Genomic DNA, 64,678 nt, shown 5'->3' with positions numbered 1-64,678 from the left:
TGGCTCAGTGGTTTAGGGCCGCCTTCAGCTCAGGGTGTGATCCTGGAGACCTGGGATCAAGTCCCACGTCGGGCTCCCTGCGTTGGAGCCTGTGTGGAGCCTGCTTCTCCCTCTGCCTGTGTCTCTGCCTCTCTCTGTGTCTCAAATAAATAAAATCTTAAAATAAATATAACTAACTCAGATAAAGGAGAGGCTGAACAAGGATCAGACGCTCTCCCTGTTCTGCTCACTTCGTGTCTGTTTAGAATAGTGTGTTTAGGGGCGCCTGGGAAGCTCAGTTGGTTAAGCATCTGCCTTCTGCTCGGGTCATGATCCTAGGGTTCTGGGATGAAGCCCTGCATCAAGCTCCCTACTTAGTGGGGAGTCTGCTTCTCCTTCTCCCTCTCCTCTACCTCCTCCCCCCCCCCCCCCCCCGACCAACGCCATTCCACTAGTGCTCTGCAAATGAGTAAATAAAAAATCTTAAAAAAAAAAATAGTATGTTTAAATTGTACTACCAGAGTCTTTTGGACAGATATAGAATGAGATAACCCTGAAGTCATTCAATGTAAAATAGACTACTAGTGATTAATGCCTGAAGTCATTTTCTTTACAGAGTTGAACTTTCCAGACCTTTCCCCGCCTACATCTCTGCTTCCTGCTTTTCCTCCTCTTTCTTCTCATTCATTTTAAGGGTAAACTACTGGTGGTGCCATGTGCAGTTAATCATTTCCATCACCCCAAACAAGCAGCAATCAGTGGATATCGAGATAGTGGCTATTATATCAGTACCATCTTTCCTAACAGATATGACAGCTGTTGAAAGATAAAACGCAGGAAGACTTTCCCAATGCTTTTGATTGGCACTTCCCTTCTCAATCTCACTCCTCACAATGCCCCTTTGTGTACTTTTAACTTAGAGTGTGCAGGGGGGGGGGGGGGTTGGTCTTTTTCCCTGCCACAACTCTCAGGAATAAATTACCCGAAATTAATAAACAGAAGACTCCATTGTACAGTTTTCCTCATACTTTGCTAGTGATTCCAAGTGAAGTTATTTAAATGTCAAATAATACCACTACCATCATAGAGAGCCATCATCTCTATGTTCTTTTAATCATCCATTCTAATTTAAAAGTCAATTTGAATCAATTTTTTTAAAGTGAGCCTGTGCTCTGAAACATGTATATTTATAGTATATAAACCCCATGTGGGATCCCTGGGTGGCGCAGCGGTTTAGCGCCTGCCTTTGGCCCAGGGCGCGATCCTGAAGACCCGGAATCGAACACGTCGGGCTCCCGGTGCATGGAGCCTGCTTCTCCCCCTGCCTGTGTCTCTGCCTCTCTCTCTCTCTCTGTGATTATCATAAATAAATAAAAATTAAAAAAAAAACCCATGTATGGATGCATAAGTATACACTCATAGTATACATTTTTCTTATAAAACATAAGAAAAAGAGATGAAATATTGTACAAAAGGTTTTCATTAATGTAACAAACTTCTAAGATATTTTAATAATAATCAGTATGGTGATTTAAAATGTTTATTTGTAAAGGTATTGGCTTATTCATTTCTTTGTTCAGTTTAATTTGATAGTTGATTTCCATGGCTCTAATAGCTGAAAAATAGCTGTAATAGCTGTATATGGGTTCAAATGGAAGATAAATATTTTGCTTCTGTCATATATACTTTTTACTCCATCGGCAAATTATTTAAATGTTTTTGTTGAAATTTGCATAGAAAATTTCCATTTACCTGGTATCAAAATCGTTTATGTAAACCAGTTAGAAATTGTTGCATAACAATACATTTCAAAATAAATGGAAACTAGATAACTTTGAAAGAGGTTAGAAATATCTTTTAACTTTCATAATATGTAACATGTAAATATGAGAGAATCGTATGTGAGCAATATTTTACTTCAGCAACAAAAACACAAGATGATGAATAGTTCCACTTCCGAAAACCTATTTTGAAACCTCATAATAAAGGTTCTTTTAAAAAAAAATCCATTTTTATTCACTGTGAACAATTTTACTCATTAAAAAAAATCACTTTTACTTTGAAGATGTTCATTTTTCTAAAACTATCTGCTAGGTAGCATACTTCTGCCAGCCACTGATCACAGAAAAGATAGGAAATTTAGGACACTTGCCTTTATATAAAAGGAGAATGGATAATATTCTATATGCTACAATTCTCTTAAGTACTTTGACAGTTGTCAAGCAGTGAGCACCTGCATAGGACAATTTTTTTCTTTATTTTCATTTTTTCTTTTTCAAAAATAACTTTTTAAAAAGATTTTATTTATTTATTCATCACACACACACACACACACACACACACACACACACACAGATAGGCAGAGACACAGGCAGAGGGAGAAGCAGGCTCCATTCAGGGAGCCTGACCCGGGACTCGATCCCAGGTCTCCAGGATCACACACTGAGCTGAAGACGGCACTAAACCGCTGAGCCACCTGGGCTGCCTTATTTTCATTTTTTAAATTTGTAATTTTTTTGGAATATAGTCGACACAATGTTACATTAGTGTCAGGTGTACAACATAGTGATTCAACTTCTTTACGCTATGCTCACTGTAGGACAAATGGTTTTAAGTATTACTCCCCTTCTCATTTCAAAGTATTGCTATGTTTATACCATTTAATGGTTTTGATTTTATGAAATAAACCACAATGATACCATCACGGGTTGCATTATGTTAAACATGCATGAACAAATACAGCTTGCAAATGATCAGCTGCGTTATTTCATGTGCCATTCTTTCCCTCAGGATCCTTCCTCTTCCATTTGTGATACCCAGACCCTGACAAACAGATGTACACTGTGCTATCATCACTCTTTTATATCTAAATGTAGTGAAATTTAGTGAAAGCTCATTTTTACATATTTCAAGGTAAATATACAAGCAAATCTTTGTATTTTCCTCCTATATAGCCCTCACTAAAGTAACCTTGGTTCCAAGCATTGTAAATATATCATCTTCCACCTATACTACAAGACATACTACTTGCCTTTTACTGATGTGGAAACCAGTGGCTCTGAAAAATTAATATGCCTACATTCCTCAGGGTGACTCATGCTAGCTGCTGTAATAACCAATTTAAATTTCAGTGGCTTAATAGAACACATTTTTTTTTTTCCTTGCAGATGTATTTGGTTAGGTGGCTCCCCTGGGTAGTTTTCCTCCCAGGGACTACTTAGGAATAGTTTCCTCCCACGCTGTGACTGTTATCTAATGTGTTTCAGCTTGTCCTGCTGTCATCCAGCCAGTAGATGGGGAAATGAGACAGCAAGTGTGTTTCAGACGATGAGGGGCACATCGCTAATGCTCTTTGTCCATGGGCAAGAGCTAGTTACATGGCTGTACCTACATTTAAGGGGGTGGGCAAGCCCTTCATTGCACCCGGCGAGAAGAAATAGGTTAAGAGAGCAGACCTTTCCACAGTCTTCACAATTACTTTTTTTTTATAATAAATTTATTTTTATTGGTGTTCATTTTGCCAACTTACAGAATAACACCCAGTGCTCATCCCGTCAAGTGCCCCCCTCAGTGCCCATCACCCATTCATCCCCACCCCCCGCCCTCCTCCCTTCCACCACCCCTAGTTCGTTTCCCAGAGTTAGGAGTCTTTATGTTCTGTCTCCCTTTCTGATATTTCCCACACATTTCTTCTCCCTTCTCTTCTGTTCCCTTTCACTATTATTTATATTCCCCAAATGAATGAGAACATATAATGTTTGTCCTTCTCCGATCGACTTACTTCACTCAGCATCATACCCTCCAATTCCATCCATGTTGAAGCAAAAGATGGGTATTTGTCGTTTCTAATGGCTGAGGAATATTCCATTGTATACATAGATCACAGCTTCTTTATCCATTCATCCTTTGATGGACACCGAGGCTCCTTCCACAGTTTGGCTATTGTGGACATTGCTGCTAGAAACATCGGGGTGCAGGTGTCCCGGCGTTTCACTGCATCTGTATCTTTGAGGCAAATCCCCAACAGTGCAATTGCTGGGTCGTAGGGCAGGTCTATTTTTAACTGTTTGAGGAACCTCCACACAGTTTTCCAGAGTGGCTGCACCAGTTCACATTCCCACCAACAGTGTAAGAGGGTTCCCTTTTCTCCGCATCCTCTCCAACATTTGTTGTTTCCTGCCTTGTTAATTTGCCCCATTCTCACTGGTGTGAGGTGGTATCTCATTGTGGTTTTGATTTGTATTTCCCTGATGGCAAGTGATGCGGAGCATTTTCTCATGTGCGTGTTGGCCATGTCTATGTCTTCCTCTGTGAGATTTCTCTTCATGTCTTTTGCCCATTTCATGATTGGATTGTTTGTTTCTTTGGTGTTGAGTTTAATAAGTTCTTTATAGATCTTGGAAACTAGCCCTTTATCTGATATGTCATTTGCAAATATCTTCTCCCATTCTGTAGGTTGTCTTTCAGTTTTGTTGACTGTTTCCTTTGCTGTGCAAAAGCTTCTTATCTTGATGAAGTCCCAATAGTTCATTTTTGCTTTTGTTTCTTTTGCCTTCGTGGATGTATCTTGCAAGAAGTTACTGTGGCTGAGTTCAAAAAGGGTGTTGCCTGTGTTCTCCTCTAGGATTTTGACGGAATCTTGTCTCACATTTAGATCTTTCATCCATTTTGAGTTTATCTTTGTGTATGGTGAAAGAGAGTGGTCTAGTTTCATTCTTCTGCATGTGGATGTCCAATTTTCCCAGCACCATTTATTGAAGAGACTGTCTTACTTCCAGTGGATAGTCTTTTATCCTTTACCAAATATTAGTTGACCATACAGTCGAGGGTCCACTTCTGGGTTCTCTATTCTGTTCCATTGATCTGTGTGTCTGTATTTGTGCCAGTACCACACTGTCTTGATGACCACAGCTTTGTGGTACAACCTGAAATCTGGCATTGTGATGCCCCCAGATACGGTTTTCTTTCTTAAAATTCCCCTGGCTATTCGGGGTCTTTTCTGATTCCACACAAATCTTAAAATAATTTGTTCTAACTCTCTGAAGAAAGTCCATGGCATTTTGATAGGGATTGCATTAAACGTGTATATTGCCCTGGGTAACATTGACATTTTCACAATATTAATTCTGCCAATCCATGAGCATGGAAAATTTTTCCATCTCTTTGTGTCTTCCTCAATTTCTTTCAGAAGTGTTCTCTAGTTTTTAGGGTATAGATCCTTTACCTCTTTGGTTAGGTTTATTCCTAGGTATCTTATGCTTTTGGGTGCAATTGTAAATGGGATTGACTCCTTAATTTCTCTTTCTTCAGTCTCATTGTTAGTGTATAGAAATGCCACTGACTTCTGGGCATTGATTTTGTATCCTGCCATGCTACCAAATTGCTGTATGAGTTCTAGCAATCTTGGGGTGGAGGCTTTTGGGTTTTGTAGTTAGAGTATCATGTCATCGGCGAAAGAGGGAGAGTTTGACTTCTCCTTTGCCAATTTGAATGCCTTTAATGTCTTTTTGTTTTCTGATTGCTGAGGCTAGGACTTCCAGTACTATGTTGAACAGCAGTGGTGAGAGTGGACATCCCTGTCTTGTTCCTGATCTTAGGGGAAAGGCTCCCAGTGCTTCCCCATTGAGAATGATATTTGCTGTGGGCTTTTTGTACATGGCTTTTAAGATGTCGAGGAATGTTCCCTTTATCCCTACACTCTGAAGAGTTTTGATCAGGAATGGATGCTGTATTTTGTCAAATGCTTTCTCTGCATCTAATGAAAGGATCATATGGTTCTTGGTTTTTCTCTTGCTGATAGGATGAATCACATTGATTGTTTTACGGGTGTTTAAACAGCCTTGTGACCCGGGGATAAATCCTACTTGGTCATGGTGAATAATTTTCTTAATGTACTGTTGTATCCTATTGGCTAGTATCTTGCTGAGAATTTTTGCATCCATGTTCATCAGGGATATTGGTCTGTAATTCTCCTTTTTGGTGGGGTCTTTGTCTGGTTTTGATATTAAGGTGATGCTGGCCTCGTAGAACAAATTTGGAATACTCCATCTCTTTCTATCTTTCCAAACAGCTTTAGTAGAATAGATATAGTTTCTTCTTTAAACGTTTGATAGAATTCCCCGGGGAAGCCATCTGGCCCTGGACTTTTGTGTCTTGGGAGGTTTTTGATGATTGCTTCAATTTCCTCCCTGGTTATTGGCCTGTTCAGGTTTTCTATTTCTTCTTGTTCCAGTTTTGGTAGTTTGTGGCTTTCCAGGAATGCGTCCATTTCTTCTAGATTGCCTAATTTATTGGCGTATAGCTGTTCATATGTTTTTAAAATCGTTTGTATTTCCTTGGTGTTGGTAGTGATCTCTCCTTTGTCATTCATGATTTTATTAATTTGAGTCTTCTCTATCTTCTTTTTAATAAGGTTGGCTAATGGTTTATCTATCTTATTAATTCTTTCAAAGAACCAACTCCTGGTTTTGTTGATCTGTTCCACAGTTCTTCTGGTCTCAATTTCGTTGAGTTCTGCTCGAATCTTTATTAACTCTCTTCTTCTGCTGGGTGTAGGATCCATTTGCTGTTTCTTCTCTAGCTCCTTTAGGTGTAAGGTTAACTTTTGTATTTGAGTTCTTTCCAGTTTTTGAATGGATGCTTGTATTGCGATGTATTTCCCCCTTAGGACTGCTTTTGCTGCATCCCAAAGATTTTGAACGGTTGTGTCTTCATTCTCATTAGTTTCCATGAATCTTTTTAATTTTTCCTTAATTTCCTGGTTGACCCTTTCATCTTTTAGCAGGATGGTCCTTAACCTCCACGTGTTTGAGGTCCTTCCAAACTTCTTGTTGTGATTTAGTTCTAATTTCAAGGCATTATGGTCTGAGAATATGCAGGGGACGATCCCAATCTTTTGGTATCAGTTCAGACCCGATTTGTGACCCAGTATGTGGTCTATTCTGGAGAAAGTTCCATGTGCACTTGAGAAGAATGTGTATTCAGTTGAGTTTGGATGTAAAGTTCTGTAGATATCTGTGAAATCCATCTGGTCCAGTGTATCATTTAAAGCTCTCGTTTCTTGGAGATGTTGTGTTTAGAAGACCTATCGAGTATAGAAAGCACTAGATTGAAGTCACCAAGTATATTATTATCTAAGTATGTCTTAATTTTGATTGTTAATTGATATATTTGGCAGCTCCCACAATTGGGGCATATATATTGATGATTATTAAGTCTTCTTGTTGGATAGATCCTTGAAGTATGATATAGTGTCCCTCTTCATCTCTCACTACAGTCTTCGGGGTAAATTTTATTTTATCTGATATAAGGATGGCAACCCCTGCTTTCCTTTGAGGACCATTTGAATGGTACATGGTTTTCCAACATTTTTTTTTCAGGCTGTAGGTGTCCTTCTGTCTAAGATGAGTCTCTTGTAGACAGCAAATAGATGGGTCCTGCTTTTTTATCCAGTCTGAAACCCTGCACCTTTTGATGGGATCATTAAGCCCGTTCACGTTCAGAGTTACTATCGACAGATATGAGTTTAGTGTCATCATGATATCTATTCAGTCCTTGTTTTTGTGGATTGTTCCACTGAACTTCTTCTTAAATGGGAATTTTAAGAGTCCCCCTTAAAATTTCTTGCAGAGCTGGTTTGGAGGTCACATATTCTTTCAGTTCCTGTCTTGGAAGCTCTTTATCTCTCCTTCCATTTTGAATGAGAGCCTTGCTGGATAAAGGATTCTTGGTTGCATGTTCTTCTCATTTAGGACCCTGAATATATCCTGCCAGTCCTTTCTGGCCTGCCAGGCCTCTGTGGAGAGGTCTGCTGTTACCCTAATACTCCTCCCCATAAAAGTCAGGGATTTCTTGTCTCTTGCTGCTTTAAGGATCTTCTCTTTATCTTTGGAATTTCTGAGCTTAACTATTAAATGTCGAGGTGTTGAACGGTTTTTATTGATTTTAGGGGGGGGATCTCTCTATTTCCTGGATCTGAATGCCTGTTTCCCTTCCCAGATTAGGAAAGTTTTCAGCTAGGATTTGTTCAAATACATATTCTGGCCCTCTGTCCCTTTTGGCGCCCTCGGGAACCCCAATTAAACGTAGGTTTTTCTTCCTCAGGCTCTCATTTATTTCCCTTAATATATCTTCATGGTCTTTTAATTGTCTCCTTTTTCCTCAGTTTGCCTCTTTGTCATCAACTTGTCTTCTATGTCACTCATTCCTTCTTCCACCTCATTAACCCTTGTCGTTAGGACTTCTAGTTTGGATTGCATCTCATTCAATTGATTTTTAATTTCTGCCTGATTGTATCCAAATTCTGCAGTCATGAAGTCTCTTGAGTCCTTAATGCTTTTATCTAGAGCCACCAGGAGCTGTATAATAGTGCTTCTGAATTGGCTTTCTGACATTGAATTGTAATCCAGATTTTGTAACTCTGTGGGAGAGAGGACTGTTTCTGATTCTCTCTTTTGAGGTGAGGTTTTCCTTCTAGTCATTTTGCTCAGTGCAGAGTGGCCAAAAGCAAGTTGTATTGGGAAAAGGAGAAAAAGAGAGGAGAGAAAGAAGGAAAGAAAAGAGAAAAAGAAAAAAGAAAAAAGGAGAAAAAAGAAAAAAAAGAAGAAAAAGAGAAAGAAAAAGAAAGGAAAAAAAGGGGGTGGGGTAAGCAAACAAATCAAAAAGCAAAACAAAACAAAACAAAAAACAAAAAACAAAAAAAAAACCCACGGGGAGTATCTTCTTATTCTGTGTACTTTAAGTCCCTTGACTTCCCCTGGAACTTGTCCGTCTAGCTGGTCTTCTGGGGGTGGGGCCTGCTGTGATTTTCAGGTGTTAGCACTTGGGGGAGCTGCTGTGCCCCCTGCCTGGTGCAGGGCTCAGTGGGGGTTGTTTACCCCGTGAGGCCGCAGGAGGAACAGCCCCAGTGGCGGGGCCAGCTCTGGAGCCCTGGAGTCAGCTCCTGCAGTAGGTCCAGAGCTCTCCGTCTGCAGAGCCTGGAGGCTCCTGGGCGGGGCCGCTGATCTGCTCAGCTCGGGGCAGGAGCGTCCTCGCTGTCCTGGGCCCTCCCGGCCTCTGCCTGTCCCGGGGGAGGCCGGATCCTGGGTTGTGTCCCGGCGCCCTGTGCTCCGGAGCCTGCGCTGGTGGAGTCGCGCTCCCGCCCCGCAGCCCCCTCCGTGGAGCCGCCCCCGAGCCCTCCGAGCTGCTCCCGCCCCGCAGCCCCCTCCGCGGAGCCGCCCCCGAGCCCCCCCGAGCTGCTCCCGCCCCGCAGCCCCCTCCGCGGAGCCGCCCCCGAGCCCCCCGAGCTGCTCCGGGTCCCGCCGTGCGCGCATGCAGCCCTTAGGGAGCTCGGCGCACTCTCCCGGGGCGCAGGTGTCTGTTACTGTCCCCGGGAGCCCGAGGGCATCCCCGCCCTCCTGGGTCCTGCTCCACCTCCCCGCGAGCCCATTTCCACCGGGAAGGTTGGTGCAGCTCCTGCGTCTCCGGGACGGGGCTCTCCTGTCCTGGGGACACTCGCCCCGGCCTCAGCCCGGCTCCTCGCGGGGCCCCTCCCCCTTGGAGACCTTTTGTTTCTTTATTTCTTTTTCCCCGTCTTCCTACCTTGATAGAAGCGCGAACTCTTCTCACTGTAGCGTGTCAGCTGTTCTCTCTTTAAATCTCAGGCTGAATATTCGTAGATTTTCAGGATGATTTGAAGGTTATCTAGGTAATTTGGTGGAGACAGGTGACTTGGGGACCCTGCTCTTCAGCCATCCTGCCCCTCCTCTCCAGTCTTCACAATTCCAAAGCATGAAGTGTTAGGAGGTGAATCTGGGCTTCCAGTCCTGGTCTGGCTATAGGATTTATGCTTTTCTCATTATACTACATTGTAGCGCAAGGCAAAGGAAGGACCTACAAAAAGACTAGTTGGTTCTTCATGCTGCACTTGGTAGAGTGAAGTCATGATGAAACCAGGTGAAAAGAGTGATAAGCCTTAATGCAGAGCTTTCCAGCTTTTCAATTTGCATAGTTAAATGAATGCGGTACTCTCAACTTGAATCATATAGCCCTTTTGGGAGACAAGTAGCTTTCTGCAAAGTCATATCTAGAGGGTATTTTCAACTAATTAGTACCAATATTTAGAGAATTATTCAATGGCATATATTAAAACTGTTCTTTTTACTGTTATCATAGGCTTTTTTTTTTTTTAAGTAGGCTATACACCGAACATAGGGCTTGAACTCACGACCCCAAGATCAAGGGTTGCACACTCTCTCTACTGACTGAGCCAGCCAGGTTCCCTATGGGTTATGGATAGATTTTTTTTAATATTTTATTTATTTATTTAGGATAGTCACAGAGAGAGAGAGAGAGAGAGGCAGAGACACAGGCAGAGGGAGAAGCAGGCTCCATGCACCGGGAGCCTGACGTGGGATTCGATCCCGGGTCTCCAGGATCGCGCCCTGGGCCAAAGGCAGGCGCCAAACCGCTGCGCCACCCAGGGATCCCTGGATAGTTTTTTAAATATGTATTTTTTAACCAACTTATAGTTGACCATGTCTCAATAATATAGCTAGAAAAGTGTAAGTCAGAGATTTGATCCCAGATTATCTTTAATGTTTTGCCTAAATGGTCCTGAAATAAACAAGATAAAATGAAAAAAAATTAAACGTACAACTCATCATAGATTGTATAAGTAGAGGTTAATCATAGAGTGTTATTATTAATAGTGTCAGATAATCATATGACAACATATATAAATGCTTTTGATTTTCAAATACTTTCAAGTATATTTTCTTATATGAACTCAGCTTGATGAGATAGATATCTTTACTCTCATTTCACAAATAAATAAATTGGGGGATTAGTGAAGCTAAGTTAACATTTTTTACGTAGTATGAGGGAAATTTTTCTGACAATCAGAGCTATTATGGACGCAGTGAAGAACCTGGCAGCAGGTCCTCATACGAGGATGTTTAGAAAGAACTGGATGAGTGAGTACCTGCCAGAGATGTCGTCCTGTGGGAAAGGCTTCAGTGGGCAAGAGTTTGGCGTGGAGGATTTTTTTGTGTTCAAGGGTTAGGGAATCACGGGATGCAAAACTTGGCAAACCTTGGAGCTAATTTACATCATCCTCTTCACGAGTAAGAAAACTGAGACCCAGGAAGGTCAACCCGTCCAAGTTGGCATAAGCTATGGAAGTTAGCTATAGGTCACCGATCTCAAAACTACACTGAATGATTTTATGAGAACCTTGGGAATCTTGGGAGAAAAGGGGAAGAAAGAAATAAGTGGAGCATATGGTTGGCATAATGCCTCACATCATCACATTTTTCCCCATGGGGAATAGGAATATTCTTTCCCAGCATAAAAGTAATTGGCAAGGGAGATGCTTCTTTTGTGGTCAACAACACTTACTCATCTCTCACTGTGTGCAGGAAATGGGTAGTACAAAGAGGCAGGAGATACGGAGCTCATGCTAAAATCTCATCCAAGCAATGTGTGATGGGCAGAGTAACACCCCCAGAGAGTTCACGATCTAATCCTTGGAAGCTGGGATTATGTCATTTTACACAACGGAAGGGACTCTACAGATGTGACAAAGATTATAGACTTTTAGATGGGCAATTATCCTGTGAGCCCAATCTAAACATCACAGGAGTCCTTACAAGCAGAGAAACTTTCCCAGTTGTGGTCAGAGATAGTGATAGAATAGGGGTCAGAGAAAAACACATGTGATGTGGGAAGGGCTAGACTGGCCGTTGCTGGATCAACCGAGAAAGGTGGGAGGTGTCTAGAAGCTGGGAAAGCCAAGGAAACAGATTTTCTTTAAAAACTTCCAGGGAGGAACACGGTCCTGCCAACACCTTGGCTTTAGCCCAAAGAGGTCAGAGTTTGACTTCTGGCATAGAGAACTGTAAAATAGGGATTTTGTATTGTTTTAGCACTAGGTGTGTGGTAATTTGTTACATCAGCAACTAGATAAAGAAACAACATATACATGCGGAGTTAGATACCCACAATCCACATTCCCTAGGACACACCGACCTGGGTTAAACATGAGGTCATATTGATAGTGATCACCTGTGTTCTTTCATCTTGTCTTTAGTCAGTTGCAGAACCTCAGATACATCTCAAAAAGCTAGTTCCTCACCTGGCCCTGGGAGTCCTCAGGGCAGTGGGACACCTCGTCAATTCTCACCAACCCAAATCCCAGCCAGCTTCTTCGCGAGTCTACCAGTTTCCTTCTCCGCCTTGGATTCTCTCTGCTGATGTTACTGAACTCTGGAGGCCTGAGAAGGCCCAGCTAGCTTCCAGATGTGGCTGCAGTGACTCTTCTGCTGACTCTATTCACAGTCTCTGTGAGGATTGCTCTGTTTCCCTGTGGTGCAAGTTTCCAGGTAGGCGTCAGCATCCTGCTGCCCTCTTATAATGACGCTGGACTGCATTTTCAGAGAAAGTCAGAGAATCTGTCTGCCTCCCTTCTGTGTTTTTTTTTTTTTATTTTTTATTTTTATTATTTTTTATTTTTTTTCCCCTTCTGTGTTAAATGCCTTTGAAACAATTCCAAAGCAGCTGCTACCCAAGGTTTAATACAGTTTGTTGTTGTTGCTGCTTGGGGAAATAACTCTATGAGTCACAGGTACAGTCTCCTTTCCCTAGATCTCAGTTATAAGTCCTGACCCAACTCTCTTTTTCCTTAAAAATGAATGCTTTCCCAGGAGTTTCTCTGTGCCTCGTGTAAATAGATTTCAGAAGCATCCACCGCACCAGATTTCAAGCTGGGATCCCTCATGATTGCAGAATCCTACAAAAAGAGAATGCCCCAAGTAACACAGGAACAGCTGGCTGTTGCAGGAGTTCTGAGGAGAGCAGAATCTAGGAAAGTGTCGTCTGGAGTAAACTGCAGAATGAAGAGGTCCCCAGTGGATATTTCAGTGTGAATTCCTACAGTTCAACACTTCACATGAGCAGAGCAGATAATGAGAACTCAAACAAATGCTAATTGATTGAATTTTGAGGCAGAAATAACCACCTGGTAGGAATGGCGGGACTGCAGCATTGCTGAAAATGAGCCAGAGGACCAGGAATTCGAGAAAGAGGTAATAATAAAATTTATAAGGGAATGAACACTTGGGGAGAAAAAAAAGAAATAACAGATATCTAGCCACTTTGTTCGTAAGTTCTTCTTTTGTTTGAATTGCTCAATAAAATTGGAGGATAAATTCTGGCCTCTTCCTCTGTTGTATTTTTTTTTTCAATCCCTATGTTCTAGAGATTGTAACTCCCATCAGTGGTTCCTTCACAATAATGATATATTTTTTAAGATTTTATTATTTATTTATTTATTTATTTATTTATTTATTTATTTATTTATTTATTTTTAAAGATTTTATTTATTTATTCATAGAGACAGAGAGAGGCAGAGACACAGGCAGAGGGAGAAGAAGCAGGCTCCATGCAGGGAGCCTGACGTGGGACTCCATCCAGGGTCTCCAGGATCACGCCCTGGGCTGCAGGCGGTGCTAAACCGCTGCGCCACCCGGGCTGCCCAAGATTCTACTTATTTATTCATGAGAGACACACAGAGAAGCAGAGACATAGGCAGAGGGAGAAGCAGGCTCCTCTCAGGGAGCCTGATGTGGGACTCGATCCCGAGACTCCAGGATCACGCCCTGGGCTGAAGGTGGCGCTAAACTGCTGAGCCACCCCGGGGTGCCCAGTAATGAGATTTTTAAACAAAATTCTGTATACTAGAATAGAGATGTAGCAGTCTAATAGGATGCTGCAGAAATTACAAATGAATAAGCTACAGCCTCTGCCTCAGGAGATTTGGACGCTTGGGGAAGCAGAGTAGAAGATGGCATAATACGAAGTCAGGTCAGTTCACTTGGCTTTTTTTTTTTTTTTTTTTTTTAAGAATTTATTTGTTTATTCATGAGAGACACACACAGCGAGAGGCAGAGACACAGGCAGAGGGAGAAGCAGGCTCTATGCAGGGAGCCCGATGCGGGACTCGATCCCGGGACTCCAGGATCACCACCCGAGCTTAACCGCTGAGCCACCCAGGCATCCCTCACTTGGCTTTTATTAATCAATCATGTCAGAAAAGGTAGGAAGAACAACTGGCCGATGAGACCTCATCCCTTTAAAAAAAATTAATGTAAAATTCATATAACATAAATCACCCATTAACCATTTTAAATGTACAATTCAGTGACATTTAGTACAGTTCATCCGATCTTAAGAGCTCCAAAGGAAGAAAAACTCTAATAGAGAAGCCTCTAGAGAACCAAAGTACCTCAATTGCTAAATACTCCACATTACACTGCACCTAAATTCTTTCTGTTCTAATAGGTGCTCCTTTCTGTTTGGTATGCGAGCTATCAGTGCTGAACAAACCAGCCACCTATTTAAGTTATCCGCGGCCCGCATTTCTTTAATAGAATTTGTATGAAGTGTTAGCATCTAATTTGGAATTCTTTCAGCCGTGTATTCTCTTTTGTGTTTCCTATGATTGTAAATTCCATGGGGGCAGGTCAGGGACAACTACTTCCGTTAATGCTATATCCCAGAAGAGAGCCCAGAGTGTATTTAGAAAGCATATGCTAATGAATGATTACCTGCTAATACTTTTATTTCCATTTATTCCTTAGGGCATCCCCAGCCAAGGCTTGAGGTTGCAATTACCCCAGGAGGGGACTCATCAGGCTAAACCCTGACCAGCCCTTTGGAGCCCTTTGGAGCACCAACGAAGGCCGCTGGGATCAGGTCGGACAGTAGGTGGTGCTGTTGCGCTTTACCAGGCCTTTGCACGTTTCACTTGGACTGACGTCTCCTGACCTGACCCCGGAGCAGTCTCGAGGGGAGGCACTCAGTGAGTAGATCAGCGACGAGGTAAATTTTACCGTTTCAGCAGCTTTCCTGCTGGCCAGTGTGTGGTGAGTCCCGGAAACCTCAGTGCCCGCAGATTTCCCTTTGCGGGGAGCCCGCCCCGACTCCATCCTTTGCTGGCAGCCACGCCCCACCAGTGGGAAGGAGGGACCGAGAAGCATTTCCTTGAGACTGGCACACCTTGTCGTACCCAAACCGATGATTCTTTTCCCCCTCTGGCTGGTCCCGTTGCATCCGAAAGCAGAGTGGCCGGAGGAGGGACACTACCGGTAGTGAACTGGGCTTTGGGGGCAGTAAGGGTGGAGGCCGGATGGCAGTGATGCAGCTGGAGGGGTAGGGGTAGACTCGGACGTTTGGGAAGAAAAGAGGGAGGACAAGAGGGAGAGTGGAACGGTTGTGAGCGGTGGTGCGAATTTTATGCAAACGAACAATAATCACCAGGTGAACGAACCTGTATTTCTTTGGTAAAAACATCTTGTGAGTTTCGACTTTTAGGTTTTTATGACTGTGCAGTGATATGCTGTTCCTTGGTGACCGGATTTCTGTTTTCTTAATTTGTCTTCTCTTTTGCTGTGCTCCTTTCCCTTCTCCCTGTCAACCTCATCCCTGTTTTGTCTCTTGCCTTTCCTTTCATTTCTAGGAGTGTGGCCCCTTTCTGCTAGGAACCCCCTCGCCGGCTGAGTTTCTCAGACGTTTCAGACCAAGCTGTCTTCCTGCTACTTAGGGAGAGCCATCTGTAGTGTGGAAATCACGCACTAAAGCTCCTGTAACGTGCAGCACACACACTGAAAATGCATCTGGACCCGGTGCCCTTGACCTGACTGACCCTCCTCAGCAGTCCTTACAGCCAGCGAGGGGCTAGCTAGGCCTTTCAGGGAGGCACGGGGAGGTACAGTTGACCCTTGAACAACCGGGGTTTGAGTTGTGTGGGTGCCCTTATACCTGGATTTTTTTTTCAATACATTACAGTACTATAAATATATTTTCTCTTCCTTATGATTTTCTTAATAGTGTTTCCTTTTCTCTAGCTTGCTTTATTGTAAGAATACAGCATGTAATACATATAATCTACAAAATAAATACTGCTGGATTGTTTATGTTATTCGCAAGGGTTCCGGTGAATAGGCTATTAGTAGTTAAGTTTTGGAGGAGTCAAAAGTTGTATGCTTATTTTCTACTGCTCAGGGGATCCATGTCCCTAAACCCTACATTGTTCAAGAGTAAATTATACAGGCATACTTCAGAGGTATTGTGGGTGTGGTTTCAGACCACTATAATAAAGCGAATATTGTAATGAAGTGAGTCAAATGAAATTTTTGATTCTGGTGCAAACAAAAGTTATGTTTGCATTGTACTGTAGTACATTAAGTGTGGAATAGCACTATGTCTAAAAAGACAATGTGCATATCTTAATTAAAAATGCTTTATTGCTCTGGTGCTTGGGTGGTACGGGCAAAGTGTTCGACTCTTGTTTTCAGCTCAGGATGTGATCTCAGGGTTGTGAGATTGAGCCAGGCACCAGGTTCCATGCTCGGCATGGAGTCTGCTTAAAACTATATTTCTCTTGGGGTGCCTGGCTGGCTTAGTGGGTTAAGCATCTGCCTTGAGCTCAGGTCATGATCCTGGGATCCTGGGATGGGTGTCCAGCACTTCATTGGGCTCTACGCCCAGCAGGGAGTCTGTTTAGCTCTTTCCCTCTGCCCCTCCCCACCACTCTTGCTCTCTCTCTCACTGGAGCTCATGCTCTCTCTCAAAGAAATAAATAGAATTAAAAAAAAAAAACTTTCCCTCCCTCCTCTAAAATAATTAAATAAATATTAAAAAATATTTTATTACTAAAAACATGTTAACTGTCATCTGAGGTTTTAGGGAGTCATAATCAGATTGCAGACCACTGTAACAAATCTAACAACAATAATAATAAAGTTTGAAACATTGTGAGAATAACCAACAGAGACACAAAGTGAACAAATGCTGTTGAAAAAAAATATAAGGTTAGGGGCACCTGGATGGCTCAGTCAGTTAAGCATCTGCCTTTGGCTCAGGTCATGATCCCAGAGTCCCTGGATCAAGCTCTGAGTAGGGCTCCCACTCAGCAGGGGAGGGGGGTCTGCTTCTCCCCCAGTCTTCCCCCTTGCTGTGCTCTCTCTCTCTCAAATAAATAAAATCTTAAAAAGAAAAAGAAAAAGGAAAAAAATGCAAGCTTGATACACACCTGCAATTTGTAAGAAACACATGATCTGTGAAGCACAAGAAAGCAAAAGGCAATAGGACAAAACACCTGTTTTGCTTCAGTGAAAATCATACACTTTTTCTTTAGAGCCTTAATCACTATTAGTTTGCTAGGGCTGCTCTAATGAAGTACCACAAACTGAGTGGCAACATAACTTCATTCTCTCACAGTTCTGGAAGCTAGAAGTCTAAAATCAAGCTGTTGGCAGATCAAGGTTTCTTTCTGATTGCTAGGAGGGAAAGTTCTGTCCCAGCGCCCGCCCCCCCCCCTTTTTTTTTGGCTTGGAGATGGCTGTCTTTATTTATGTTCATATGGTATCCTTTCTGCATACGTGGCTTTCTTCAAATCCCCCCCTTTATTTTTTTATTTTTAAAGATTTATTTATTTATTCTTGAGAGAAATACAGGGGGAGAGAGAGAGGGAGAGAGAGAGAGAAACAGAGAGAGAGAGACAGAGAGAGAGAGAGAAAGAAAGGCAGAGACACAGGCAGAGGGCGCAGCAGACTCCATGCAGGGAGCCCGATGTGGGATCCGATCTCGGATCCTAGGATCATGCCCTGAGCCAAAGGCAGATGCTTAACTGCTGAGGCACCCAGGCATAACAAATTCTCCTCTTTTAAAAGGACACTAGTTATATTGAGTAAAGGTCCACTTTAATGTCCTCCTTTTATCTCAATTGCCTCTGTAAAGACTATTTCCAAATAAGGTCACATTCTGTGGTACAGCATATGAATTTTGGGGTGGCACACTTCAACCCGTAACAGTTCCTTGTTCTTGAATTATGTACACACTCAAAGTTAGTTGAGCACATCTATTTCAGTTGTCTTCTGTAGAAACTGTGTTTTCCACCTTTCCCAACTCACCTCACAACCAGCTTCCACAAGCAGGTGCTCCAAACTCCTACTGGGGGGAGTTTTGTGGTTCTGCAGCTCTGTTTTTAAACTGAGTATGTTAGTTTCCTTTTTTTTTTTTTTTTTTTCAAAGAAGACAGAGGAGGAGACGGCATGTATACTGAGTGGGGGTGACAGGGGTAGGGGCAGAGGGAGGGAGAGAGAGTATTAAGCAGATTCCACGCCTAGTGCAGACCTTGACATGGGGCTTGATCACACAACCCTGAGATCATGACAGGAGCCAAAATTAAGATTCAGATCCTTAACTGACTGAGCCACCCAGGAACCCTGTTAGTTTCCTGTTGCTGCTGTAACAAATCACCACACATTAGATGGTTTAAACCAACACAGATTTTTACCTTATAGGTTCTAGAAATCAGAAGTTTAAAATGGGTATCAGATTCCTTCTGGAGACCTTAGGGGAAAATCCCTTTTTTTTGCCTTTTTTCAGCTTATAGAGACTGCTTGCATTCCTTGGCTCACGACTCCTCCATCTTCAAAGCCATATCAAGGTTTTCACACATTCCCTATGCTGGGAATGACACTTGTGCCTTTTCTTCCACATTTATGGTCTTTGTGACTATGTCAGACTCACTGGATAATCCGGAACAATCTTTGTGTTGATTAATTCCAACTGCAATCTAATTCCCCTTTGCTACTTTAACACTATTAAAAACTAACAGATTCACAGTTCTGGAGATTTGGACAGAGATGTCTTTGAGGGGCCATTTACTACCAGTCACACAGAGCTTTCAAATGACTGGGTTTTCTTTATTGGATTTATCATTCTCTTTTCACTCTGAGGGATCAATATTTTGCTTTCTACGTGTAGCAAAGAATTTTGTATCCCTTTTATAGAGAAAACCAGTACCCTGCCTATTGATAGAACTACAAATGTGTTTCCATTGAGTAGAGACCTGGGTACCTTGATACTTCCTATCTAACACTTAAAAATGACTCCCCAACCCTACTTGTACTTTTAGCATTATAGTTTAATTCTTATATCTAATTAATTTGTATAGGTTATTTTTCTATAAAAATTTCTTTTGGATCCGATGCTATTTTTATTTTTTAAAAAGATTTATTAACTTATTTGAGAGAGAGAGAGAGAGAGAGGAGGGGCAGAGGGAGAGGGAGAGAGGGAATCTCAGGCATATGCCCCGCCATGCCAAGTGGGGAGCCTGATGCAGGGTTCGATCCCATGACTCTGAGATCATGACATGAGCTGAAATCAAGAGTCAGACCCTTATCTGACTGATCCACCCAGGTACCCCCCAAGCTATTTTTATAGGTAATTTGGCTATTTATTTATTAAACAAGCATATGAATTTTGATATGTGCCAGACACTGCTCTAGGTAGAAGGGATACAGCAATGAAGAAAGTAGCCGAGGTCCTTAAATTCTTGTTCGCATGAAGTTGTCTCTCTCACTTCATTCTTGTCCTTCCCAACCAGCCTAGATTTAGCCAGTTTCAATTCCACACCATACCTCTGACTTCAGATGTGGCTACTGCCCTCTGCCTACTTCTGGGCTGGGCTAATGGAGGTGCTAAGAAGCTAACCATGCCCTCAAGGAAATTACCATCTGGTTGGGAAGACACAGATAATAACAGGAAAACCAATTAAACACTGAGTAAGCATGTTGAGTATTCAATGCTCTATATTAGCATGTCATCTCTTGGACACAGTTTCTAACTGGAGAGAATGAAAGTAGAAGGAAATGAGTGCACACACACAGACACAAAGCAGCTACTTGTACAGGGATCAGTGTGGAATGGAAAGAATCCTGTCCTGAGTGCTGGGACCTGAAATCTATTTTTAAACTCTGGCACTCTTTTCATGAGCAAAGAGCAAGGGACTTACCTCAGTGTCCTTCATTCTTTTATTAAAATCTTGGGCAGGTATGAGATAGATTTCCAGGGGCTAGTCCAGACGCATAAACAACCCAAAGACCTGGCAGGAAGAAGAAACTATGAAAGTACACATACATAATGAATTCTAAAAACTAGGATCTTTTTCCTTATCCTCATCCCTATAAAACTTAACTGAATAAAAAGGGATTAGACCTCTAGTTAGCTTTATGAATGGTGGCAAATGATAGTGAAAGAGCACCAGGTGGAGATTCAAGACTCACACTAGTAGTCTTAGCTTAAGGGCTAATTAACTGTTGGAAGATACCCTTCAATTGTGTGCCTGAGTTTCCTCATTGGTAAATTAAGGAGGTGAGGTTTTTTTGTTGCTTTTGGAGGGCTCTCTGGTTGTTTAGGATTCTATGCATTTGTGGAGAAGGTGTTGCACTTCATAGCATGCTCGTCAGATAGAATAAGAGATGGAAGGCAGGGTTGCTGTTTTTATTATTTCTTTAGCAGGGAGGTGTGGCTATAGCAGCCCAGAAGGTACAGCTATGGTTACCTCATTTATAGCACAGGAATCAAATGGCTTTTTGATATTGAAAGTTGAACCTGTTGTATTTGCATCCTTTCTTGAAGCCTAAGCATCTCCCATATCACCAGGTGACTTTGATTTCATTCCCTGTAGTTCTTGTCCTCACCCACATTCCATTCTTAGGATGGTCTAATCAGGAATTCAGGATCAGGAGCTTTCACTTCTGATTAGATCTTCTGACCCTGGGTAAGTCATTTTATCACTCAGAACTTAGTTTCCACATGTGAAGTTGTTAAGACAGTCGTGGAGTATTCTGAAGTGGCTTTCTATTATAAAAATGAAGATAACTTTGAGGAATATTCTGATTCTGTAGGGTTGGGAAAAAAGAAATACAAATAAACCACATGTGATTTTATAATTATCTATAAAGTACCACCCCCTCACCACCACCACATTTATCTTCCCAAGGTTGCTCTTCTTGGGCTGATATTAAAATTGATTATTTTTAACTCACTGAGTTAGCATTGACTGGGGAATGGACGCAAGCTGACTTAAAAATGGAAGTACAAGCTTATGTTAACTACAAATCAACGGCCAATAAAGATTTGATAGTATCAGCAAGGCCACAGGTTGTGGATTTATAGATATTCAGATAGCATGTGAGGTAAGTCACTCACGAAAAGAAGTTCTTTGAACCCTGGGATAGAATTATCTGTGCTAGATAGAAATTCTTGTATTTTTACACATGAGATGTAGGATTAAACTGTGATATTGGGGGCTGCTCCTTTGTGGCTTTTATTCAAACCTCAATCAAACATATTTTGGGTGCCCAGAGAGCAGTGTTCTCCATAGGTTAGACATGAAGAAGCATTTATGTTGATAGCAATCTAGAGAGATGTGTTTATTTGGATATCATCTCTAGTACCACAAATTTGTGACAACCTGAGAAATTAGATTAACTCAGGCTCCTGAAAGAAAATAAACTGGAGGACACCTGGGTGGTTCAGAGGTTAAGCATCTGCCTTCGGCTCAGGGTATGAATCACGGGTCTGGCGATGGAGTCCTGCATTGGGCTCCCCTTGGGAAGCCTACTTCTCCCTCTGCCTATGTGTCTGCCTTTCTCTGTGTGTCTCTCATGAATAAATAAATAAAATCTTAGAAAAAAAAGAAAAGAAACTGAGTTCTGACACTAAGAGGTGGAAAACGTGCTGCTCTATGGTCTGTGCATTTATCCAAATATGAGAAGGACCAGTAGTGGCCTTTTATTATGCTATGGTATTAGATATATGTAGCTTGTCTGGTCAACCTATAAGAGGCATTCACTGTCCAACCTGTTCTAGAATGAATTTTCTCAGAGACAGAACATTCTGTGGTATTGCCAAGTCATACACAAATTTTGGCTTAACCTTTAGAGGCCATGGAACTGTAAATGTTAGCAGTGACAACAAATGAGACTTGTACACTGAAAACTACAAAATATCATTAAAAAATTAAAGATCTAAATAAATGGAAAGACAGTCTGTATTCTTAGGTAGGAAGACTTAATATTGTTAAGATGGCAGTATTCCCAAAGTTGATCCACATAGTTAATGTAATCTCTACCAAAATTCCAGATGGCCTTCTTTACAGGAATGGTCAGGCTGATTCTAAAATTCATGGTGGAACATAAGGGTCAAACATTAGAAAGAGAACAATATTGGAGGATTCGAATTTAATGACTTTAAAACTCATTGCAAAGTTAAGTACTTTAGACTGTGTACTACTAGCATAGGATAGACATATAGACCAATGGAGCAGAGTTGAGAGTCTTGAAATAAACTCATACCTATGGCCATTTGATTTTCTACGTAGTGCCAAAACAATTAATTGTATGGACACACTGGATATTCATGTACAACACTGAAACACTGAAATTGCCTTGAAACAACTGGATATACATTTGCAAAGGAATGAAATTGAATGCTTACTTCATAACATGCAGAAATCAACCCAAAATAAGTCAAAGACCTAAATATAAGAACTAAAACCATCATTCAGCCACAAAAAAGAATAAAGTACTGATTTATGCTACAACATGGATGTGATCGTTAGGAGGTGGACTTAAGATGGTGGACAAATATGGGGCTTTCCTCATCACTCAACACAGCTGTACTGAGGTCAGATCACACCCAAGAAATAGATCTGAGGTTTGGAAGAAGGATTTTCACAGTTGGAGGCTGGTGTAAGGTGCATGGACATGAATTGGGGGAGAGAAGAGCTTCTGTATTGGGGAGAAGCAGGAACACTTTCTGCAGGGAGAGAAAATGCTTAGGGAGAGAAATGGCTGAGAGAGAAAATTGAAAGATGTGGGGTCAGGTTTTCACAAGAATAAAATCTCTTGGATGGCAGACTGTGTTGGTTAATTTGATGTGTCAATTTGGGCTGAGGAATGCTCACATAGCTGGGAGACATTCTTTCTGGGTGTCTCTGTGAGGATGTTTCTGGAAAAGATTAGCATATGATTCAGTGGACTTTGTAAAGATCTGTTCTCACCAGTGTGGGTGATCATCATCCATCCTGTTGAGGGCCTGAATAGAGCAAAGAGGTGGAGGAAGGGTGACTTTCTCTCTCTTGAGATAGGACATCCTGCCCTTCAACATTGGAGCTCCTGGTGGTCTGGTCTTCAAGCTCTAGGACTTCTACCAGTGGTCCCCAGTTCTCAGGGCTTCAGCTTCACACTGAATTGTACCACCAGCTTTCCTGACTTTTCAGCTTGCGGATTGCAGACTGTGGGACTTCTTGGCTTCCATAACCTCATAAGCCAATTCCTATAATAAGTCTCCTCTTATACATCTGCATATTCATGTATATCTACATATATACATCTATATATCTTATTAATTTTATTTCTCTAGAGAACCCTAAGTATTACAATGAGTGACCTTAAAAATATGCTAAGTGAAAGAAACCAGAGAGAAAGCTACAAATCGTATGATTCTATTCATATGAAATGTTCAAGAAGGCACATCCACAGAGACAGCAAAAATGTTAGTGACCGGCAAGGGCTGGGGAGAGTGGGTATTGGGTAGTGACTGCTACTGGTATAAATTTCTTTTGGGGGATGATGAAAATATTCTAATATTAGATAGCTATGATGGTTGTACAACTTTGTGGATATAAAAACCACTAAAAAACTTTAAAAAGAGTGAATTCTATGGTATGTGAATTATATCTTGGTAAAAGAAAGGCAATATTGAAGGTAATTCTAGTTTTTCAAAAAAAAAAAAAGAAAAGAAGAAAAAGATTTTCAAGAATTTGCTACGAAGATGGTATAACTGAAGAAAACGGATTCCAAACCCACACAACCTGGAAATTCCAAATCTCTACTACTAGCTACGTGATCTGGAGCAAGTTATTTAACTTCTCTGTGGCCCCGTTTCTTTATGTGTATGTAAAGTGCTTAGAACAGTTTCTAACACATGGGGAGCACTATATGGATGTTTGTTATTGTAATTGTATGCCATAAAATGTGCTAGGCTGTAGTGGGAGGCAAAAACCAATATCAAGGAAGCTGTGCTACCCGTAAATGACTGTTAAGGAGGAGCAGAGCAGGGCAGAGTCCAAAGCAGATTGTTTCACTTGGTTTATTGGCTGAACTCTGTTCCATGGTGACTCATGGAAGGAAACTGAGTTTAATGGAAGAGGAGGGAGAGAGAATATGGGTCCAGGATACAATACCTATATCTAACCTTTCCTGGGTCCTGAAAAAGATCCAAACCTATGTTAGGAGAGAGGGAACCAGAGTAAGGGATGGTGGAAAGTACCAAATAAACTTTCATTGTTCAATTTAAATATATATTAGGCAAAAATCTTGAGGGTTTTCCTCTGGATTTGGACAATAAACTTATGATCTTTGTTCTCTTCCTATCTCTACTGGGATCTTGTTGCCTCTTTCATTTCAAAATAAAATCAAACAAATCTTTAAAGATTTTATTTATTTATTTATTTATTTATTTATTTATTTATTTATTTATTTATTTATTTATTGAGTGTAAGGGGAAGGGCAGAGAGAGAATCTCAAGTGGAGCACAACATGGGGTTCCATCTCATGACCTCGAGATCATGACCTGAGCTGAATCACAAGTCGGATGCTTAACTGACTGAACCACCCAGGCACCCCCAAAGAAAGCTTTAAAGTTCATTTCCCTGGCACATTTTTATTCCCAGGACAAATCAAGAAACCAGGACCGTGACTGGTATTTCTAGCAATATTCACATCCCTTTGTTTTATTTTAGTTTTTATTTTTTAAAAGATTTTATTTATTTATTCATGAGGGACAGAGAGAGAGGGAGAGACATAGGCAGAGGGAGAAGCATGCTCCTCGCTGGGAATCTGATCCAAGACTCTATCTCAGGACCCCAGGACCACGCCCTGAGCCAAAGGCAGACAGATGCTCAACTGCTGAGCCACCCAGGTGTCTCAACACATGCCTTTGTTTTAAAGATTTTTTTTTTATTAATGATAGTCACATAGAGAGAGAGAGAGAGAGAGGCAGAGACACAGGCAGAGGGAGAAGCAGGCTCCATGCACAGGGAGCCCGACGTGGGATTCGATCCCGGGTCTCCAGGATCGCGCCCTGGGCCAAAGGCAGGCGCCAAACCGCTGCGCCACCCAGGGATCCCCCATGCCTTTGTTTTAAACTGCTCTCTGCATCTTTGCAGGGTGCATTTACTATTCCTAACTTTTCTGTAGATCTGACTCTTTCTGTCAACATATAGCAAAGAAGGACTAGGTCACATAGTCATTTTGAGGGGATGATAGAAGGTATTAAATTTTTTAAAAGGATAAAGAAAAACTCTGAATTCTCTTTTCCTATGTGAATGTATATTGACAGTACTTATGTACTAAGCATGACTAACTGGACACCCCTTGTGAATAATAATCAATCATACATTTTCTCAGATTGGGGAGTACAGTAAGAATAATGGGGAGAAGAAGCTGAGACTATTGGTCTCCTTACTGCCTCTATCAAGATTGGTTCAGGAACTGGGTAAAAATGTAGCCAGCAGATAGGTGGTATCAACAGAACCAGCTAGAAGGAGTTGAGAAATTTAGGGACAAAAAAAAAAAATAAAAAAAAAAAAGAAATTTAGGGACAGAAGGTGAATTAACTAATTAATAATATATCACTATCTGACATTCTGTTTTATACCTTAGTTTACAGCATTATGCTCTTTGATCAGTCTTATTTAAATATCCCTTCCTCAACATGTTTGTCAAATTCAGAGACCTCCTAACAGGTATGATACTTAGACTGTCAAATCATCTCTAGTTGATATGAAGAGTTTTAAAACCCACATTAACTTTATGATTACTTTAACTTCCTCTTTACACACAAGACAAAAATATAGTTAGATCTACAAATATTATAAATATTTTGACAATGGGTGTTTTGTTTTCTTATTTGGGGTTATTTACATTTACTGATTGGTACAGCTATCTGACAACCTCCCAATCTCCCTGGAGATTGGCACAGGAAGGAGAGAGGTGGGGAGAGATTATCATATATTGATCGTCCGTCATGGGCCTGGCACTATAGTAGGTATCTTACATCAGTTATCCCACAGGGCTTTCAACTGCCTCAATAGGCAGATATTGTCTCTACCTACACATGGAAAAACAGAGGCTCAGAAAAGTTAGAATAAGTTATCCACAGGCATGATGGATGGTGGACCTGAGATTCAAATGGAAGTCTGCCTCCAAATCTCCTTCTCTTACCACTAGCCCATAGGAAATTATAGGCAGGGTAGGGATAGGAATGAAAATTGAGAGTTCCTTGGGCTGCTATGATATGGGTAGGAAGATACAGATATGAAGGAGCCTTTAGAATTTGAGTGGTAAGGTGGGATGGCTGGTTGAGGGGCTTGCTCATTGCCCTGACCCTCTTCCAGTGAGATTCATTTTCTGCTGAGCTCTGTGGTTCTTCTCTGCTCTCAGGAGAGAAAGAGGTGTCCTGCTCCCTAAACTAGGACAGGAAGGCACGGCAAGGTCAGGTGTTCTGCCTCTGGATGCTTGCTAAATCACCTATTAAACCCAAAGTAGAACTTCAAAACTTCTCTTTAATAGCAGGGAGCTGGTGCTGTTATCATAGTACCAGCTCCCTGCTGATCCACTTCTCCCAATTTCCAGACTGCTCAGCTCTGAAGCACAGGGACCCACTTCTAACAAGGGGATGGGCTGCTTGTTCCTTGTTGTGCAGAATGACATTCCCAGAGGCGTCTTTTTCGTCTTGCCAGGTGTTTGTTGTTGTTTACCTAGGATTACCTTCTGTGTATAGAATCTTTACAGGGACACACCCTGTAAGACACAGTACTGAGGTAAAGGCAATTGAGCTGATTTCCTGATTGTGAAATCTCCTGCCCATTTGTCTCTCAAATGGGTCTGCCTGGATCTGGGACTCATTTATCAGAGTATGAGAAAATGTGTGTGTGTGTGTGTGTGTGTGTGTGTGTGTGTTCTTGCAATCTTTCGCAGAATATCTTCCTTCTGTCATTTTCAGTATGGCTTTCCTCTCTGCCAGAGGGCAATGTGCTAGAATAGGCTGGAGGAGTGGCAGGACAACATAGAGTTCCTCATTTATGGGGGAAACTGCCAAGATTTTTGAAGTACCAGAATCTCCCCACCACCCCTGAATGAAAAGCCTGGCAGAATGAGTAGCAAAGTGGGGGAACTGATCCTTGGAAATACAATGTGACTGAACAATAGCAGCGAGTTGTTTGAGAGAAGCCCCAAGCAGGTGTCTTCTGGTGTTTCCATAAGGTAGGAAAGGAGACACAGATGCATCAGGAACAATTCTGTGTTTAGAGGAGGGTAGTAGTTGTGTGTCTTTGGCTTTTTCCTTATTGAGAATACTTTTTCTGGGCTGGGAAAACTGCTGTTGATTAGTGATCTTGGGAAGAGAAAAGAATCAGTGGGAGGATAATTTGAGATATATGTTATTTCTGAGCTTTTTAGGTTTGAACATGGTAGATGGAGAATTATGTTATCAAGAACATGAAAAATAGAATGGTAATTATAATAATATAAAATGTCTTGAATTTGTATAACATCTCAAAGGAAATAAAATTAATCTCTGTGATCATATTCAAAATCTGTTGGGCTACGTAGTGTTACTGCAATTCTTATCTAGATGTTAGGGGGCCTGTCTTGCAATCACAATGCTCCTCTATAAAGCAAACTTTTCAGGAGGTGCTAGGATAGAAAGTAAGATTCTTCAATTCATCTCTCTTGTGTAGCATGTGTTTTAGGAATTCCTGTAGATATGTAAAAATAAGAAACAAGAAAAGCTGATAACAGTCTCATTGTTGAAAGACACTTGTTTAAACAAGGTCAGGATTCTCAGGCACCACAGGAGACTCTCTTCCAACCATTTCAAAGTGCATTTGAAGCTCTGGGTTTCTAGGAAGGTGGGGGAGGATGAAGATCAGAACAACCACAATTCTTCAATATCTGAGAAGAACAGGAGGACAAGAGATTCCCTCTGGGTAACCTCCTCTTCTCTCTGCCTCATCCACACCAGGAGCTATCACCCTGCACAAGGCAAGTTATCTACATTAGTCAGGTTTTCTGGATTGAAAGATGGTCATCTCTTCAGTGTGCCTTTCCCTTTACTCTTTGTCCTCTGACAAGTGTGCTTCAGGAGAAAGGTGGAGCCTTGGGTGTTGCATAGTGATCCTACTTCTTTAGCCTGTGCCCTATCTCTTGGGAATTCTATCCCTTTCCTGACCCTCATGCTCACAGTGAAAGATTGCTGGTCCTGGAAACTAGACCCTTTCCCTCAAAAAGCAGAAGGTAGAAATAGGATTGAGATCAGACCCAGGAAAATGACCAAACAAAGAAAATGATCCAAGATTCCACGATCTGGTGAGTACTGGGAAAAGTTTCTGATTTTACCATTATTTTTTTAATACAGTTTGAAGACAGACATGCAGACATTGTGCTCCTTTAAGATCCTGGAGAACACACGTACAGGCAGATTCTGTCCTTCCCAAGTTGCGTTGTATTTGTTGGTGAAGTTTGGTTTCAGCATTATGCTTTCTATGGTTCTTTTGGATTCTGACGTAATTCCTTCTTGACACTATTGGTCTTGTCCATTTGAGTGACAAGTACAGATGTGTAGTAGTTTAAGGAATATTGGGTTTGTAATTGAGAGACAGGGGTACGAAACCTTGCTGTTGTTTACTTGCTTTTTATGTTTTTAATTTTTTTTAACCCTGGCTTATTCAGAACTTAATCTTTCTGAGCCTGTTTCCTCTTTTGTGTGAAGGTGCCTAGCACAATACCTGGCACATTGTAGTTGCTCAACATATGTTTATTAGAGCTGAAAATAGGAAGGACAAATTGCTTCTCAGAATGTTGAAGATTAAGTAATTTTGGAATCCTGTAGATAGATCTGAACAGTTTTCTATCTCATTTCCAATTTAACATGTTTGTTCCATTAAATGGTTTTTGGTTTTTGTTTTGTTTGTTCATTTTGCTAAACAGCTCAAGGATAAAGATGAAAGGGAGGGGAGGAGAAGGTAAGGTGAGCTAGAAGGCAGACTGCCTCAGTCTGGGGGCTGCTACCTCCATATATTTTACCCTCCTCACCTGAAGTCTTTGAGTCCTTTGCCCCGTAGCCCATAGTTATTAATAACTCCCTTACCTGATATGGCATCTATCTGGGCAGATGGGTCATTTGTCTTCATAAAAAGAACATGCTGGCAGACCTACTTGTGTTGATACACAGGCGGTAAGGTTGAGGGTGAGGCTGGTGTAATATTTAGTCATATCTTATGGGAATGGGACCAGGTGTTAGACAGAGGTCAATGAAGGAATTTCTCACAATGTATAGTATGGAATACAGGAGAGGGGACCTCATTTTTAATGTTCTATTTGTAGATGTATTTTGGTATGAAGAATTTCTTCTGGACACTCCTGGGTAACTTGCTGCTCTATGAGACTATATTGTGCTCACTTTACAGAAGTGTTGCTAGCGAGGGTTGTGTTATTCTTTTTTTTTTAAGATTTTATTTATTTATTCATGAGAGACCAGAGAGAGAGAGAGGCAGAGGGAGAAGCAGGCTCCACACAGGGAGCCCGATGTGGGACTCGATCCCGGGACTCCAGAATCACACCAGGCTGAAGGCAGGCGCTAAACCGCTGAGCCACCCAGGGATCCCAGGGTTGTGTTATTCTTGCAATGAAGCTATTTTGTGTGTAATGAAACAGATACAAAGATGTGGCATGGAATTATGCTTGCATTGTGCTTATGTGTGAGAGTTTGGTGAGTTTATGTTCATAGTTAGCTTAATTTTAGTTAGAATCATTCACCTGTCTGGTCTCCAGACTACAATCTTGCAAAGATTTGGGCTGGACTTTACCCCTGCTCCCATTTTACTATCATTCCTTCTTCATTGTGTTATTTCCTCCTCTAGATTCTCAGTTCTAGAAGGAAGCTAAACTTCTCAGTATGCCAACAGAAAGAAGAGATTGAGAAGAGAGAAAATAAGGAATGATAACCACAAATGAGGCAATGATATTGTTTTTTTTTCCTTTTTTTTTCCTTTTTTTAAATTTATTTTTTATTGGTGTTCAATTTACTAACATACAGAATAACCCCCAGTGCCCGTCACCCATTCACTCCCACCCCCCGCCCTCCTCCCCTTCTACCACCCCTAGTTCGTTTCCCAGAGTTAGCAGTCTTTATGTTCTGTCTCCCTTTCTGATATTTCCCACACATTTCTTCTCCCTTCCCTTATATTCCCTTTCACTATTATTTATATTCCCCAAATGAATGAGAACATATAATGTTTGTCCTTCTCCGACTGACTTACTTCACTCAGCATAATACCCTCCAGTTCCATCCACGTTGAAGCAAATGGCAATGATATTGTTTTAATTAGAGCCCTGCCTGAGGAGATTTGGCACTGTTAGATGTAGGTATGTGTAAACTATAGGTGAACTGTGTACATATTTTCCAACCAGTTGGATAGAATTATCAGAATAAACAATTTCCTAACTTTACTGGATCCTTGATTCCAATGGCTTGAATCTAGTAATATATGGCATCAAGGAGAGAAGTGTGGGGTAATGTTTTATATATGTAAGGACTTTACAGTCTAGGTAAGAGAAGCAGCAGTGACCAATATACATTTTTTTTTCTTTTTGAAGATTTTATTTTTTAGGTAATCTCTACACTCAACATGGGGCCCAAACTCACAACTTTGAGATCAAGAGTCGCATGCTTTACTTATTGAGGCAGCCAGGCACCCCTACATTTTTGTCTTAACACAGTGAGAAAACTGTCTAGATATAATTAAGAGGGATAGAGTATTGGTCATATTGTAAAGAAGTGTTGGTCAAGAACATTGATAGGAAGAGTCATTTTAGAAGGTTTTGGCATCAAGGCATGTCTTTTCTCAGGCTGACACAGTGAGCAGGTGAGGTCATGTGGTAATTGAATATTAACTGCAGAGAGAAACGTGATGTTGAGAGGAATATCGTTGCTATGAGTGAATCTGAACATCTGACAAATGTGCTTTGGTGGGCTCTAAAGGTAGTAAGGTTTCCTGTGTAGGTTTCCATGCCTATGTGGGTGGGTATGCCTGGTGTGTTTACCTTAAAAATTCTAGACTCATTTGGTATATTCCATACGACTCTAGTCAAACTGTGATAGTTGGAAAGAGCTTATTGTACAAATGCCTGGAAAGTGATCTACTGAGTGGTCCTCACCATAGCCCTATACATTTGTTTCCTTGCTCCAGCATCCGATTACATTGGGCTTCTAGTTGTTAATAAACCTAGATTCTTTAAAGTATCCATGCACAAATGAACCTTGTTCAGGAAATGTAATAGAAGGTCATACTGTATCTAAATGATTACATTGTGCTCTAATAAGTATGATGTGTAAGTGCAAGGGAATAAGCATGGATTTGAGTCTTTGGCCATGTGCTCATAGTTGCATTTGGCTCACAATGAGCAGTTCTAAGTGAGGATACATGTGCACACAGGCCTTTAAATTTCTTCCTTCAGAATGTATTAGTGGGTGTGTAGTTTGGTTTCTGGGCAGAGCTACCAAGTTGGAGCTGGCTGCTGACTGACTTTTTCTTCCACTTGTACTGTGGTTAAGAGAGATTATGCTCACTGAACACACCCCAGAGAGCCAAACTCGTTCAACTGGCTGCTCCCTGAATGAACACAATTACATCTGATAATGCACTGAAAAGGAAGTAAGAGGAAAGGAAAACGAGAATGAGAATGGCAGTGAGAAATTTTCAAACAGCTTTTGAATTCTCCTGACTATGCTGGTGTTTTATTATTTAAGATCTTCTCCTTCTCCACCCTCTCAAGGCTTTCTGATTCTTGCCCTAGCACCAGTGCTTTTCCTTCTATGTAGTCTTATGGAATTGTGGAAACTTTCTCAATTATCTTTTGCCTTGCCTTCTTTGGCTTATAAACTAGATGGACTTTGTTATAATTCATTGACTTCATAGATCCCTTGTTATGTACAAACCCACAAATAAGAAGGTGCCTCTCCTCTCCCCAGTTTTCCTCTTGGCTACTCCTTTGTATACATGAGCTTCTGTCAACCAACCACCTGTCTTTCTCCTGAGTTATAAGAAAATTGTCTAATTTTTATCTCTCCATACATGGAGCTCCAGGAATAGTGAAAAGGGGATGAAGCTAGAACTGGAAGGTTTCTCTATATGTGTTTCAGGAACTAAGAGACTCTGTCTCATTAAGTCACATTATGGTTATTAGTATCAACAACAGAGCATAACATATGATAGAAGACCACATAATATGGTAGATAGCACATATGTACAATATCATACAAACTGTAATTCTGATTTGTAAAATTTTAGCATGTTATCAAATTACTACAAAACTAGATCACATACTTAGGATCACCTAGATAGTGAAAAAAAAAATCACAATTTTTTTTCAGATCAGTCAGAATTAATTAGAACCAGGGAAGACTCTTGTGAACTAAGGGAAAAATAAAGTTATAAAATATAAAAGTTATAAAAAATATATATGTTATATAAATATAACATATATGCTACATATATAATCATATACACACACATATATAATCATATATAATTTATGTACATGATTATATATATTATATTATGTATATCTATCTATCTATCTATCTATCTATCTATCTATCTATCTATCTATATCTCTCTGAAGTTCTCTTCAGAAAGAAATAACCAGTTTTGGGGAGGTGTAATTTCAAATATATGCTGATCATATAGAATTACGGTGATGTACATAAAGAATCTCTGGCCCAGTAAGCAAGAAAATACCTTACTTGGAGAATTGGGAACTGAATACATGGAGAAGGATGGGGTGGGAGAAAGATTTTTTATGGTATATCACTTTAGTTTTTTATTTTTGAAACTTAAGAATATATATGAGTGAATATGAGCATCTTCTAAGGGCTTTGGTGGGCTCTAAAGGTAGTCAGGTTTCTTGTGTATGCTTCCATGCCCCCTTCTCTCTTGATGATCTATCATCTATCTATCTATCTATCATCATCTATCTATCTAGTTTAAGAGAGAGAAAGAAGATGGCTTGGTTCTGATATTCCCTTTAACCTGTATGCTGGTAGGAATGAATGCCTTTTGTCTGCCTATATATAATGATCAGGGGAAGCTCCAATTAAAAAATAAGTAATACATAGAAAAAAATTAAACCTGCTTGGGATTATAGGGTAGTTAGATCATTTCCATATAACCCACAGACCACAATTGCTCAAACAGGTGCTGTGAACATGAACTTAAACATTGGAGCAGAGGGTCTTGGGTAGGAGGGGAACCTTTAAAATAATTTGAGAAACAATGGCATGAAAGGTAAGACTGGATCAGGGCTATACTTTCTGTATAATAGAAAAGAGAAAAATGCCAGGACAAAACAAAATTCTTCACACTTGAATATCAGGTAGATGGAAAGAGATGAATGGTTGACTCAGAAAATTCCAGGCAGCCATGTACTTAATACCTAATGATCTTTTGTGGGATCTTAAAATTCTCTGTATGCTCCATTTTATTTTTTTCAGAGTACCTCAGTCCTTGGGAATTATTCTCAGTGGTGCTCTGTGCATTCTCTAAGGGCCAAGCAAAGGAGCAGACAGCTGTGTTGGCCTGGGAGATGAGAGGAGCATGGCACGAAAGCTACTGGAATGCAGTCTCAGTGACAAGCTGTGTGGTAAGGACCTATCTACTGATCATCACATAACTATCTACTGATTTTAGGATGACAGAGACTAAGATCTGCATAGATTCTAGAAGGCCGATGAGTTGACTTCTAATAGAAATGAAGACAGCATTAATAAAGGGTTGAGCACTAAAGGTCATTGTCTTTGAAGAGTGATAAGTGCCAATCAGAGATCCAGATGCTGCATTCTTCACCTCAGTAGGAAAAATGATGAGACACAGAGCATGCTTGATAGGCTAATATGTAGGGACACTGGGGTTTCTGATTAGAGAGGTGCTCCCAATACTGGCTCCACTGCATGGAAGTGGAGGGGAAGAAAAAGAGATGATCATTTCATTTTTTTAAAATTTTTATTTATTTATGATAGTCACACAGAGAGAGAGAGAGGCAGAGACATAGGCAGAGGGAGAGGGAGAAGCAGGCTCCATGCACCGGGAGCCTGACGTGGGATTCGATCCCGGGTCTCCAAGATCGTGCCCTGGGCCAAAGGCAGGCGCTAAACCGCTGTGCCACCCAGGGATCCCCGAGATGATCATTTCATGTATGAGGAGCTGAGGACTGGTGGATAGGGGAAGTTGTGTGAACATCAGATTGAAATTCTTCAATATCTTCCTGCTTGATTTCCTACCCAGTTGTCCGGGAGCAGCAGTATGAGATCATCATCATCCCAACCATTCTGGTAGGCATCTTCCTCATCCTTCTTGCGGTCATCCTGTGGCTTTTTATCAGAGGACAAAGAGCTCAACAGCCTTCTCCTGGACTCCGAGGTAAAACTTAAGCTGGAGCTGGGGAGAAGTCCAGGGAAAATGGAGTAAGATCCAAGTCTCAGTGAGCTCAAGTCTAGAAGGTGAGGTTCCTGCTACGGGAGGGTGAGGCCCCCCCTCTTGTGGAGTTGAGGCGAGGTGAGCTCTTTGAAACTCAGTATATGCTTGTTAGTTGAAACAGAAGTAGGCAAGAGAGGCCTCATGTGGCCTGTTTCTGTCTTCTTTTTCCTACTGCATTATCAAACATTTGGCCATGTGAGTGTCAATGTATTGGGGAGGAAGATTAGTGGTTAAGGCCTAAGGCTTTGTTACCAGCTTTGAAGGATGACATTTTACTCTGTAATACATTCCAGCCATCCTCTGTGCTCCTGGACTCTATAATGAAAAGGAGTAGCCTTCATGACAGTCTTTGAAGCATTAAGTAGGAGATGATGTCCTGTTCTGAAGTACCACTGAGCATATAATGAAAGTGAATTAGCTCTCATGAAACTAAGAGTTAAAAGAAGGAAAAAAAAAAAAAAAAAAAAAGCCTGACAGTGATCAGAAACTCTATAGTGACTGATCCCCATTCCCTCTCAAAATGGTAACCGGGTGATGGCCATTAAGGAGGGCACATGATGTAATGAACACTGGGAATTATAAGCAACTGATAAGGTCACTAAATTCTACCACTGAAACTAATAATACACTATATGTCAACTAAATTGAATTTAAATAAAAAAAATTTAAAGATCCCAATTCTCTTCTAATTTACTTACAGAAAAACTTCTGAGGTATCTAAACTCACTCTCATGACTTCTGCTTGTCACATTCTCTTTTGAACATTCTAAAATAAAGCTCTTCTCCCTACCACTCCACCAAAACAATTCTTTCCAAGATTGCCAATGATAGCTATACTGAGTCCTCATCTTAGCCTGTCAAAAGCATTTGAAACAATTTTGCCCCTTCTCCTTATTGAAACACTTTATTTTCCTTTTAAATCTACAGTCACTCCCTTAAGTCTTATGGATTCAAATACTTTCTCTATTCTGATTGTAGTCTCCCTTGAACTTCAGATTCATATACTAAACCACCTATTTGGCAGTTTGGATCCCATACACATCTTATACGTAATATGCCCACAGCAAAGGTTCTGAAATTCCCTCACACATGTCCTCTGGCTTTCTAGGGTTCAGTCTAAAATCTTGAAGATGTCCTTGACTCCTCTTTCTCTCATACTTTGTATCCAATCCATTAGCAAATCCTGTTATCTCTATCTTCAGAATAAACTCAAGCCACTCTCATTTTTCAGAGATCATTGAAATACGCTCCTATCTGGTTTCCCTACTTCTCTCCCTATCCCTTTATGGTCTGTTCTCCACAGGGCAGCAGAATGATTCTTTTAAGGCCCACATCAGTCCTGGCTATTCTCTGCTTGGAATTAAATAAAATAACAATATTTTTATTTCTTGGAACAAAAGAAGACAAATTTCTTTCAATCACCTTCCATGATCTGGACCTTCTCTGGCCTCATCTCTTATAATTCTCCAACTATGCCACATAGTTCCAGCTGTACTAACTTCATTTTTCTTCCTCAAATATGCCAAATATGCTTCTTCCTCAATACCTTTGCTCTTCCTGTTCCCTCTGTTTGTAATATCCTTCCTGATTCCAGACGGTTTGTTCTGTAATTGCTTCCAGGCATTTTTCAAATGTCATCCTATCAGAAAGGCCTTTCCTGACCTTCACATATAAAATAGCATCACTGATGCCTCTAATTCTATTTTCCTTTATAACACTCATCACCTGGTATGTTATCGCTTTCTCTCTCCTACCACTAGAAAATAACCATCAGAACCTAGACTTTGCCTATTCCCAACACCTAGAACAATTCCTGGCATGTAGGATATGATATTTGTCAAATAAGTGGATAGGTTAATGAATGAATGGAGATTTAATGAGAAGAATGAATTTATCTTTTCCAGTGGAGGAAAATTGAAAAGAGAAAAGTACCAAATTTTTTTTTGGACTGAGATTCTAGGAAATATGTAATAATTTGACTTTGGGAACATCATAAAGGAGGGAAAATAATCATGAATTAGAGTTGAATAGTTATCCATACCTTCCCTCCACCTTTAAAAGCCATTTGATTGATTTAAACATTAGTTCCTGTGGGTAGTTACCACCACCTTTTTTTTTATTATTTTTTTTAAAATTTTTTAAATTTTTTAATTTATGATAGTCACACTGAGAGAGAGAGGCAGAGACACAGGCAGAGGGAGAAGCAGGCTCCATGCACCGGGAGCCCGACGTGGGATTCGATCCCGGGTCTCCAGGATCGCGCCCTGGGCCAAAGGTAGGCGCTAAACCACTGCGCCACCCAGGGATCCCCATTACCACCACCTTTTAGGTGTCTGTGGTTTGAGTACCTACCCAGGAACTTGCTTAATTGTCTCCATATTATACATATAATCCTAAGAAAGAGAGGAAATGTCATTACCACTTTCCAGAGGTCCATCCTGAGTTGTCTTAGAAGTAATAGGGTTATATTATAAATGTTTTACAAGGTTGGTATTGGTGCTGGTTCATAGAGAAGCATCAGAAGTTCACAGAAGCATTGGCCAGAGAGAAAATTGCTAGAGGAACTTCCTTGCCAGTGTGTTCCAGGCTCTGCTCTCCTGGAGTCCCTACCTAGGGTAGGGAATAGATGACTGGTATGATCGTTGTTCTAGGCACTGGCCCTGTGCCTCCATCTAGGGGCCGAAGCTGGGAGGCAGCAGGACATGGAGGAAGTGTGTTTGTGCCACTTACGGAGAAATCAATGGAAAGTGTCCTACAAACTACCACTCATGCTCTGGCTAAGCTGCAAGTGCCCCGAGAGCAACTCTCTGAAGTTCTGGAGCAGATTCACAAGGGTAGTTATGGAGCTATCTATCGAACCAAGATGCACAGTGGGGACACTGATAAGCCAAAGAGTGTTATCCTCAAGGCTTTGAAAGGTAAAGGGAGAGGTGTTTGATTTCCCTTTCTTTCTCTTTTTTACTTTTCCACTGGGCAGCCCCAAGCCTGGGTGGTTGTCAAGCTTGCAGACACTTAGATGTTAATCAATAGATAGCTGTGATCACAATCGCATGCAGAGCAAGATGGGAATAGAAAGTGAAAACTTGAGGCAGAAATGTTTTTCTTGGGGGTCTTTCAGTAGCTCAGTGTTGTCTATTGAGGTTGATATAAAAACTGGGTATTAGTGCATGAGGATTTGAGGTTGTTTCTTCATTTGTCTGCACTATCACTTTCCCTAATATGCAATAATTATTGCAACTATTTCCTTCCTTCCTTCCTTCCTTCCTTCCTTCCTTCCTTCCTTCCTTCCTTCCTTCCTTCCTTCCTTCCTTCCTCTTCTCTCCCTCCCTCCCTCTTTTCTTTTTTTTTTCTCTTTATATGGACCAGTAGTAGAGGATACAAAACAGCACAAAGCTGGGATAAGCAAGAATACTATTCAAAAGGCCTAGGCAGTGATAATATTTGAATGTGAACTCTTGTCTATTTAGGCAGATTAAAGTCTATCCAGTTCTAATGCCTATGATTCTATGTTGCTTTGAAAAAAAAACAAAAAAATAAATCAGTGACATTGAGAATTATCTTCTAATCAGCTCCCTTTCTCTACTTTTTGCCTATACTTACTCTCCTTTGGAGCCTTGAGAATTACCATCTGAGGTTGCTTCTTCCCTCATACCTCCCATTTTATTGGTAATGTTCTGACTGTTTCCCATGGCTCATCTGTCCTCTACAGAACCAGCTGGGCTCCACGAGGTGCAGGATTTCTTAGGGAGAATCCAATTCTATCAGTACCTGGGGAAGCACAAGAACCTGGTACAACTGGAAGGCTGCTGCACAGAAAGGCTGCCACTCTATATGGTGCTGGAGGATGTGGCCCAAGGGGACCTGCTCAGCTTTCTCTGGACCTGTCGGCGGGTGAGCAGGGCAGAGGTGTTAGGAAGGAAAGGCTTGACCTGGCTGATAGTTGTTCACATGTCAAATAGCCTGCTAATGACACAGCAGAGAGACATTATTGTAATAAAATAACAATGATTGAGTATCACCATCCAATAGAACTTTTTATGATGACAGGAATGCTCTGTATCCGCTCTGTCCACAATAGTAGCCACTAATCACTTGTGGCTATGGAGCAGTTGAAATGTGGCTGATGTGATTGAGAAACTGAATTTTAAATTTTACTTAATGTTAAATAATAAACTTTTAATTAGCCACATGTGGCTACCATATTGGGCAGACAGATTTAGAGTATGAACTTCAGGCTTTATATTCTACTAGCTATGTGACTTTGGGCGAGTCACCTCTCTGAGCCTGAATTTTCTGAATCTGTAAAATGGAAATAATAATAAGTTATTATTAAAATTAACAGAAACTATGTATGTAAAAACTATTGTTAGTACTTATTGTAATTTCATTGCTGTTAGCCTTAAGTGTGTCCTCTATTCTGTAACATCACTCTAGTATGCCAGTCTTGAGGAGAAATTCAGCTTGAATGTTTTTTGTACTTCAAATTCATTTTTAAAAAAATTTAAATGTTTAGAAATTTCTAGACTATAGTGCAAGTCCTTTTCCTTACAATCTTCCTACTTCTCTACATATTGCTTTTTGAAGTATTGCACGTTTCCCTAGTTAGTTGTCACTTACTAATGAATAAGTTCAATATTAATCAAGCCTCCTCAGTAGACTGATTATTTTGCTACTAAATGTGTATGATAAAAAGACCCTGTTAATGCCTTCCATCCAGTGGTGCAAATAGGACGATGTGCAAGTCTTTAGGCATTTATACCTTTGTAAGAGGTTATCCATCTATAACTTGTTCTCGACTTTAACTTCACTATTCTATTTTCAAATTCCACCTTTACTTGTTATAGATCTATTCAGACTTTTTTTTAAAGATTTATTTATTTGACAGAGGGAGAGGAAGAATCAGGCTCTCTGCTGAGCAGAGAGCCCATTGTGGGGCTTGATCCTGGGACTCTGTGATCATGACCCGAGCCAAAGGCAGATGCATAACTGACTGAGCCACCCAGGCACCACTTTGCTTCTCTATTTTAGACCATCTGCATGCTTTTTTCATCACACCAAACTTCTCTTTCTTTTTTTGCATAGTCATTGTCTACTCATCCTTCCAATCTTTTTTTTTTTTTTTGTCACCATCATATGCTCTCTTTTCCATTTCCTTCATGGGGCTTGTAGATATGTAACCATATATTTATGTATGATTATTTGATTCCAGTGTCACACTTTAAGTCGCAGAAGGCAGCGGACATGTTTATTTTGCTTACTCTTGTGTTCTGAATCCCTAGTACTGGAACCTGGCACATAGTAGTCATTCAATGTGTTGAGTTAACATGTTTAATTAATATCACACACACACAGTGCGCCAGGAAAATTATTGCTTTATTCAGGGACTATATATAGTCATATATATTTGTCTTTCTTTCCTGCTATTCTGCTTTTCCTTTATCCTATAATTCATCTACCTTCTTTATTGTCTTTCCAGGACAATAAATCATTGTACTTTGCATATCTGAGAATCTCTCATATTAGCCTCTCCTTGAATCTTAGTTCCTATGTTTTGCATCTTTTCTTTAGCCTTGATATCTACATTTAAGAATATCTCTGCCCCTATTTTTTCAAATCGGTTCATGTCATTTTGACATAATGCTTCTTTCTTTGTCTTTTTAGGATGTAATGACCATGAACAGCCTTCTCTATGATCTTACAGAAAAACAAGTATATCACATTGGGAGTCAGGTTCTCCTGGCTTTGGTAAGGCTGAGCAAAATGCCAACAGGTGGTATGGATTTTTCTTGTTAGCTTGATATTTGACATCATATTTCTCATATTTCTATTTCCAAATGGGGTATATATTATAAAGAGACTCAGATGGAAGTTAAGGGGCAGAAATTCAAGCACTAATAAGCTTTTCTATTCTTTATGAAATTATTTAGATAAGACACTATAACATTGGTAATTCTAGACTGAAAGTCATCAACTTAGGGTTTATAGAAGGAACAGGAAGGGTTTTAAAAGGTTTCTCAGTCTTAAAGTTCAAAAACCATGGCCAAGAGTTAAACGCTTGACACTCTTACTTTCCCACATGTACTAATATTAAGAGATGTAAAATGGCAAATAGCAAGCGAGTTGGGAGGAGATGTGGGAAAAGAAATCAAATAGGTGAAAGGCTGCAGAGCTAGAAGGAAGTGCACAATATTATGCCTGAAAAACAAGAAAGACGAGTTCAGAACACGTTTGGCTGGAGACTTGCTTTGATACTGAATGTGATGGAAAACAGACTTTAAAAAGAACAAGGAACAAGTGGAAGAGAAGAAATAAGAGGGACAACAGCAAGATCATTCATTCATTTTAAATTAAATAAAGATGTAGGAGAAATAATTCAGTGTTTAAGAGAAAAAAAATGTACCTTTACCAGAATAAGGAAATATAGATGGCAATTTCTTTGAAGTTATTTAGATAACTGTGTTTAAAATTAACATTTGCTATTTAGAAAAATTAGGCTCTTTGAAGCTATTTTAAGTATTTGATATACCACTCAAAACTGTGTGACCTTATATAATCATTTAGATTTATCTAAACGATACTTCCCTATCTTATCTGACCTAGTTATTTTAGGGACAAAATGGGATGATATAAATTTATTATTATGACACACAATTTCACTATATATATATATATATTATCTTGTTTGGGGGACTGTGGCTAGAAACTTGAAACCTGCTTCCTTTTGCAGGGTCTAGCTGGATCCTAACTGAGAGAAATGTAAACTCAGGCAGGGGTCAGGGCTTGACACAGTGGGTGATCATACTTTCCAAACTCAGTATTAATGCTGTTTGGATTATTTGCTCAGTTTAGTAGTCCTAAACAATGCAAAAATGTCTGATTCATTATGGTGACTTGGAAGTGTTATGTCATTATCAGTGAGATTTGTTCAGTCAAAAATGTCCTTGTCTTTTTGAGGATTCCTAGGACAGCTTCTCCTTGTCTGTGACTCCAGCCACAACCTCAGATAGCTGACCCATATTTGATCTTATGCTGACAGGAATTTCTCCAGGATAAGCATCTGTTCCATGGGGATGTGGCAGCTAGAAATATCCTGATCCAAAGTGATCTTACTGCTAAGCTCTGTGGACTGGGCCTGGCTTATGAAGTCCATGCCCGAGGGGCCATCCCGGCTACTCACATGGTACCTCTCAAGTGGCTCGCCCCAGAACGGCTTCTGCTGAGACCAGCTGGCATCAGAGGAGATGTGTACGGTTTGTTTCTGCCCTTTAGACTTCGTCCCTTCTTGACCTAGGTGTCCTCTGGTTCCTGACCATGACTGCATCTGTTGTAAATTCTGTGTGATGTGAAATCTCAGAAGTCAGACTCTCCAGGAGAAATGTGTGTTTTGTGACAGAGCTCATATTTGGCATCTGGCTGCAATTCCTTTTAGTGCCTTTTAAAATATTCTTTCTGTATTAGATTAGCAGTCTTCATTAGGAAAGACAAAAGAAAAATGAAAAGATTATTCATACCAATATCTAAAGGACTAGATAGTACAGTCCTTTTTACCTGAAGGAGGTGGGTCCACTTAATCAAAAGTTCAGTTAAACCAGGGATTATTAAAATTAAAAAGTAATATACATACTTCAAGTAATTTATTTTGACTTCAAACATATAAATATACAATTATTTGTTGATCTTTGGGGGAGGGCCAAGGCCTTTTTTTATGAGGGTTGACCCGCTAAGTGAGCTAATACATTGTATTTCTTGTATAAATAGCATTCATAACACATTATGTTTGAGTTTCAGCTTGTGATGATTCTGAGTGAAAAATTTAAAAAAAAAAAAACAACAGCTGTGAAGCAATTTAACTGCAGACATTTATTATTATTTTTTCCAATTTTCTACTGTTGGCTTACCCATGCAATTTGACAACACTTTCTTTTTCAGTAGTGTATTGTTATAGAATACTTTCAAAGCATTCAGCCTAGTTTTCAGGAGCTAGTACTTTTTTACATTTATATTTAATTGATTACATAATAGCATTGTTACATCTGATAGTGTAAATAGTATTGTAAAGAATCACAATTGACTTTTGGTAACCATGTGATTTAGCAGCTTGGAGAAGCACATGGATATAACATAATATCTTACTAGCATAAATGTCATGAGCAGCAGAGGAAATTTAGAATATCAGTTAATATGGTGAGTCAATTAAGAGACTTTCATTGCTGCTTCACTGACATCTGCTTTTCAGTAGAGGTCTGAGAGTAATAAGCATAACTAGGAAATGTTGATGGTTTAGTGGTGATATGATAGAAGAGTGAAATAAGTATGCCTTAAATCATACTGCTCTGGCAAATATCTAGCCCTGTTATGTGTAAAGCTTATTCTGTTAGTGTTTTTCCTAGGTTGGGCAGTTAGATCTATTGAGGAAATAGATAAATGATAAACCTCTCTGGGACTTGTGCTAAGAATAAGGGCTAAAATTTCAGCAGGAGTGAATGGAAAGGATGAAAAAGATGCAGAAGGTAATTTCTTTGGGTAGATGTGCTTGTGTGTTTGCATGAACACATACACATACAATTTAGCAAATGATAGTAAACATCTATGAATGTGAAATATAGAAGAAAAGAGACATAAATCCAGTCTTTAAGGAGATTAAACTTGAAGGGTATTGAACAGAAATGCTTTCTAATTACTTTGCTTATGTTACGAGACACTTTCAATTCCCCTTCATTGCCTTTATATTATTCTTACTGAAGGACCCTGATAGTTTAAGTGAGCTCTCTTTAGGAAAAAAGGCAGAAATAGAAATTAAGTAAATGGCTTTGTTTCTTTCACAGCTGGTCTTTTGGGATCCTGCTTTATGAGATGGTGACTCTAGGTAAGGCGGATCCCTAAAGTAGTACCTGTATGCAAATAAACAAGTATGTTTGGGGGATGTTTGGGGGAGGGCATATGCTATGGAAAGAGGTTTAAACTGGGCTTACATGAAATCCCTCTCCTCTATTTACCTTTTTAATTTTTGCTTTCTTTTTCTTTCTTTTCCTCAACACTTTACCAATTCCAAAGATGTTTTAAAATCCTAAGAATAATTCCAAGAGTGATTTTGTTTAAACACATTGTCCTTAGATTTATTAATCTATTTGATGGAGAAAATGCAGTACTTTTCCATGTTTGGGGAGTGGAGGGCTGTTCTCATTTCTCACTTTGCGTTATTACTTTCATAAAGACTCAACATTTTCTTGAATTATCAGTTTTTTTCCTCTCAAACACCTTTTTTCATCCCCCAAATTCTCTAAGTTATTTTCTTCCTTGATCACTAGGGAATAGCTTTATTGTATCTAGTATCTTTCCTTTGGCTCTACCTTTTGCAAGCAATTAGCTTGGTGGATGAAGTGTCATGATATAGTTCATATTCTAGAGGACTTAAAGTTCCTTTCCTACTCTCATTTTTTTCCATCCAAACAGGGGCACCACCATATCCTGAAGTCCCTCCTACCAGCATCCTACAGCATCTCCAGAGAAGGAAAATCATGAAGAAACCCAGTAGTTGCACACATACCATGTAAGTGGCTTTTAGGGCCTACTCTTCTCTCATTATGACTCCTTTTTTTTTAAGATTTTATTTATTTATTCATTAGAGACACACACACACACACACACAGAGAGAGAGAGAGAGAGAGAGAGAGAGAGAGAGATGCAGAGACACAGGCAGAGGGAGAAGCAGGCTCCATGCAGGGAGCCTGATGTGGGACTCCATCCTGGGTCTTCAGGATCACACCCCAGGCTGAAGGCAGTGCTAAACCGCTGAGCCACTGGGGCTGCCCAACAACTCCTTTTTTGATCTCCATCAACCATGCCCTTTTAAAGTGGCTCAGATGATCCCTAGCCCACCTTTATGTGCTAATATAAAGCCTTAGACAAACCTATGCAGTAAAATACATCTGCTCATATATCATATATATATGTCCTTAAATCTCTCTATATATGTATGTGTACACACACACACACACACACACATAGTGTTGAGGCAACTACTGAAAACTATATCAGCAATCTAAGTTGATAAAATTTAGTTCTTCTAGAAGCTTCTAAAATAGGTAAGAAGTGGACCAAATCCAATGCAAATACATTAGTGTTTTGTCTAAATGTTATCAGTCAGAGACTGCCAGCCTCAGTTCTAATATAGCTGCTATAAAATCCATTATTCTAGAGTAACTCACTGACTCGTATTTGGTGTATAGCTTTTATAAAATATTGACTGTTTTTCCCAGTTCTGAGCAAATTAGAAGCCAACCAAAAGAAGGAGGGGTAGAAGAAATTAGAAGGATGGGAGGAGCATCCAATAATATCAGCAGAAGGGGACAGCTGATGAGTCAGTGCAGAGGCAGAAAATGGAAAAAGTTAAAAATTATACACAGAATTTTGTAACCTATAAATTACAAAAAGGGATTGTTATAGAATATAAGAAAAAGTTAAATAAAATGTAAGAAGTCAGAGGAGAGTATATTAATATAAATTTCTGATAAGACTTTTGTTATAATTTTTCAGCCTTGAAAGGGTAGATTTCCATCAACTGAGTTTCCCTCCAATAGTTACTGTATTGAGCAGATTATAAATGTCAAATATCATAACTATATACATACATATATATATACACACACATGCATATATACAATATAATACTGCCTGGGTATACTAGAATGATCGTTGAAACATATTTTTTATAGGCTTTATTATCTATGTATAAAAATACATAGATAATCTGTCCTTTATATTAGGGGAGGGGAGACATTTAACCAATAAAGTATCTGCGAAAACCTGGGGTAGCCTCGGTTTACTCCAATCCTGTTCAGCTGAGCATCTGCCTAATTTCACCCCATCAATCTGACATGCACAGATTTATAGGATTATTACTGGATTTTGGAGAATTTAATATTTGGATGAGGACATAAACCTTGAAAAATCAACATAAAGTGGGAAGCAACATAAAAGAAAGATTTTGAAAAGCTCAGACTCACATGATAGGGTTAAAAAGACACTGCCTAGTCCTGCTACTTTATGGGACATTGTTTGCTTATCTTAAAATAGGTATAATGATGATAATCCTACCTCAAAGTTATTGTGAGGCTAAAATAAAATAATGCATGCTCAGTTTCACCACCATGCCTTATAAAATAAGTTCTTGCTAAATGTTATCAGTGTTGTTAAATTAGCATCTCTTACACTGTCTCACTGTACTCTTTACTGCAGAAAAGAGTGTGGGAGACACAGTGTGGGCTGAGGCTTACAAGGGAAGGTTGCAGAGAAGGATTTAGATCTAAAACAAAGCTGTAGGAAATGACAACCATGGGGAAGATACTCAGGCAATTGAGCATAGCATGAGCAAAGACAGAGTTGGGTGTTAACAGCCACATCTTAGGCATAGCAAGACACTGACTTGGCTGGGGGAAAGGGGTTCAGTTAGGCAAGGTCTCTGAGGATAAGAAGGAATATTATTATCTGGGAAGACTCTGAGAGGACAATGAGAAGTAGATTAAAGAACTGCAAGGGTTTGTTGTGTTGTTAAGGTTTGTTAGGAGAAGAGACATATTCCTCAAACATTTGTCTTATCAAGGAAGTTAGTTTCTCTTGTTCCCCTTTCAGGTATAGTCTTATGAAGTCCTGCTGGCGCTGGAGTGAGGAGAGCCGCCCCTCACTTCAAGAGCTACACTCACGCCTAGAAACTGCTGCTCAAACTGCAGATGACAAAGCTGTGTTGCAAGTACCAGAGTTGGTGGTGCCTGAACTGTATGCAGCTGTGGCTGGTATCAGCATGGACAGCCTCTCCTATAGCTACAGCATCCTTTGAAGATCCTGGGGAAAGAATATTTATGTGTGATCATATACTATTGGAATGAGTTCCTCTGAGAACAGAGAATAGCTTTCTAGTGAGACATAAAGGGAAAAATAGGATATTCCCCTACACATTTCCCTAGTTATCCAAAATGGTGCTAGATCAGGAAACATACTCCATATACATGCCCTGGAGACTGAGAAGTCCAGTTTCATTTCTGCTACCCCAATCCTGAAGACCCAGAGTAGATGTGGTGGAGAGTATCAATGCAAAGAAAGTTTAGAAATCTATGTGTCTGGCATTGCTAAATAAGCTGATCTTCCCACACAGGCTGGTTTCCTCTTGAAGCATATTTTTATCTAGATTATTATTGGGTCCAGAGAAGTTGGAATCAACTGAGGGAATAGAGAGCTGATAAAGAAGTTGATGAAAAAGAAAATCAAAAGTTATTTTTGCTCAGGAGTATAGACATGGATCAAGGTCATCCTTCAAACAGAAGGTGGAGGAAGGAGATAAAGTTCTTCAGTCCTGGTCTGTTCATGCAGGCCAGGAGGAGGATCATGAAAGAAAACTTACGAGTTTCCTTTTGGGTATAGATTAAGAGATAGGTGGTCTCTTTTTTCATCTAATTATGAGACAAGTGAACTCTGCTGGTACTACTTTAGAAGCTAGAGATTAGCTTCATTATTAGGCTGGTAATGAATATACAGTTGACCTTTGAACAACATTGGGTTTGGACTGTGTGGGTCCACTTATACATGGATTTTTTTCTTGATAAATACAGTGCAATTCTGTAAATATATTTTCTCTTCCTTATGATTTTCTATTTTCTAGATTACTTTACTGTATGAATACAGTATATAATACATAGAACATACAAAATATGTGTTGACTGTTTTTGGTAAGGATTCTGGTAAACAGTCGCTATTACTAGTTAAGCTCTGGAGTCAAAAGTCATATGCAGAGTTTTGACTGTGCACAGATAGGCACACTTAATCCCTGTATTGTTCAAGGGTCACCTGTACTACATATGGATTTAATAAGTAAGAAATGTGAAAGCCAAGCAAGAATGCTTAGTTGTCCAGAAAGCCTTTAAAAGGGTTAGAAAATGATGTAATCTGAGACAGAAGGCTGGTAGTTTCTGATTCAAACACTTCATTAATGTATTGTGAAACTTATTTTGTTAAATTAATATTTATTGAGTAAAAGTTGGATTTTCTAGTATACAGCTGCCCAAATCTCTACAACAAGGAGGAGAGAAGTAAACAAATGGAAGTTCATGTCAACAGAAAAATTCAAGACAATCTACATTGTCAGAAAACTGATTCCTTATGTGTAAAATGGAGATAATACCTACCTCACAGGGTTGTTGTGAGGACTGAACAAGAATATATATTGGTATATATTTGGCTCATATGTGCTCAATAAATGGCGATTTTCTTTCTTTTTCCCTTCCTCTCCTAGAATATTTCATATCTTTTACATTTAGAATCTACTGTAGCCAGGATGCCTGGGTAGCTCAGTTGGTTGAGTTTCTGTCTTCAGGTCGTGATCCTGGGGTCCTGGGATTGAGTCCCACATCAGGCTCCCCGCAGGGAGCCTGCTTCTCCCTCGGCCTATGCTTCTGCCTCTCTCTTAAGAGTCTCTCAAGAATAAATAAAATCTTTGGGTGGCTCAGTGGTTTAGCGCCTGCCATTGGCTCAGGGGATGATCCTGGAGTTCTGGGATCAATTCCTGGGATCGAGTCCCGCATCAGGCTCCCTGCATGGAGCTTGCTTCTCCCTCTGCCTGTGTCTCTGCCTCTCTCTCTCCCCTTGTGTGTCTCTCATGAATAAATAAATAAATAAAATCTTAAATAAAATCTTTAAAAAATGTATACTGTAGCCAAAAAGAGAATCTCAGTCTGTCAGCCACATACTGAAGGATGGTATGGGACAAGTACCACATGACTAAAAAATTAAGCTCATCATTTTATATGAGCTCCTGGATGATGATAGTAGCCTCCTACTATTTAAACATACTGAAAATACCATGACGATGACAATTTACTTGGACATGTGATTTTAAAGAATACTCTGAGTGCTCTGGGAGACACCTAAGGCTTCTGTAGGAAAGATGACTGGTAGTTGAAAAATTTGTAGACATTAGAATCCTAATGAGGTCATGATTAATCATCCAACTGAATAATGATTCTTGCTCCTGTAGGAATACCACACTAGTAAGGATTTAAATGTGTGGGTGTTAAGTGGCAATAGGGAGAAGGGAGGTAGAGTGGCTTGGTACAAAACAATCAAGTCCTATAGAATCTCATTTTTGTTGCTTGGCTGTTTGATTAAATTTACAAAATATTTATGTATTAATTCAAATATTTTAAGAAAGGTGAGTTAACATTAGGGCCAACTGTGCCAGACACTGTTCTAGGTGTTGGGCAAAACAGAGAGCTTTTGATTACAGCCTAGAAAGAGATTTTACTTATATATTTGAGTGGGTATAATACAAATAGTGGTAAGTGCTATGAAGAAAAACTATAGTAGAAGGAAATGTAAAATGTAAAATGAAGACCTCCCTGAAGAAATGGCATTTAAACTCACACCTTATGGGTAGGTAAGTGAGCCTCATAAAGAGTGAGAAGAGCCATCTGGGAGAGGGGAGATGGACTATGTGTGTGAAAACTCTGGGGCAAGGAAAAAAGCATAATTTATTTGAGGAACTGCAAGTAGGGAAGTAGGTGGGGGCATAGTGAGGTTAGGAAGAAAATGATGCATAATGAATCAGAGCATTGCTCTTTCATACTGTATGTTACTAGTTATCTTGGTAGGAGGGAAAGCAGTAGACAATTGCTATTTAAATATTTTTGCACTTAAAAAATAAATATTTTTGCCCTTAATTTTGTTGTCCTGGATTTAGGCTGAGAAAAATGGGTACAGTAATTGTTTAATCTAAGAAAACTGGGTCTTTCCCTTATTTGGCCAGGCTTTCTCCAAAAGCGGGATTATATTTTTGGCATTTTAAACTGGTCAGCCAAACCAGGTGTTTCTGAGCTAAGGAGTGGAAAAGAGAATTCAAATATTTACCACTCAATTAAGTTGAATCTGGGCTTAGCATTTGTTTCATAGTTTTGATTCCCCTCTCCCCAGATCTTTTTTCCAATTTATCCTTTATTGGTTAAAAAAAGTTCTAACATAGCTAGGAACTGAGCAAACACCCATCTGGAAAAAGTGTCTAATTGAAAGTTGAAAATGTAGTGTAACTTAGAATAGTATGAACTAGTAGTTTCAAATCATGCTTATGCAGGACACTAGGGTTTTCCATGGTAGATTTAGGTGTTTTGTTAATAAAACTGAATAATTTTTTTCACTAGTTTTGAAGAAAAGTAAGCTAATGGATAGAATGTTTTTTTAAAAAGATTTTTAAATTTATTTATTCATGAGAGACACACACACACACAGAGAGGCAGAGACAGGCAGAGGGAGAAGCAGGCTCCATGCAGGGAGCCCAACATGGGACTCCATCCTGGGTCTCCAGGATCATGCCCTGAGCTGATCCGCTAAACCACTGAGCCAACCTCTGAGATAGCAATTGTCTATCTGCCCGGATAGAATCTTCTTAATCTTTACCTTGCTATAATAATTTTTATTAAATTTTTGCTTTATCATAGCTCATTTAAACAAATACGTATGGCAAATGCTATGGAAAACTGGGAGGATAGCCTTAATTTAGAGACTGTTTTTACTTGTTTTGGGAGAGTTAGTAGTCATGCTATGTGTTAGAAGTGTATAGCATTGTCATATACTGGAAAAAATCATTACTTTGAATACTGGAATTAAATATATCATCATATCATAATAATCTAGCAATAGTGTTCACTACATATGAACATATCTGGGAAAAAATGGTGTGAAAATTTTGGTGTTTCTGCATGACGGTGTTTTAAAAAAGTAATATCATCGAGTGGTTAAAAAGACATTATGGTTAAAATTTCATAGAGAAGTCTAATTTATTTTATTTTTTAAAGATTTTATTTATTTATATATTTGAGAGCTTATTTATTTGAGAGACAGAGGGCATGCGCATGAGCAGGGGGAGGAGAAGAGGGAGAGGGACAAGCAGACTCCACGCTAAGCATGGAGCCCAGACAGGACTTGATCCTATGACCTGACCTGAAGTCGAGTCAGACACTTAACCGGCTGAGCTACCTGGCTTCTGGAGAAGTCTATTTTAGAAGAAAGAAGAGAAAGGTGGGTGGATGGCATAAAGGCTGAAACAGACCATCTCATTCTGACAATAAAAATTTTTTAATTAAATCTAATTTTTAAATTAGAATGTGGTTTTAGATTATATAATATTCTTGATTTATTACTCTGATCCATTTAATGGAATGAGATAGCCCTGACAGCTTTTGTTCTGTAAATAAAAATTCAAACTTTTCAAAAGCTACTGATAAAATAGAACAAAACCTATCCTCTCCAGTATTTATCTCAGGAAATTCAGAACTTATTTCTGAAAATTTTAAGTAGGAACGATTCGATAATTTTAAATAGTGAGGCAAAAGGCAAAAGAAAAATCTGAGGACAGAGACCTGAGAGATCAAAGAAAAAGAGAATTTTAGATGCAGGTAAAATCAGAATATTTTAACAGACTAACACTTATAATAATCATCTCTGACCATAGCCCTCTGACTTGATTCATTACTGTGAAGCTGAAAGCAATAAACTTAAAATCTCAGGGGAAAATCATTATTTTTTCAATGAATATTGTGTATTTGATTAAATCATTAAGCCTTAATTTCAGCTAGAGTTGGAAATCAAATGCGCATTTCTTGGCTATTATATTTTTAAAAGATTTATTTATTTATTCATGAGAGGCACAGACTGAGAGAGAGAGGCACAGACACAGGAAGAAGGAGAAGCAGGCTCCTCGCAGGGAGCCCAATGCAGAATTTGATCCCGGGATCATGACCTGAGCTGTAGGCAGGTGCCCAACTGCAGAGCCACCAAGGCATCCCAATTGCAGGATATTTTAAAGCTAACCACAGATAGGTTGCCTTAGCGAAGACAGAAGTAGTTCTTTATTTGGCTTCATTTAAGCTGCCCAAACATTTATTTTCCTAAATAAACTCTGGTAATATTAGTAAATATGCTCTAATTTGAACCCTACAGCAACTGAGATTGAGATTTCTCAGTTTGAAAAATATTTTCTGTTTCCAGCCCAAGTTAAAGTATATGAAATGGTTCTTACAAATGAAATATTTCATTGAACTTAAAATTCAGTTCCTGATCTCACCAGCCACATTTCAAGTGCTTAAGAGCTATTCAGAACATTTCCACATCTCTGTTGTGTAACACCCAAGAAGACCACAAAAAACAAATGCTTTATCACTTTGCAATCCTTATAAGATACAAGAGATAGTAAGGCTTATTATTATTTTTTAAAGATTTTATTTATTTATTCATGAGAGACACAAAGAGAGACAGAGACACACAGGCAGAGGGAGAAGCAGGCTCCCTGTGGGGAACTCGATGTGGGACTCAATCCTGGGACTCTGGGATCACGCCCTGAGCCAAAGGCAGATGCTCAATCACTGAGCCACCCGGGTGCCTCAAGGCTTATTTTATTTTATTTTTATATATATAAAGGATTAAGTATATATATTTTCACATCTCTAACCCTCTCTGTTTTTCACATTTCATCTTAAAAACAGAGAGGGTTAGAGAGGATTAGTCTTTGCCTCAGAAGTCTTTATAGGGGATAAAAACAGTAAGTGGCCTATAAAGATCTTAACACTGTGCATTCCACACATGCTACCTACATAGTCTTAGTTCTAGTACCTGTAGCTCTCTTACGTAAGCATGAAGATGAACACTGGCATGTGTGCCAAATATCTGAAGAACATGCACTAGGGAATCTAAAGATATTGAATGATGCTCCCTGCAAAAAACAGGCCAAATGGATTACTGCTTGTATTTTCAGAGCTACTATGGAATATTGTGGCCAAATTTCTGTGGGCTATTCTTGTAGTAAGTACACTGACCAACTCATCCCAGTTTGCCTGGGACTTTGCGGGCTTTAAAACTGAAAGTTCCACATCCCAGGAAACTCTCAAATCCTGGTCAAACCGAATGGTTATTCACCTTAACGATAAGGGATAGTGCTTTATGTGTCTTGTTTATTTTCCATAATGGCAGCATATAACAGGGACTGAATAATTTCTATATTAACATTTATACAATGATTAATATAGATTTCTATATTGACGATATATGTGTTAATACAGATTCAACATAATCTGGCCCAGTCTGCCTTTCTAGTTTTTCTACTCGCATGAATCTTATGTGTTAACTATAGTGAATTTCTTCGCTTTCCCAAATCACACACTATGCCTTTGCTTAGGCTGTTTTTTGCTTAGGGTGTTTTCTGCCTGGAATGCTTTCTTTCCCTTTGAACATATACCAAATTTATTCAAGGATGTCTAATTTAAATAGTAGGTCTGGTCATAAGCCTTCCTTGATACTTCCCTTTCTTCAGTTTCCCCTACTCCCCAATAAAATGACTTGCTTCTGCTGTACTACCAGCATTTAAGAATATCCTTTCTTTTCTTTTTTAATAACTGATAACCAATTTATTAAAAAGGTTGATGTAAGCATCTGCACTGGTGACTTCAACCTCACCTTCTAGCTCAATACTGATGGAAGTAATTTGCTTAATAATTTTAGAAGGGCTGTGCAAATCAATGAATCGCTTGTGGATCCTCATCTGAAAATGATCCCAAGTCTTAGAACCTTGACCATAAGGAATTTTTCTTATAGTGATTCTCAGAGCCTTGGTAGGCATCTAAACTGGTCCTTTCACTTTGAGATTCTTTTCCTTTGTGCCTCTGATCAAGTCAGTACATACCTTCTCCAAAGACTTTAGGTTGCAGCTGGTTAGGTAATTCTAATTCTGTGAATTGCTACCTCTGGTTCCACGGGTGTTTTCCCGATGTCTTTAAAAGCCATGGCTGCAGCTTGGCTCCCTGATGAACTTGTTCCTCTGGGACAGGGAACAGCAGTGAGTCAGGAGCTGAAGCTGGGTGTACAAAGTTCTGCTATTATTGCACCTGTATCTTCTTCAAAGAGCTAAAAATATTCTTTCTTTTAAGGTTTGCCTCCTCGTGTTAATACATGTCTACATGATTGCTTTCTTCTCTGGACTAACAGTATAAAGGGGTCTATTATTATTACCAGTGTCTGTCCATTTCTGGCACATAAGAAATGCTAAATGTTAAAGTCATTATGTGTTTTACAAATTTTAAAACTTATTATACATTTATTATCTCATTTGATCTTCTCAGTAATTCCTGAGCTTGGCAAAGTTGATTGTAGGATATTCACTCGGTTGGTGAACAAACAGGCGTCAACAGTGACTAAGCAAACCACGGTTAGTAGAGGTAAGTGATGGGAATGAATCCCAGGTCTTCTGACTGCCACTCTTTCCTCTATATCCTGCTGAAGGTTAAAGGTCACCCAACAGAATTACGCTGATGGTAAAAACAAGGGTGATCAATAATATTCGAAAAGCAGACTGTGTATAAAGTTTCTTTCCACTTCCTCCAAAACCCATTCTATACTGGGACACTACTTTAACCTCCCCAATTTAATTCTTTCTGGTAAGAATCGTGGGCTGGGGCGCCTGGGTGACTCAGCCAGTTGGGCATCTGCCTACTGTTCAGGTCACGATCCTCAAGTCCGGGATGCAGCCCCAAGTTGGGCTCCCTGCTCAGCGGGGAGTCTGTTTCTACCTCTGCCCCTCCCCCTGGAGAAATAAAATTAAAAAAAAAAATGTGGGCTAAACCATTTGATCTTAAGTCACATTCCCCAAACTCCACAGGCTACCAAAGATCAACCCTTACTGAATGATGGAAGTTTTACTATTAAGAGGAACTCTCTTAATACGGTAAATGTCAGAGATTTTTAGTTTCAAAGCGCTTTTCAAATTTCAGACCTCTTGTCTGATGGATTCTTTCTACTTCGCCTCTATTCTAGGTTCCATCATTGTACAAAGGGGAAAGCCCCGGTGAAGAAGCTAACTTCAGGAAAGGGCCGGTAGTCCGGGTCTACCATTCTGATTCCGGGCTGTTTCTTTTTGCACCAGTTAAAGGGGAATGAGGCCACACCCACCTCGTGAGGACGGGATGCCGCGAGGATTAGGGATTCGAGGAGGAAAAGCGACTTGCAAACCTTCATTCTAAACCCATAAGTAATCATTATTAGTTTTGCCAATACAATATGAGCTACTTAATTTGGGGGGGGGGGGGGAAATGGTCTTCCAACCTTAATTACGCAAAGTTCCTATCGCCCGGGCGCCTCTGAGCAGCTAGAGTCCGCCTCCCCCCACGGTCCTCCAGGGACCCGGGAGCGGAAAGGCGCGCCCGCAGTGACGCATTTATCCCGCGCGATGACGTGGCTGCCAGGCGCCCGGCGGCACGTTGGCCAGGCCTTGGGCGGGCTTCAGGGGGCGCAAACATGGCTATGGCCAGCGATTTCTACCTGCGCTACTACGTAGGGCACAAGGGCAAGTTTGGACACGAGTTTCTGGAGTTCGAGTTTCGGCCAGACGGTGAGCAGCGGAGCGGGGCGCCGCCGCCGCCGCCGCCGCAGCCTAGCGCGATGCGCGGCTGGGGGAAGCGGGGCGGAGAGGACTCGGAGGAGGCGGGGTGCGGTGAGCCAGCGTCGGGGGGCTTGCGAGTCTGTCGTGGGGGCCGAGGTCACGGCTAGAGCCGGAGTAAATACGAACTGAAGACTCTTCAGAAGCAGAAGTTGGTTCTCTGCATAAAAGAAAATTCACGGGTGTAGATGAATTCAGAAAATCGAATCCTGCCAGGTACTGAAAACTTGAACATAGGATAATGAGAATCCCACGTTCAGCGCACCGGAAGAGACCCTAATGCCATCTAGTTTACTTGACGTCATCCTTGAACATTTTAAAGAACATCCCACCACGCACTGGCCCAATGGATGCTTAAAATCTTTCGGGGACCGGTGATTCTCGGACTCCCCATTCAACCATTGTATTCGTTCAGGCGCTGTCTGTAAGGCCACGTGTCTAGGAATAGGAATGAGACCCACTCTGAAGAAGGAAGCTCCACGTATGGAAGAATGGGTATAATGATGTGGTTTGGGTGATTAAATATAGTTGTTCCCATAGGATGCGTTAAGAATACAAAAGAGGGGAATGGTTAGGGCTACATGTAGGCGTCGAGGAAAGCTTCCTAGAGAAGGTAACGTTTGAAATTGTAGCTGGTATGCAGGGCTATTCTGGGGTTCCCAAACAGACCAGATTGGGGGCGCAGCCGCTGATAACATCCAAAGGCAGAGAATCTACTGTTGGTGAAACAAGAAAGGAATTTAGTTCAGAGAGGCCGGCACCAAGGAGACCATGGACTAGAGTCTCAAACACTCTCTCTACATGCCAAAATGCCAAAAATACATGCCAAAAAAAAATGAGGGGCAAAGGTGCGTTTGAGATCATGGTGGAGGTAGCCCAAAACCTCTTTCAAGATGAGTCTTGAAATGAGAATAGACTTTTTTTTTTTTTTTTTAAGATTTTATTTATTTATTCATGAGAGACACAGAGAGGCAGAGACACAGGCAGAGGGAGAAGCAGGCTCCATGCAGGGAGCCCGACGTGGGACTTGATCCCGGGACTCCGGGATCACGACCTGAGCTGAAGGCCGACGCACAACCGCTGAGCTACCCAGGCATCTCGAGAATAGCTATTTTCTTGGCCTGTGAGGGAAAAACAACAACAAACATTCAGACCGTGGGAAGCAGCATGAACAAAGGATAAGGTGGAAACTGCTGCCTTGTAGGTGCAGCATATTTTATGTTTTGAGAGCCCTGATTCTCTTTAGAGAGTTATTGTATATTGAACTCTCCTTAGAACCAGGACAGTCCACCTGCATAGATTTTTCTGTCTTTGAATGCCCGTTATATGCTGGGCAACATGTAAAATACAAAAATTGAGGGTACAATAATGAGCAAGTCTCTTCAACTTCTCTGAAGGAGTTTTGCTTTGGGTAACAAAGATGTAAAACTAGCCATAAAACAGTGTGGATATTAAATGATGTGTTATGCTTTGGACAGAGTTCTGTGAGAGTGAAAGATAAAGCACAGAAGCATCATCACATATTAGAGAAGGGGGAATAGTATCAGACATAAAAAGAAACTCAAAGTAACTACAGCCCTGCAGTTCAGAAACCTTAATCACTATTCTCCTATGTTCTTGCCATGTCTCTTCTAAATTTAGCTAAGGAGCCAAATTTACCTGAATTCTCCATCTAATCTTTTCTTAGGTGATACTCCTTTTAGTGCTTTTGCCTGTAAACAGCTTTCAGCTTGCCTAGATCATGTTTAGTCACATAAATTAAGTAGTCTCATTTATCAGGGAGAGTTCATGCCAGAACAGTGGTTTTCATCCAGTTGTCTGCCACCACACCATTCCATATACTTCCTTCAGTGATCAAGGGTCACTGCACTAGGGTAACCTATCATTTTAGAGATCAGGACCACATTACATATGTATATGAACAACTGACTATAGCTATGAGGAGAAGCATGCATCAGGGAGTACAAAAGTCATGGATTAAAGTTAAGTGTAGGTCAGCTAACAAACTGGCCGACTTTTATCTAGAAGCAGTACATAGTTTTGTATCTTAGCCACAGTGTTAAATAGTAGCATTGCCATGCATAGATTAATTTGAAGGAGATAATTAAAAGAACACTTTGGAGTAGTGGGGAAAGCAGGAGTATTGGAAGAAGGTAGACCTAGAACTGAATCTTTGTGACCCTGGGCAAGTTATTTAACTCTGTTTTCTCAACTATGAATAGTTGAGAGAATAAAACCTTTTAAGGGTTGTTTTACCGATTAGATCTAATGCTCTGGGTAAATGACTTAGGGCCAATAGAGACCTATTACATAGGCTTTAAAAAAAATGTTAATTCCTTTTTCAGAGTCCCTGTTTAGTTCATGACAGCTTAGGCAAATGAGCCTTAAAAATGACCCCTCTATTATATTGAATTATATTGAAGGCATGAAATATTTAAAAATTATGTTAAATACTTTAAAAATCTATTGAAGGCGTGAAAGTTTTGAAAATGACTGGCTTCACCTTTAGCCAACTTTTTACCAACAAATATTTGAGTGTTTACAGGTCTAGCATTGATCTTATGCTGAAAGGGCAGAAATATTAATGAAAATAGTATAAATCATCTTTACCTTCAAAATTGCTTTCATTGTCATTTATTTATTTATTTGTTTATTTATTTATAGCAGTTTTTGCAGTTATAAATTGAATTTTTTTGTATTCCCCACAGGAAAGCTTAGATACGCGAACAACAGCAATTACAAAAATGATGTCATGATCAGAAAGGAGGTAAGTTCTTTTTGAATGTCTAATTTTCTACATTTAGACCATTTTCTTCATGTCATTTTTGAATTTACAAAAATACACCTAAGGCTGTATTGCTGTAAAGAAGCCAATTTATAGGTTGAAAAGGGAGTCTTTAAATTAGATATAACGGTAGCATGTGTAACAGAAGAAGATGCAATCTGAGTATATTAAGTTGTAGTCCCACTTTTGAACATATAATTTCATTCATTTTATAATTAGTTATGTCTCCTTATCCCACTCCTTATTAAACTAATGGATAGTCAAGATTTAAACACAGTGAATTTTACATGAAAGGCTCAAAAGTTAGGGCTAAGTAAGAAAAAGTTCAGAGCAGTAACTGGGATATGTACTTGTATTTGTCTCTGTTCACCACAGATTTTCCAAATCACCATTAACCATTCAGATGTATTTGAGTTCCGTGTTACAAAGGCAGATCCAAAGTTTTAAAAAGGGGCTAGTGGAAGTTATTAATTTATTTATTTTAATTTAGTAACAGATATATATTAAAGGAAAGGGCAAGAGAGTTAATAAAGTTGTAAGATGAGTGATTCCCTCCCAACTTGTACTTTTGGAATCAGTATTAGATTTTCCTGTGATACTCTCTTTGAATATTTAGGTTTTGTAACTTTGTATTATCATTTCATCCTGAGTTGTGGGAAGAAATAGACATTGTGGAATTTTTATTGTAACTTGTTTTCAGGCTTATGTACACAAGAGTGTAATGGAAGAACTGAAGAGGATTATTGATGACAGTGAAATTACAAAAGAAGATGATGCATTGTGGCCTCCCCCTGACAGAGTTGGCCGACAGGTTTGTGTTCAGTGGTTCTTTAGGCATGGTAGTAGAAACTGGTAATATAAATGTTGTGTTTCTACTTATTTATTTAGAATAGATCCTCATTGATTCTTTGGTTTTCCATTTATTTAGTAGGCATCTGATCAATACTCTTTGATTTTATTTCACTTAGTCTCATTTTCTGTCCTACTTCTGAATAGTAAAGGAGTCAGTGCAGAGCTCTGAATTTAGACATCTTCCTGACGAGTCTTCTATGTAGCTTCACGAGTTAAAGTTATGATGTTTTCACACTGTTATGAATAATTGCTATTGTATATTAATTCTATTAAGAAAAAGTACAGTGTGAAATTCAAGACAAGATTCTTATTGACTATAAAATTCACTTTCTTCATTTTTATAACTTTGAGAACTCTTAGGCCCAAGAGAGGGATTTGATTGCGTCTTTGTGCAAACTGACTACCGCATTTGCCTCCTGTTGTTCCCTTTGGAGTAATTAATGTTTCTCAAAGGGCTTCTGGAGAAGTTTGTTTTTTTTTTTTTTCTTCTTTTTTTTTTTTTCTGGAGAAGTTTGAAGGCTTAATTTCCCTCTGTAGAAAGACAGTTTGATTGGGTCTTTTCAACTCTTGGAGAATTGAAATACAAATCCTGGAGGAAGAAACAGTTAATTTCATTTTTGTATATTCCTGAGGATTATACTTTATATCCCCTTCCTTGACTGGAAGAAAATATGGAGAAATCAAATGCTGATGTTCTGTGCAATCACTTAACTCTTCTATTTAAACAGGCATTTTTTAGGAAAGCAAAGGTCATAGTTAATAGTATTTATGTGACATATTGTAAACAGTTTTGAAAAGTAACTTTTTAAATCTTGGTTTCTTTCTTTCTTTTTTTTTTTTAATTTATTTATGATAGTCACAGAGAGAGAGAGAGAGAGGCAGAGACATAGGCAGAGGGAGAAGCAGGCTCCATGCACTGGGAGCCCGATGTGGGATTCGATCCTGGGTCTCCAGGATCGCACCCTGGGCCAAAGGCAGGCGCCAAACCACTGCGCCACCCAGGGATCCCCTAAATCTTGGTTTCTTTTATGCAATAGGTACTTATGTACTAAAAAACAGACACCATAACAGCAAATCATTTATCTCTTTTAGACTCAGAGAGAACTCAGTATTTTCATCTACCCACTTGATGATGGGTTTATGTGTTTTGGTTAGTAGGGAGGGGTAGGCATGTTCCAGAAATCATTTATTGGATTTTTAAAAAATTAATTAATTTATTCATGAAAGACACAGAGAGAGGCAGAGATAGGCAGAGGGAGAAGCAGGCTCCCTGGGGGAACCTGATGTGGGACTTGATCGTAGGACCTTGGGGATCACAACCTGAGCCAAAGGCAGGCGCTCAACAACTGCTGAGCCACCCAGGTATCCCTATCAATTGGATCTTTAAGTCAAAGATTCTATGATAGTTTGAGAGCCTTAGTTAATTCTCCATTTTGTGCATGTCATAAACTGTGTATAATTAGGTTTCTTGGTCAAAACATAGCTAAAATGTTCTTTAATTTTACTTGATAAATCACTACACACATAGCCTCTTAATTATTGATTTTAGATTTGCAGATAAAATCTAGGGAAAAATTTATACAATAATTGGGGCACACTAAGAATGTCTGTAATATGTTACATTTGCTTTAGTAGGTATTAATTTTACATGCTTTGTGAAGTCAAACAACTATGAGTCTCTCAGTCTTAACAGCCCAGGACTCAGATATCAGTACCATCATTTGCTTGTAAATATCACTGTTTTCATAAGCTTTATGAGTCGTTTATGCGTCACTCTTACATACATCATTTATATGTATAGTGTCTTATTTATAATATCTGTGGAAAACAGTCTTAGTTGATCCTAATATTGGGGACTCCTGAGCAGTCAATGGGATTTTTATTTTACAGAGTTTTTATTTTACATAGTTTATGTCTATCAGGTCAAGTTTCTTTTTTTTTTCTGTTTTTTTTTTTTTTTTTTTTTTTTTTCTCCTCTGCTAGAAAACTTGCAGCTAAAATTGGGATCTCTTGACAACAAGAATTCAGATGTCTCTGAAATGGAGTTTTATATTAACTACATTAATCTGTTTTATTTTTTTCAGGAGCTTGAGATTGTAATTGGAGATGAACACATTTCTTTTACCACATCAAAAATAGGTTCTCTTATTGATGTAAATCAGTCAAAGTGAGTATGCTAAAGTATTTTGACTAAATTGATGTAATTTATTTGACAGGCTCATTTTAGAAGGAAATGGTAGCCATAATCTGGAATTATTTCAATAGTAACTTACCAGTTTATTCTCCAGATATAATTCTGACTTTTATGTCATTAAAGACTTGCTTTGCCTAACCACTTTGACAGTGACTAACAGTGTATTTTTCTGATTAAAAAAAAAAATCTTAATTTGATCACTATGTATAACAGTGACCAAATTTTAATAACTGTTTTTGGTAAAAATCTGGATAAAGTTTCATAATCTTTTAAAGAAATCCTTATTGATTATATCACCTCAGTAGCTTAATATCATATCACTTTTCTTCTTGAGTTTAATATTTGAAAGAAATTTAATTAATAAATTAATTAATTAGAGGAAGGGAGAAAATAATTAGAGGAAAGGAGAAAAGAATGAATGCATAATAACTATTACATACAAAAGGCTAGGTTCATCAAGACCAACCAGATTTTTGAACTATCCATTGATTTTCCCACAGTTAGGGAGGATGTGGTATTCATACCCTAACTGGGATCTTAAATTGGTACAGTTTTCTTTGGAAAGCAGTGTGATGATTATACATGAAAAACTGTTAAGATTGTAAACTCATCTTTGACTTAGTAATTTCATTTCTGAACATCTATTTTATGGATATACTGTCAAAGTAATGAAAAGGCTTTATTATTCAAGAAAATGGTCACTAAAGTCTTAAAATTGGGAAGAAATCAAAAGGTCTTAACAAAGAATTGTTAATTAAAAGTCATTTGTGAATTGTTTTTAATGTAACCAAAAAAGTAATGTTAAAAAGAGCACAGGGAATGATTTTAGTTATGAAAATAGAGAAATGCCAAAATATTTATAGTTATTCTGTGAGGAGTGACATTTAATAGTATTATGAATATTATTTTTTCTATCTTTATAATTTTATATACTTTCTCTGTTCTTGATATGTATAGCTATTACTTTTATAAGAAAATAAATACTTAAATATGTAATGAATACTGGTGAAGAAAATTTATATTTTTTGTAGAAAATCCAGAGATAATTGTTTAGTTTGTTCATTTTCGTTGAGACAGATCCTTCCTTTCTCCTGAATGCCTTTGTTTTGGTTTTTGTTTTGTTTTGGGAATTAACTTTAAAATTAAGCGTTTTATTTTAGGAACGAAATAATAATTTTTATCTTTTTAAATTTTAGGGATCCTGAAGGCCTTCGAGTATTTTACTATTTGGTACAGGACCTGAAATGTTTAGTATTTAGTCTTATTGGATTACATTTCAAGATTAAACCAATCTAAATTGTATGTTTTTGAAGCTGTTTTTATATTTAATTAGGGGTTTGTCATTTACACTATTGGGATTTTTATAAATGTGAAACTTTTTTTTGTATGCCAACTAAAAATAAGAAAATACATAAATAGGCTAATGGTTATTCTCACTTGGGTCCAAGTGGTTAGACAGTCCTTACACATGAAATTCTGTAAATAAAAGCAACCTTTTGTTGAGAGTTTGCTCTAATAAAACATATCAAAGCCTGAATGGAGAGTGATTTTTTTGCTTTTGTTCTTTTTTTCACAAGGCCAAGTCTGTTTATTCAGTGTAAGATAATAAAGAGTTGTTTTAGTAGGTACATCCTATGCCAGAAGTTCTTTCAGGCAGAAATATTTTGCTAGATTTTCATTCATTAAAGGCAATTGTAATCTTCCTTTATTTCTTCCATACCTAATGGGACTTAATTTTTGGTGCCTCTAGTAGTTGTTTTTTTGTTTTGTTTTGTTTTTGTTTTTAAAAGATTTTATGTATTTATTCATAGACACAGAGAGAGAGAGAGGCAAAGACACAGGCAGAGGGAGAAGCAGGCTCCACACGGGGAGCCCGATATGGGACTCGATCCTGGGTCTCCAGGATCACACCCCAAGCTGCAGGCGGCGCCAAACCGCTGCGCCACTGGGGCTGCCCTAGTAGTTGTTTACATCAGGTTTTTACATTTATCACAACCTTACAGAAATTATTAGAATTTAAATATTTTTGGCATAGTCAGTAATTGCCTACAGGATTACAACAGTGAAGTCAGCACTCCAAGTTAAACATATCTTTTATTATGCCTTTATTCCTTTTTTTTTTAAGATTTTATTTATTTATTCATGAGAGACACACAGAGAGAAGCAGAGACACAGGCAGAGGGAGAAGCAGGCTCCATGCAGGGAGCCTGTTGTGGGACTTGATCCTGGGACTCCAGGATCACGCCCTGGGCCGAAGGCAGACACCTAACCGCTAAGCCACCCAAGGATCCCCTCCTTATTTCACAAAAGATTTTATCAATAAGATATTTCACAATATATTGTATTTTTGTAGGAAATAAGTTCTCAGCATTATAAGTTATTAAAAATTGAGACTTTAATGCACATGTTCGTGTCTATGTATTCTAATTATAAATGAGCATAGGTTCAACTCATGATTTTCAGTTCCCTGCAACCTCTTGCTGATAGACTTGATCTTTAATTACTTCCCCTGTTAGTAACTATGCCCCTGGTATTGTTCTTCCTCCATCTGAACCTCTACTTTTTAAAAGTGTGCCATCCTGGTAGTGATAATTCACTTGCCCTGTGGTCAGTCAGGACTTACTGGGTCACCTCATTGGTAGAATTGGTCTCTGAAGGTTTGCCAGTACTCCTGAGCTTTGTTCTAGTGACTGTCCAGTCAACTTCTTTGAGATAATAGAGATGTTCTATATCTATAGTCCAATAAGGTAGCAACATAAGTACTTGAGATGTGGTTAGTCTAACTGAATTTATAGCCCTATTCAATTAAAAATATTTTTCAAAATTATGAAAAATTTCAAGTATAAAACTTGTTTTTTTAATTAATTAATTAATTAATTAATTATTTATTTATGATAGTCACAGAGAGAGAGAGAGAGGCAGAGACATAGGCAGAGGGAGAAGCAGGCTCCATGCACCGGGAGCCCGACGTGGGATTCGATCCCAGGTCTCCAGGATCACGCCCGGGCCAAAGGCAGGCGCCAAACCGCTGCGCCACCCAGGGATCCCCAAGTATAAAACTTGTTACAAGAATTGTAAAACTCACAACCACTCTAGATTCTATACTTAATAATATTTTACTGAAGTAAATCTCTTCTAAATCCTGTCCTGTTGATTTTTCACTTAAGAATAAAATAACTGGTGTAATTGGTGTCAACAGGCCACTTTTTAGTGCTATGTAGTTTTGATCAAATTTAGATAGCTTGTGTGCCTTGTGCCTACCCTTTGGACATTGTAGCTGTAGAGCATTTCTTGGTATCCTGTTTGCCATGTAATCCTGTTTGATCTTGCACATTGAGTGAAAATGTATAGCCATCATCCAGGTTTGCCCTGGAAAGTTGCCTGATCTCCACTGTGCAAGATGATACTGTTATCACCTCCAGGTCTCTTATGAAAAGAAACATTTCTGTTCAAGTTGTAGACATTGATATACAGTGTAAAATCATGTAATTTTCTTATACTTAGGTGCCAACCTCAAGGAGAAAGGGAGAAACAAGTGCGCTTTTAACCTGTGTGCCCACAATGTTTGGTTGCTCCTCAAAATAACTGTTTTGTGGCTCCTGAGTAAGACATTGATAAGATGATCAAGCTGCAACAATGTTGGGAGTAATAGTCCTTAGATCAAAACATCTTTAACATGTTACTCCTTGTCTTCATTCTCAGCACTTCCAGTGCTGACTTAACTTGTTATGCTCTGTCCCCACTGTCTGCTGAGTTTCTCCTATTCAAACCAAGATTGGAGGCTAGGTCAGTAAGATAAATATTTTATATTGTCTCTGATTTATTTTTTCTTTCTTTCTTTCTTTCTTTCTTTCTTTCTTTCTTTCTTTCTTTCTTTCTTTCTTTCTTTCTTTCTTTCTTTCTTTCTTTCTTTCCTTCCTTCCTTCCTTCCTTCCTTCCTTCCTTCCTTCCTTCCTTCTTTCTTTCTTTCTTTCT

General features: G+C 39.5%; 2 protein-coding genes and 1 long non-coding RNA gene across 8 annotated transcripts; 2 read left to right on the top strand and 1 right to left on the bottom strand.

Annotated features, from left to right (window-relative positions):
* Positions 1 to 14,821: 14,821 nt before the first annotated feature.
* On the top strand, positions 14,822 to 47,677 carry STYK1 (serine/threonine/tyrosine kinase 1). 2 transcript variants are annotated; one of them, XM_038576795.1, is made up of 10 exons: positions 14,822 to 15,101; positions 33,427 to 33,575; positions 34,217 to 34,351; positions 37,060 to 37,326; positions 38,118 to 38,299; positions 40,070 to 40,153; positions 41,445 to 41,653; positions 43,234 to 43,274; positions 43,862 to 43,958; positions 46,040 to 47,677. In XM_038576795.1, exons 2-10 carry the CDS (start codon positions 33,530 to 33,532, stop codon positions 46,242 to 46,244), a joined length of 1,266 nt encoding a protein of 421 aa, XP_038432723.1. In that variant the 5' UTR covers positions 14,822 to 15,101; positions 33,427 to 33,529; the 3' UTR covers positions 46,245 to 47,677. The 2 variants fall into 2 exon arrangements, with proteins under 2 accessions (XP_038432723.1, XP_038432722.1); XM_038576794.1 differs by lacking the exon at positions 14,822 to 15,101 and adding an exon at positions 27,893 to 28,241.
* Positions 33,989 to 54,635, bottom strand: LOC119866424. 5 transcript variants are annotated; one of them, XR_005379840.1, is made up of 5 exons: positions 54,539 to 54,635; positions 54,386 to 54,452; positions 53,124 to 53,294; positions 38,177 to 38,371; positions 33,989 to 34,369 (listed from the first exon to the last, which is right to left on the bottom strand). It is a non-coding gene; the product is annotated as an uncharacterized LOC119866424 (long non-coding RNA). The 5 variants fall into 5 exon arrangements; XR_005379841.1 differs by having other exon boundaries at positions 38,177 to 38,289; XR_005379842.1 differs by having other exon boundaries at positions 53,124 to 53,258.
* Position 54,636: 1 nt separating this feature from the next.
* On the top strand, positions 54,637 to 62,240 carry MAGOHB (mago homolog B, exon junction complex subunit). Its single transcript, XM_038576796.1, has 5 exons — positions 54,637 to 54,824; positions 57,581 to 57,639; positions 58,358 to 58,468; positions 60,594 to 60,676; positions 61,900 to 62,240. Exons 1-5 carry the CDS (start codon positions 54,731 to 54,733, stop codon positions 61,997 to 61,999), a joined length of 447 nt encoding a protein of 148 aa, XP_038432724.1. The 5' UTR covers positions 54,637 to 54,730; the 3' UTR covers positions 62,000 to 62,240.
* The last annotated feature ends 2,438 nt before the right edge of the window (positions 62,241 to 64,678 follow it).

The sequence above is a fragment of the Canis lupus genome, chromosome 27 (genome assembly GCF_011100685.1).
Source record: "Canis lupus familiaris isolate Mischka breed German Shepherd chromosome 27, alternate assembly UU_Cfam_GSD_1.0, whole genome shotgun sequence".
NCBI lineage: Eukaryota > Metazoa > Chordata > Mammalia > Carnivora > Canidae > Canis > Canis lupus.
This window is presented reverse-complemented; position numbering and strand designations above follow the sequence as displayed.

Coding starts and splice junctions, on each gene's coding strand:
- STYK1 (XM_038576795.1), top strand. CDS start 33,530: ATGGCACGAAAGCTACTGGAATGCAGTCTCAGTGACAAGCTGTGTG. Junction 37,327..38,117: donor TATCCTCAAGGCTTTGAAAG/GTAAAGGGAGAG, acceptor TGTCCTCTACAG/AACCAGCTGGGCTCCACGAG. Junction 41,654..43,233: donor GCTGGCATCAGAGGAGATGT/GTACGGTTTGTT, acceptor TTTCTTTCACAG/CTGGTCTTTTGGGATCCTGC.
- MAGOHB (XM_038576796.1), top strand. CDS start 54,731: ATGGCTATGGCCAGCGATTTCTACCTGCGCTACTACGTAGGGCACAAG. Junction 54,825..57,580: donor GTTCGAGTTTCGGCCAGACG/GTGAGCAGCGGA, acceptor TATTCCCCACAG/GAAAGCTTAGATACGCGAAC. Junction 60,677..61,899: donor ATTGATGTAAATCAGTCAAA/GTGAGTATGCTA, acceptor TTTAAATTTTAG/GGATCCTGAAGGCCTTCGAG.